Source organism: Fringilla coelebs (genome assembly GCF_963513975.1).
Source record: "Fringilla coelebs genome assembly, chromosome: 1".
Lineage (NCBI taxonomy): Eukaryota > Metazoa > Chordata > Aves > Passeriformes > Fringillidae > Fringilla > Fringilla coelebs.
This window is the reverse complement of record NC_140028.1, coordinates 125,754,359-125,826,447: the sequence shown is the minus strand read 5'-3', so window position 1 is coordinate 125,826,447 and position 72,089 is coordinate 125,754,359. Positions and strand designations below refer to the sequence as shown.

At 39.6% G+C, this 72,089-nt stretch overlaps 1 protein-coding gene and 1 pseudogene across 2 annotated transcripts; one reads left to right on the top strand and one right to left on the bottom strand.

Moving 5' to 3' along the window:
* Positions 1–22,533: 22,533 nt before the first annotated feature.
* LOC311155957 lies at positions 22,534–29,536 on the top strand (annotated as a pseudogene). The gene is made up of 5 exons: positions 22,534–22,671; positions 25,358–25,455; positions 27,234–27,338; positions 27,731–27,826; positions 29,414–29,536. The product of its transcript is annotated as an uncharacterized misc_RNA (transcript).
* Positions 29,537–36,072: 6,536 nt separating this feature from the next.
* On the bottom strand, positions 36,073–71,198 carry VWDE (von Willebrand factor D and EGF domains; the record flags this gene model as incomplete). The annotated part of the gene is made up of 31 exons (XM_084209357.1): positions 36,073–36,093; positions 37,199–37,302; positions 37,868–37,963; positions 39,244–39,339; positions 39,438–39,533; positions 40,022–40,117; positions 40,451–40,546; positions 41,785–41,880; positions 42,391–42,486; positions 42,574–42,669; positions 42,997–43,656; positions 45,101–45,163; positions 45,734–45,871; positions 46,413–46,632; positions 46,751–47,001; positions 48,350–48,464; positions 48,808–48,912; positions 49,527–49,682; positions 52,417–52,553; positions 53,754–54,724; positions 55,172–55,380; positions 55,460–55,733; positions 57,639–57,712; positions 58,034–58,248; positions 58,937–59,081; positions 60,174–60,263; positions 61,216–61,475; positions 62,212–62,277; positions 64,224–64,455; positions 65,758–65,942; positions 71,111–71,198. The coding sequence occupies 31 exons, from the start codon at positions 71,196–71,198 to the stop codon at positions 36,073–36,075; spliced, it is 5,547 nt and encodes a 1,848-aa protein (XP_084065483.1).
* Positions 71,199–72,089: the final 891 nt, after the last annotated feature.

The following is a 72,089-nucleotide window of genomic DNA, read 5'->3' as shown; positions in this document are numbered from 1 at the left end:
CATCTTGTCAGTGACATTCCCCATTGGAAGTGCAGGGACAGAAGGACAGGCTGGCAGTGCCAGGGTGGCAGTGTCCTTTCAGTTCCAGGTGCAGGCGCAGTGCCCATGAGGAGGGTGCTCTGATACATCTCACACCACTTCATGCCTTCTGCCTGAGTCCCTGTGGCTTTCCACACTCTTCTGCCTTTTCCCAGCAGGTGCTCTGCATGTGCCTGCAGGTGCTCCATGGACATGGGCTGGCAGGAGAGATGGGCTCTCTCACACATCTTGTGCATCCCGCAGCAAAATCCCTTGAGCCTTTCCTCAGGAAACCTCCACACCCAGTGTGACAAACCCTGCTTGTCAGACCACATCAGTGTGGGGATTTCATGTCCTTAGACAGAAGTTGTTTGTTTATTTAATCTTAATTCCATGCCTGCATTCAAGACAATGGCTTTGGGCACATGTTTACTCCCTCAAATATTCACACTCACATTCTTGCACCCTTCAGTCATTGTACATTTAGGTGGAAAGAACACATGTATGGCTGTCTTGTTTTGGAAGGACAGGTGCCTGCTAAAGGAGACAGGAGCCTCCCCTGAAATGGAGAACGCAAACCCTCCCCACCCCTCCCAATTGCTATGAATTTTAAATAAGGGGCTCTCAGGCAAAAAACATGGGAGCAGGAAATAACAGTTCTTTAATAGGGAAGGGAAAAAAATAAAATTACAAAATAAAACAATGCAATACACCAGAACAACACTGACAGAGCCAGAACACAACCTGACACCCTGTGGGTCAGGGTGTTGGTAGCAGTCCAGTTGGAAAAGGGGCTGCAGTCCTCCTGGAGTGTCAGGCGTGGTTCTGTTGGAGCAGGGCAGTCCTGTAGGAAAGGGGTGCCTTCTTCCTCCGCAGATCCGTGGAAGTAGAAGCAGCTGCTGTTCCTCTGGGGAGTCCAGTGGAGAAAGAGCTGTGTGGTGTGTCAGAATCTCCAGATTATATCTGGGTAGGAATACTTGGCTCCTCCCTCTGGGCGGAGCATCTCACAATGGGATGCTATAGTTCTTATCAGTCATGTGGTGACATTCAATAGTCCCTTATCAGCAGATGTGCCCCTGTTGATTATGATCACTCAGGAAGAGAGATAAGGAGGATTGCCCACTTGACACCAGACAACTGCCACACAGATGGCAATAGAATACATCTTGCCTTGCAATCTGGAACAATGGCTAATACAGTGTTAATATTTAATCAAACCCTATTAAGATTTCCACAAAACTAATGTTCAGAAAACTGAACAGATGAAAAAAAAAAGGTAACAATAGTTATTTTTTTAAAGTCTCAGGTGAACTAGGTTTATATAATATTTATGATGGATAAAATACTGTACAGAAGATAATCTTTACCGTGTATCTACATTTTCAGAAATGACAAATGAAAGAGCTGTGGGGGCTGCATGCTGCAGATATGGTTCCCATGCTGTTTTATACAATTAAACAACATGTGCTTGGATGAGTTAGTGTCCCATCACAAATTCAAGCCTTCAAGCAAATTCTGACAAATCCTACACAGAATTTAATTACATTTGGAGGAAGAAACAAAGGTATTTTTTAGACTAAGAGTTTGCAAAGAAATGTAAGTTCCATCCCTCCTTGGGCCAGCTTGATGCAATGTACTGTCTGCAGCCAGCTTGAAGCAAGCCCTAGAATTGTCAGTGGGCTTTTTATCCCAGGTCTCTTGCTGAAAAAGTTACTTATTTGTGGTTATGGTTGAACTGTAAATTAACATTGCAAAAGACTGTCTATAGTCTCTGGTTCCTGACTGTACAGCTCCTGTTTGCACAAAGTCTCCTCTGAACTGTGGAAGAGCAAGTTGAATCTATCCCACACTTGGACAAAAATTGCTACTTTCAATTTTGTGTGAACAAACACTTTATTACAGCTAATAAAAATGGAAGATTTTCTCATGTAGACAAGTTTACATGTCACGTGAGTGACCATATTGACAGAACTTAAGATTTCCACTTTCTTAGCCTCCTCTTCAGTCTCTCAGGATACAGATTTCTTCAGAATACCAAGTCTGAGCTCAATGCCCAAGTAAATCTTTTGCATTCTCAATGCTCTCTGGGGAGAGGTGAGTTTGTTCTGTCTCCAGCTCTCCAGGAACTGGGGTGGTTTCTGTTGGGGTCACACCACTGTTCCTGTTCTAGTGCTGCTTGGCACATGGGCTCTGCACAGAGCATCCCTTTCCTGGAAAGAGCTGAGAGATGAGTCCATCCCTGGCACATCTTCAGGGCACCACGATGTCCCTTGAGTGCTAACAAGAAGGGAGGGCTGTGCCCAAGTTCCTCCTATGGGAACCTGCCTAGACAAGCGTGTTGATCCTTTCACAGAAAGACATTTACCGTACGGATCCTCTGTGCCCTAATGACCACACTTCCTTCATGTTCCCTGCTGCTGTGCCCCAGAATACTCCATGCTCTAATGGCTAAAACAGATCATTGCAATGCTGGTCTTAGTGTGTTTGTACTTCAGATTAAAGGATGTGGTTTTGACAAGACATCTGCTGAGCAAACCACTTTTTCCTTAATCAGCATGCTCTGCCCCTATCTGCTTAATCTCTTCTAAGTCTCATGACAAAAATAATTGAGGCCACAATCTCAGAAGCATGGGCTCTTAGGGGATTATTTATGGCACTGACTAATTTGGGATTTATTTCTTAGAGGGATGCTGTGTCTGGAAATCTAGGCAACCCTAATTTTCTTTTCTTTAAAACTTTTCATACACTGTCAGGAACTTTCTCTTTTCCATTTTTTAACAGTAATTACAGTGTCAGATAAATCAGTAAATCCTTTAGATTAGATATTTTGCAATTGGACCATTTCTGTGTGGAGCCTTCTGTGGTCTATAAAAGTTGGATTTTCCTACAATGGAAGTACTTTTGACGTCTGTCTTTTACATGACTATCAATTTTTGCAGCAATTGCAAAGGCCTGATATCTCAGTTGTCTTTGCTTCTGTGTTTGGTTGGTGATGTTGAGCAGGTTCAAAGACAATAGGCAAGCTGGAGGCAGGCAGATACTCTGTGTGTGTGCTTATTTGGGGCTCTACAACCAAGCTAAAATCCTATAGTCTCTGTTCCATTATGACTGTACTTGTTAGCTGCTTCACCCACAGATTTGATTAACGTGATTTTGATTTGGAGACGCCTTGCAAATCCTTATGTAAATGGAGCTCTGCATGATGCAGGAGTCAAATTACTGAATTTTCACTGAACGTGAAAAACCTGACAATCTCTCTGCACCACGCCCTGAAGGTGAGGGATGTGGTCATGAAGGGAGCATGAAAAAACAAGTTTATTCATGAGATACACAGGCATCTCTCATCAGTTCATGTGACTTTGATACACCAGATTGGGAGCTGGTTTCTGAAACTTGCTTCACTGCTGAGTTCACTCTGTGTTGGTGGCAGAGGATGGTGTAAATCAGCCCCAGCTCCTGTGTCCTGCTCCCCAGGTGACTGACCTCAGTGTAATTATTTGCTCTCTCAATGTTGTAATCTGCCCACATCTGAAAAAGGAGGGGTGAAAATGAACCCACCTTTTCTGCTGCCTGGACACTAAGGAAGAGCCCTGTGTAAATGCAAGTTATGAATAAATTTTCCTCCCTAATGCCCTGACCAGCCTGTCTCTTATGGGAAGTGCTGAAAATCTTTATTCTCTTGGTGATTGTTTTGGAGCAGGGGGTGTTAATGACATCACACAGGCAAGCAGATAGCCATACAGACAAACAAAATTAAAGCTAACTTTTCCTGTTTGTCATTGCAGTGAGCAAATATTCACATGCTGAACTAACTTTAGCTCTGAGATGAGGAGGAGGAGGTGCTGGTATTTGTGAACCTCTGGGAGGAGAGTGGAAGTTGGAAGGTCAAAAACCAGCGGGAATTGAAATCGCTGCCTTTGATAGGTGTTATCAGTTGTGGAGAGCAGAAGGAAGCTGCAGTGGTGCCAGGAGCATGGTTGTTGTCTTTAATGACATGTTTCTGTGGGGTTTGCTGCATTCCTGGTGTGTTTCAAAAAAGTGTGGCCCCCTGACCTGCTGTGCAGCCCAGCTGTGTGGCCAGCAGCTGGGTCAGAGCACACCCAGCTCACTCACAGCTCGTGGCACCAGCTGTCCCACAAAACCCTTGTCATGATGCCCTCTGCTTTTCCTTTCCTCTTCCCAGCTGTTTCCACTAACCATATTTCACCTCTGGGCAATATCCCACTGGATCCTTTTCATCTTGGCTGTGCACAGGTGGAGCCATGCTGGTCCTGGCATGCCCACGTGTGCCTTTGTGACTGCTCAGTTTATGGTGTGACTCTGTAGGGGTGAATTGGTGCTGCAGGCACCAGCAGCATTTGGCTTCACCTGTTTTCCTGGCTCTGAGGAGAGCCTATCACCTCCTGCAGAACGGGAAGGAAAATTATCTTCCTTGCCACTTTCTATAGAAGAACCGCTTTTGTGAAAGGGTGGAAAAAAATGTTTCTCTGCTTCTGAAGTACTCTTACCTCTTAGAAATATGCTCATGAAATTCTCCAAATGAAAAGCTTTTGTCTATGTATTTTATCCATTAGCCAGAAGTGCCACTGTTGTGGAGAGGTTTCATTTATTATTTTGCTGAAGTGTCGAGTCCTCGTTTCTGGTTTAATCTGAAGACCATTTCAGACTTGAGCTTTTTGGGAAAAGGAAATGAAAGTGGGCTCAAGAGTCCTTTGTTTCTGAGCCCCTGGTTACCACTCAGGAAAATGCTTTCATGCTACAAATGGATAAAAATTACAAGGGTTCATTCAGAAATGTAACATCCATTTAATTGATCCATTCACAATCCCAAAATTAAAGACAGGATTTATTAGGCTTTGACATATGGGTTGAGTATGCTCCTTTTATTCTAGATGACGTTTTCCTCCTCTCAAATTTAGCTAAAAATGTAATAGCCCTCAATTCAACAGATTCACAAACCTCCTTTGTCTCTTCTCGGTCAACCACTGACTCTTTGTAAAGCCCAACAAGGAATCACAGTCTCATTGGACAGTCCCACTATGCTGTGGAGTAAAAAAACCAAAAGGACCATCATGAATTGCTTATAAAGTTCACTGAGATAAAGCCACTGACAAGGAGAGTAATGACTAGCTTCTAGGCTTAGCTCTTCCAGGCTTTTCTTCCTTTTTCCCTCACAAAAGACTTTCATTTCTGAGCCACAAAGGTGTAAATGGGCTGACAATGTTCCCTGCATTCCTGGAGTGATGGAAAATGTAACAAGTACTGTGGGACATGGACATTTTTCATGGCATCATGTTTTAATTGTAAGCTCAGAAACACCAGCTTCTTCAGATAAACATACAGTCTCCCTCAAACATGAAAGATACCTCCTGACTTCCTTATTGTGCAAGTCACAGCTGCTGGGCTTGTTTTGAATCCACCAGGAGCAGGTTAATCAGATCCCACCACAATTTCAGTATTAAGAAGTGAAGCACAAACTAGATTGCTTGGAATGTGTGTGTGAGATTGAAGGAAATGTGGGCTTAAGGCACAGCCCTGCTTTTCCAGCCTGTGCTGTGCCAGGGCTGAAGCAGTGAGCAGCCCTAAGCAGAGTGTAACTAGGTTCCTGAAATACACTGCTTACTGTCACCTCTGTCACTTGGACCCTGCCTGAGAGTCACAAGGACTGTTCCTGCAAAGTCACAAGCTGCTGACAGCCATAAACTACATCAGCCAAAGCATGCAACACAAACAAAAACGTTATTCATTTATTTATTTTAATTTCAACCAGACACAAACAAACCCACTGTTTCACCACATTATATATGTTGGATTTTCTTGTACGTCTTTCAAGAGAGCTGAGTCCCCTCAGACCAAGCTGCTTATGTGGGGTAGGTAAAAGTCCAGACCTCTGGGCTATGATGTTGATGAACCCTCTGAAAAACATCCTCCCACTCTGCCAAAGAGCTCTTGGAAAGGGCTTGAGGTGTTTCTCACCAGTTCTGCCCTCTCCCCACAGCAACTCCAGCTCCTCTAGCAGGTTCCCTCGCCTCCCAGCGAGACTGTCACACATAACTACATCAAAGGCTCATCAAACTGCAGGGGCAGTAAGTGCTAGTGGTGGGCAACATAAACCCTTTTGCAGTTTAAACTGGGATACTCATTTCCTAACCCCACTTTCATGTTTGCACAGCCCTTCCACTGCTTTGTGCCCAAGAGCATCGAGAAGGACAAGTGCATTTTGTGGACAGCGTTTTGCCAATGGCACCCAATTCCATGCTGGGATACAAGAGGTCTCTGCTCCACAGGTGAAGAGCTGCAGCCATTTCACAGGCTACATGCTGATTCCCAAAGTCACCATCCCAACTTCTGCTGCCTCCTAGACTGCAGAGAAGTGCTTTACCCATCAGTCAGGGACAGCTCCCGGCTTCCTTCCTATTCCCTGTTCCTCTTGCCAGTGGTACTGTGTACCAGAGTGGTCCATCTCTCACTGGACATCCTCTCTCCCACTGTTTGAAAGCTGAATCCTCAATGTTTTGAAAGCTGTTTGCAACAGAGCTACGTGAGGGAGCATCTGCTTCTTACTTTAATTAATGCCCAGCCCAAAAAGTTTTGTTTAACTAAGAGTGTATCTTTTAGAAACAGGAGTAATCCTTGTGATCAGATACCATGACTTCAAAGGCTACATGTTTATCACCTGGTTAATTAAGAAGGGGCTTTGCCAGCTGAAATAGCCGTCTGTTTTCAAGAGGAAAACAGATTTTTCCATTCCTTGCAGCATTATAGATAGCAAATTCTAATGAAATGGTCAAGCTTTCCATTGTAGCTTTAAAGTTATTTAACTTCTCCCCACTTTACCATCTGATTCTCTTAATTAAATATGGTTGCAATTAGCTTCAGCAGGCTTCATTCAGAGGAGCTTGTTCAAAATCTCTTACCAAAACCAATCCTTTGGCACCACTACAGGGAAATGCTTGAAGGTCTGCAAACCCCCCTGCATACAGATAAGGAGGGTGAATTTTTTTCTACAGGGTGTGCTTATTCCTTGTGCTAAAAATAAAGCAAATTATTGCTGCATTTACTCCAGAGGAGATATATAGCCTTATCCTAAAACAAGTAAGGTAAGTGTGGTGGATGTGAGGTTTCCTTTTGATGATGGGTTTTTTTAAGCTGTGTCTGAGGTGACACCAGGATTTCTTTCTCACCACACTTTGCAGGACTGAACTCAAACTGAAGTCTACAACCCTTGCTTTTCAGATGTTGTAGGAACAAATATAAAACATTTTAAAATTTATCCATTTTCTTTACATTTTCTGTTAAATTGCAGGTGCCAAGTTAAAAGTGTCACCCTCTCTTTGTCTTCTGGGGGACTCATGCTGATGTTCTCTGAGCTGCTGAACAATAGAAAGCATAGCTAGAGCTTTACATTGATTTCTAGGTGAATTGCATATACATGGGAACCCTCAGATGCAGGCAATTCAGAGGGACATTTGCTGCCTCCAGGATGCATTCAAATTGCATATTTTACCCAGCTATCTTGGTTATAAACAGTTTTCACAATGTTTGGTTTTGTTTTCTCATTTCTTTGCTTTTTAGCAATATTGAACCTGGTGGAGAAACAGATTTGTTTTCTTTTTTTTTTTTTTTTAATGATTATTGTCTATGCTGATGACTCTTACCCAATAAAATGTAGGACAATTGATTATTGTTGTGAAGAGTAATTTATGTTGTTTTGTAAAGCTTGCAACTATTTCTGTGTTGCTTTTATGTTAGGCTGAAGACTGGAAGCCTGATTTGAGGGGAAAATTGTAAGTGGAATGAATATGTGCTGCTGTGAGAAAAGAGTGGGCATTAAAAAGCTGTGACAGACAGTCCAATGGTGCTTTCCTCCTGCCTCTATTTTCAGCTCAATAGCCAATCTCTAGATGACAGGTCTCTCATTCTTCCACAAGGTTTCCTGTGAATGTCTTCTTCCCAAATCATGTCAGTCTGTGGAGTCCCTCTAAAAGCAGTCATAGTAATAAAGAAACTTACTCAGAACATTTTTACTACTCTCTGGTCTGAAATGTAGTCCAGACAGAGGCTGAATTTTTGCTATCAAACAAAAAGTGTGAGAATATTGTAGTAACTAAACAACAGTATAAATAATAACTAAACAAATATCCATTTAGATGATACACCATAAAAATTGGTCTAAATAGTTCTCTGTTAATCTGTTTATATCACTTTCTCTCACACTTCTCATCCTGAACCTTTTAAATCTGATCTTGTGCATAATATCAAATGAATGCTGAGCAATTCTCCCCTGACAACATAATGTGGAGTTAATACTTTACACATCTAACCCAGTATATACAAATATATTAGCATATGGCAAAAAATTAAACTGCTGGCTGCTGTTCCACTGAACTAAAATGCTCTTTCAGCCAGAAATGGATCACAATTGTGTTTTTTCCTGTGTCCAAATCTTAACACAGTGACAGATAACAGTGAATCTAGGGTAGCTACCCCTATGGTACATTAGGGGATGCTGGGGCTGTAAAGCCACATCTAGATTAGGGTATTAAAAGTATTAAGGTTTGTTTACTGCTAAAGAGACCAACAGGCATGATCCACCCTGCCCATGTAAACAGGCTATAAAACAACGTGGTGGGGCACACACTGCCTGCTGGGAATGGCCCTCGAGGAGCTCATCCCTGTCAGTGTCCTTGGGGGTGGCTTGGCAGAACACCGGCTCATAGGGCCAGGGACAGCCTGCTCATGTGAACACAGAATTCATCATTTCCCTAGTAATGGTCCCTGGCACTGTTTAATGCAAACCTACGTGTTTAACATGATCTTTACATGTTTAACATGATCTTTACATGTTTAACATGATCTCTGTGCTGGTTTCATATCTGCTCTTGCTGTTCCCCTATAGACTTGGTTCACCACATCCCAAATTCATCACGTCAGACCCATTTGTGTTTTGAAGGATTAGAGCTGCCACTTTGCCAGGCAGAGTGTGGAGGGGAAGGATGACTGCACAAAGCTGAGCACTGAGAGGCCTGGGCACACTTTGTCATTTAAACAGATCAGGAAATACTAGAATGCTGAAGTACCACTTGTAATATGTACAGTCAACAATCAATCATCCAATTGCACAGGCTGGAAATGCAATGTACAGAAAACAGTAAAGGGAATAATGAAGTAGGCCAGAACATGGGGTTATGTGGGATAGACATCCTTCTGTTGCCTCCATGCTTTGACTGCCTTTTATCCTGACTTCAGCTGTTTGTTTCTTGGGTTTGTTTTTTTTTCACTGTTTGGATTTTATTTGTTTTCAGTGTATTGTTAGGTGTTTACAATCCCCTACCAGTTTCATCAGAAACTTCAAGATAGTTATGTGTGATGCCTGGAAATAGACAAAAGACTTTTTCTGTAACCAGTGTTTAATGGAGATTGAATTTTAAAATCTACAAAACTGTTATTTTCTTCTCACAAATGGAAATAACACAGACAGGAATGATTTTCCATGGGCTTTATTTATGGCTGATTCTAAGAAGATTAAATTAAACGCTCATTCTTCTTCACAAAACCAAACTAAAAAACCTCTGCCAAAGTAGTTTGTAGCATTACAGTGCATATGTTAATATGAAATTGTATTTTGGAGTCAAAGATTACAATCCAAGGTGATCAACAGCACCAACCAAAAAATCATAATCATAAGTTCCAAGTAATTTTTCAAAGGCTGTCCTTTTTTGACCATGTCAGATAGCATACTGTTTGCTCTTTGGATTTGGTGCTTTGAAAATGCCTCTTAATTATACTCCAGAAGTTTATTTGCTACTAAGTAAGCATAGTACTTATATGCTGGATATGAACAGAACCTAAACAGAACAGAAACTGAGGAATTAACTGACAGTGAAGAATAATTATGCTTCTGGCCAGTGAAAAATCTAGTATGTTTTGGAGGGGAAACAAAACCTCAGGGGGGAAGGAAAGGCAGCTAGTTGCCATCAGCAAATAAGTGGCAGGAAGTCATACTTCACATTGAAGTGGAATAACACAAATGACACAGTGAAGCACAAGCTAATAACTGCAGCCATTTTGCTGGGGGCAAGTAATTGAGAGACACGGGGAGCAGTTTTAGGAATGCCAAAAAAGACATCATTATTGGCTATTAGATGGGACATGTCAAAAAGGCACAGTCAGCTGAATATTAAGACACATTTGAATAGACATATCTGTGGCAGCTCAGACAATATTCTACAGATGGAGAGCTAATGCTCAGGAATGACATAAGCAAGGAAGACATTAGGGTATTTACTCTCCACTTTAGCTCTGCTGTATCCATAATCTGTGCCAGTGGGACAATGTGACGCTCTGTGTGGGCTGTGCAGATTGCTGGGTCCTCTCCTTCTATTGCAAATTCACAATTGCCTGTAGCTAGTGTGAGAGTTCCAAAGAAGACAAAAGTTCTTGCAGTCTCATAATGACTCCATTCACTGCACTAGACTGTATTGTGTGCTGGCTTCCACGTCAGCTTACAGATAATAGCTGTAGAGGAGAAACAGCTATGAATATGGAATTATTCCATGTAGGTGCTCTAAGCACTGAAAATAAGAAATAAAATTTTCTTTTTCCAAGCTACTATTTTTATTCTTATTATAAAACAGAAACATAACACATGCTTCTACAATTTTAATTTTTGTAACTTCCCTTGTTTGGTACTACTTTTAAATCAGTCTTGCTTGGCTTTGGCTATGTACTGCTTATTTTATTTCTGTGATTAGCCTCACTGGGACACTGACAGTAACTCATGAAAACTATATCCACAAGCATGCCCAGAAGTAGTAGCATTGGCCTGCTATTGGCCAGTACCTGGTTTTGCACTGGGGAGACTCCAATGGGGTGATTTTTGAGTGGGCAGAATGACTGCAACATGGTTTTGATTGTGCTGCTCTAGGGGAGCTGGTGTCCTCCTCTCTTTCTCAGTCTCTGCTGGCAGGGAGCCACTGGTGGGATATTTCTTTATGATGGGAAACATCCCCTCCTTAGGGCTATTTGGCTTCTCTAATTTTTCACTAAGATAATTCCATGCAGGTTTAAGCAAATAGAGCTTTGGCAATATCTTTCATATATTTGGGGTTTTTTTCTGAGGATCAACACAATTTTCTCAAGAGGTTGATTTCATGTTTTTGTTTGTGCAGGATGCTGGTGCTGGATGGCTCAGAGGGCTAAGAAGGGGTGAAGTGACCCAGAGTCCTTGGAACCATTGGGACAGTGCAGGTTCCCATGAGCCTTATCTTCTTTTGGCAGTGTAAAAAACATTTCTAATGGTGAGTCAGACATTAGTGATGGTTCATATTGATTACCAAGTGTAAAGGGCAGTTTGAATTGCATCTGGAACACTTGAATGCCACCCTTGAGCTGGCTGGGGAGGGATGTGGTGGCTCCCCATTTGTGATCTGCAGCCCATGTGCTCCTCTGAGCGCCATTAGAAAGAAAGGGAATTGGAGGATGTATGATTTATGGAAAATAGCATGTCTGTTTTGTCATTTCTTCCTTGCAAATACATATATTGATTTGCACATGCAGGGCCATCTTAGTTTAAGGTGCCAGGGCAGCAAGACACCAACTTGCTCAAAGCAAGTGACCAACTCTAGAAATTCTACCAGACAGAAAAAAATAAGTTTCATCTTCACTTCATCAGCCCTGTGGTTTATTTTAGCCCATAAGTTAATACATAAAGTGCAAAAATATCAGCCCCATAAAAATTAAGTCAAGCACCTTCTAATAATGATTTGTCTTAAAACAGGATCCTGCAACCTACATTAATTCTGCAATCCACCTTAACAGGCTCTTAAAATTAAAATAACTCCACAGAGCAACATTTGACATCCTTTACTGTAGTATTTTTGGCAGCCATTGTAGTCACCAATATAGGGTCTTAAGACAGAACAGCATATCTCCAAAAAAGAGCAAATATGTATGAGAATGTTACCCAATTTTTTTAATGCAGATATGCTACCTTTTGAAAGATTTTGCTGGCAAATACTATTGGTGACATGTTTGTTACTAGTTTTAATTGTGGCAAAGTAAAATTATAGGTACAAAATTATTTTTAGAAATGAAAACTGCTGCCACTGGGCAACATTCTAAAGAGAGGATGGAGATATCATAATCTAACAGTATTAACGATATTAAATCGTATTTTTGGTGTTTTATTCCACTTAGAAAAATTGTTAAGACCCTTAATGAAAGTATGTAAAAAAACCTAAAAAGGGGAAGGTCTGTTTGGTATTGTCTGGTTGTCTTGTTTAAGGCACAGAAGATGCTAGTTATGAAGGACTGGACTTTTTCATCACTGAAATCAGTAAAAATGAAAGATTTTGACATTAGTATTAATCATTGCAGAGAGGAAGAGGCTGCCTTAAGATCTGTTTGCATTATTGAGGCCGGTTTTCAGAATTCACATTTTAAACTTTGGTTATTCTTTTCTCCTCAAACAGGACAGAGACCATATGTTCAGCCAACCTATCAATCTCCAGCCAGCAACATTCAGTTTGGAACCAAAATCATCTTGCATACAAGCAGTGTGAGCTGAAAGTCAAAAGTGCTAAGCAGCTGGTCTTTTATTAGTCTCATCTTCATCAAGTGTACTCAGTTAAATTTGTACAGTCAGTGTTTTGTTTTAAAGTGTCTGAAACAGTTTTGCTGAGCTTTCCTCTACTGTGTTCCAAGCCAGAGCTGTGTTTGCCACAGCTCTGCACTCTTCTGTTCAGCATCTAAGTTTTATATATGTGGTGCAGTTTCCATTATACAGCTCTGGTAGGATCAGCCCCAGAGATATGGGATTGTTTTGTGCCCCTGGGCACAAAATGGGGACAAATTTCATCCAAGGACTTCTAAGTTTCCCAATGGATGGTAGGTGCAGAAAGATCTCCTTTATTTAGGTTGAATTACCACTTGTGGGGACCAGGATCCCAGGCTTTGGTATCTGCCAACTATGTTGGTGCTAGATTTAAACCACTTAAGAATAATAATGAATAAATTGAGAAGTTGTGAAATGATCATGTGATAAAATGAGAATTATCCTGCCCCCCCACTGGAGATTTTCATATAACTTGCAATTGTAATTTTGTAACAAAGAGAAGGAAGCTTCCCAGAAGAGATACAGCCTAAGAAATTGGTTTAAGAAAATGTCAAATGTCAAAATCATCTAAGATAATGCAAGGGATTGCATTGCTGGTGCTTGTAGATGGGATGTCTAAACCAGCAAATGGAGAATCCTATGTCTGGGAAGTCTGATTTTCAGGATTTTGGGACTCGGACTGTGCTAGAATTCCAGGCCACCTCAGGCTCTGTTTCATGGACGTGTTCCCAGCTGTGCATGTATGTACAAAGTTGCTATTTTGCATTTATAAAAAGTGAAATAGGAATATTATTACATACCCTAGGAGTTCAAAAGATACACACACAGATAAATAAATAAAATAAACAAGCAGAAATCGCAGTGTAAAAATTGTTTTTATCTACTTGAGTTTTCTAGGATGACATTCCTCACTCTTTGTCACAAGTTTTAAAATTCAATCAGTGCAGACGAAGGCGTTCATCAGAGTTAGTGTCCATGAAGGGGTTGAGTTTAAGTGGAGCACAGTGGTGTATAGATGGCAGAGAGCAGAGCCAAGCAGAATAATTGGAGATCACCTATGTAATGTGATATCTAAAGAGGGGCAATGACAAAGATGAAGTTTTTTTCTACAAACATTAAAATGTTCTGGATATATTAATTACCACCACCTGTAATATATGAATCAGAGAAGATTTGAGACATTTTCCTTGGTATTAATGATCATTTTCCCTTTTTTTTGTTTGTTTGCTAACATGAATTTTATTTCATTATCAGCCTGTTTGCTCTGTAGTCTTTAATGATTTATGTTTAGGAATTGTTGCTTTCTAAGTTTCTAGGGCTCAGATTCCAGCTCTGTCTAAGTTAGAGGTGTGCTCCCTTGACATGCTCATATCTATGCAGTTAGGAAAAATGATGCTTGCCAATAGTTTTTAGATGAATGACAGAGCTCTTTAGAAATAAATAACTGTCTGACTTCCTTCTTTTCACATATTAATTTCCTGGCCAGAGAGCCCCAGATCACATGAAGACACATTTCCATTAGTCATGCTGTCATGTTTCAGTTGTGGCCCAAACAATACCTTAGCTCTAAATATTAGTTGCCAAAGCACTTTTTGTTGTCTCACCATTTGTAAAGTGGTTCTGCTGTTTAATTTCCCCTCAGAAGTACTGTGAAAATGAATACAAACTGGAAACATTTATAATTAATTTCAACTTGTAAAGAAAGAACTTCCAAGTACTGTTTAACTGAGCTACCACTTTGTTCAGATGTAGATTTAAAGCATAATAAACATAATGATGACAGGAAAAACAGAGAAATATGTCTTGAACCAATTTTTTAACAATCAGCAGCCAAACCTAAGTCTTCTCTGTTGGTGGACAGTAAAGAACTGATTGTACTTTTTTCTTTTTTTAAATATGGGAGCATTGAGAGTGCTGATTCTTTGAATGAATTCCAGCATGAGTAATTACATCCTACCATATTTAAATATCAATTAGATGTGGGGGTTTTTTTTGTTCATTTCCTGTTTCACATTGGTGGTTAATGTTGCTGGGCCCTGCTGAACAGTAGCCACATTCAGCCTTGTCTTGGTTTGGAAAGTCAGGTGCCTGTTAAAGGAGACAGGAGCCTCCCCTGAAATGGAGAATGCAAACCCTCCCCACCCCTCCAAATTGGTATGAATAAGGCGCTCTCAGGCAAAAAACATGGGAGCAGGAAATAACAGTTCTTTAATAGGGAAGGGAAACAATAAAATTACAAAATAAAACAATGCAATACACTAGAACAACACTGACAGAGTCAGAACACAACCTGACACCCTGTGGGTCAGGGTGTTGGTAGCAGTCCAGTTGGAAAAGGGGCTGCAGTCCTCCTGGAGTGTCAGGTGTGGTTCTGTTGGAGCAGGGCAGTCCTGTAGGAAAGGGGTGTATTCTTCCTCCGCAGATCCATGGAAGTAGAAGCAGCTGCTATTCCTCTGGGGAGTCCAGCGGAGAAGAGCTGAGTGTGTGTCAGAATCTCCAGATTATATCTGGGTAGGAATGCTTGGCTCCTCCCTCTGGGCGGAGCATCTCACAATGGGATGCTATAGTTCTTATCAGTCATGTGGTAACATTCAATAGCCCCTTATCAGCAGATGTCCCCCTGTTGATTATGATCACTCAGGAAGAGAGATAAGGAGCATTGCCCACTTGACACCAGACAACTGCCATACAGATGGCAATAGAATACATCTTGCCTTGCAATCTGGAACAAGCCTAAAGTTGGCACTGTTTCTGTGGCAGACAAAGTGATATCTTTATTTCTTAAGGATGATTCTCTGAATGCTTCCACTCACACTAGTTTTACTCAGAGACAGCTTCAGTGGTATCTGCTCTGACTTACAGCAGTGTAAGTGTGTATGGAATTATGATACAATAACAACTATATAAATACCAAATCATCACTTGTACTTGATACTGCAGGAAGTTGATGGATAAAGCTCAATTCTGTAAAATTCACTACGCAGTATTAAATAAACCCCTATCTTAGAATTGGTATTTTGCCTCTTGCTTTTTTCCTCAAGTTAATCTAGATGAATTTTGAATATGGACTTTCCTCTTCAACTAATTTACAGAACATTAGGCCCCTGGTAGTTATACTGTGTACAGTAGTGGTATCTGAGTTGTACTCAATAGTTACACCAAGTACTATTCAATAACTCTTTTCACTGACTATTATGCCAAATTTCTTTGATGGAAAAATATAAGATTCTGGGACCAAAAAAACTCCATATCTATTTCTAAGGCACATGGCTGAGAGCCCATGAGTGGTGAGAAAACGGAATAATTTTCATTTACTTGCAAGCCAACTTCATGCAATGCAGAAAGAAAAGCAGATGAGGACTATTTCAGTTTTGCTTTGGTGGTATTGTGAGATACTGAGTCCTTTAAACTCCAGGCCAAACAGAAATTCAAGATAACCTTGGAAGTAACCTTGCAGCATCATGCCCTTTTACTTGCCAGAATATAGGGTCTGATACTATAGTACTGACAAAAATAAGGAGGTTTCCAGATGGCTCCAAAAGAAGCTAGATGTGATACTTAAGTGTCTTGCAGTCTTTCTTTAGCTGAACTTTGGTTCTTAAGTTATTTTTGAATATTAATCAGAGGTTTGGGGTTCCACTGATGGGTTTCACTGATGGGTGTCTGCTCTGCATTTTTCAGATGGTGCATCTACAGAATGGGGCTGATCTCAACACCTTTAGCATGAGCAGAAAATCCCTTAATTAAGGTGATCTGGCCTTAGCTTTCAAGTTAAAGCTTTCAAGTTTAAATTGGGTGTTATATTTGTGCAGAGATTTGGTCTCTCCTGGTTGCAGTGACTGACCAAGGTGGCCTGCAGTGGAATGTTAGGGCCTTCTTTTATAAAATTTAAATTTTGAAGTAATGCTTTATGCTTGTGAAATAAGATAAAGAATCACTGGTGTACTGGCTCTGTAGAAATGGAAGGTTTCTTAGCTTAGATATCACCAAACTATCCTGAAAGATAGAAGTAGATCCAACAACAAATTAAGGTTACTGCTGAAAGCTGAGCTGTTTGCCAAGCAGCAAGACAAGCCTTGATCTTTTTTCTCAGTGCTCTTTAATGGGCAGAAGAAATGTTGTTTCTTTTCCTTTCAGGCAATTTACATCCGAGATTCAGAAGAGGGGGTAGTGACTGGGTGACCTTGGCTTGCACAGAACAAAGCTTCAAAGAGAGTTAAACTGTTGGAGTGAGCCTGGCTGGTCTTTTGATAATACTCCTGTAGTGCTTTGGGTTACCCAGAGTCCACAGGCACAGATTTATCCTGCACTCTAATTGCAAATGCCTGCATAAGGTGGCAATCTGAGAGATTTATAACTAGTTGCAATGACTGAAGTGTTAATTCTGAAGTATCTCACTAACAAATGCCTTTTTCATGTTTCTATCTAGTAAGCAAGATAAATCTGTAAACAAGCAGAGTCTTGTTGACTAAAGCTCATGTATTGAGAGTTTGTTATGTGAAGAAAATTACTTATTAGAATAATGGTTTTGAAGTTGCATGCAGGGTTGGCATCATTTGGATTAATGCATTAATTTAATATAAATTAAAATAGGGTTTCATATTATGGAACCAGGGCTAGGTGCACTAATGGGGACAATCTGTACATGCAATCCACAGAGGCCCCTAATTTTGGACACCAAGAAGAGATGTGCCTGGCAGTTGTGGATGAATGTTTGTGCATAGCCTTTGCATGTATAATATTTCTGCTCACTTAATTCACACATGGGCATGCTTGAAAATAAACCCATATATAATTTTCCTTCTTTTAGTAGAACTAAAGTGACTTTCATTGAAATGCCACTGAAGCCCAATTGCACTGGAAGACAGATCAGTATTCAAGCTGTCAACAAAAAGACTGATGTTGGTCATAAGTCCTATTATCTGACAGCCCTGATGTGAGCTTGAGTTGAGCTACAGCTGTGATCAATGCTACTTAACTGTGCCATTAACTGATGGCTCACCCACACATGGCAGAACAGAGACCAAATTATGCTGAAAAGCACTTATAAATGAGGTTTCTACCTGTGATGTGACACTGATAAACAAAGCATCATCTCTGGATGACACATTTTTTAGGTGTGCTTAAGCACAGCACCCAGTGCAGCTGTAACAGTGCAGGGATGATTGTGCCAGAGCTTGGAACTGCACATGCTGCACAGGGCTAATAAAGAGCCAGCTGTGTAATACACCTTCTAACATTACCTCTCATCCCAGCAATCCCAGCTGATTATTGAGATACTGAAATTTTATTTGATGGTTGTGTATTACCTCTGCACAAGCACCCTCTGAGGTTTTGTATCCCAATTTCTAAGCTTATTGTTTTCTTAGAAGTTACTATTACTGAGAGGAGGTTGTGCTGTATTACAGCTGGCTGGCTCATAAATTCCCATGGCATGTGAAGATCTGAGCTTGTACTTCCTGAATGTTTTTCACACTGAAATGAAATAAAAGTCTTTGAAATAGGCAAGAGACACGTGCACGTGCTCTAAGCTGGCCAGAAGTGGTGTCTCCCACAGGGTTGTTGGGGACCTGAGCCTTGTACCTGCTTTGCCTTACATGGAGCAGAACCCCAGGCCCCAGGTGAGCATCCTTATTCTCATAATACACCACTCCACGGAGTACCTTAACTCTGATTATAATGGAGAGTTCATTTCTTCCCTGTCTTCTTCTCTGGGGTGGACAGCAGCATCCCTCAAAAGGCTATTTCATATTGCTGTGATACAGTGCATCAGGAGGATGTTGACACAAAATTGAGCCTGTGGATGTCCTACTGCTAAAACTGCCTTATTTTGGTTTTATTTTGAAAAGAAGTAATAAATATGACCATATGACAATAGTGAATGAATCTTAATTCTCTTTGACTAATTTTCTACTTAAAAACTTCATTTTTTCAAACTACCTGCTGGGATTTGTTTTGCCTTTTTTTTTTTTTTTTTTAATCAGATTGTGCTTCTAAGGCTAAAGCATATTGGATGCCTGGAAGCATTTCTGTTTTCAGTGAGAACCTCTGTTAACATGATTCAATAATTTGTAAATGCAGATATGCACTCAGCAAATTTGATAAGCCCTGAGATGAATTTAGATGCACAAAAATAGTGAAATAGCCTAATCCTTCCTACAGAAGATAATGTTTAAACAAATTTGCTTCATTCAATGAAACACCTGGGCAAGCTTATTTAATATAGTCTTTGCATTTAATTATCCTCTCTGATGGGGCACTTGCCATATTCCAAAATATGATTATTTTCTTTGGTATTAATTATTTTAAGATCCTCAAAGGAAACCAGGAGAGAAATAAAAAGGGGGTCTTAATTAACCTGAGCCACCAAAAGTCATCTTGCTGGAATAGAGAAGATGGGATATGGAACTGAAAATAAATAGTGCTTTAAAAATCATGAATAATGAAGAATAGCTCTTAAAATCTGAAAAGAATTCTATATGAAGGAGTTGTTGCTAGGCATTAATATCAGAAAGGCACACTTCCACATAAAACTGTCTTATAGAGGAAAGACAGTAATGGAAAAAATATTTCTGTGAAGAAATCAATATGCACAAAATTATTGGCAGAAGTCGAGGAGGTGCAAAATTACGATATACTCGGAGAACAATACAACCCAGATTCAGCGTCTTCAGTTCTTTTCTCATTTTGGTCTTGTGGGGATGGCATAAAGGAAGCTATTCCTTTTGGGAAGAATTTATTCCACATATATTTCTGGCAAGTAGCTTTACTAAATTGGTATCACTGCATAATCCTATTACTCCTGTCCTTGCAAGAAGGAATAATGCATGTGACAACAGGAGACCCTGTTCCCCTCACCACAGCTGGAATTGCAATAGGAATGGGGTTTGGATGTTCTTATTCTAGATAGCAAATCAACACACAACAGCAATTTATGCATGAGCAATTAAATCACCAGGGCTTTCTGCTTCATCATTACTACTTGAAAGGATACTTGCTATGTGAGTTTGCAGAGGACAAATGTATGTATCCTCTAAATGTTGCTTTGGTTGCCTAGGCAGGCACAAGCAAGAGGGAATTGTGCCTGTTTTAGGCAATTATTCAGTGTTATACTTTCAGGTTACTCTTGTTTAATCAATTAAAAGTATTTTGCTACATGAAAGCCTAAGTGCAGTTTTGTAAAGTTCATGTTATATGTTATATAATATTAACCTTTGCAAGAAGCCAGACAGCACCTCATGCTATTGGCAGCAGATTTGCCTTGTATTGTATTCCTGCTATGAGCTGCATGTTCCACACTCTGTAGGTGTGAAAAGGGATTAAAACCAGTTTTACAACAGAAGTACCTTTGACTTTTATTCTGTCAATTACAAGGCAGTCACACAAATTTTAATTTCCAGTCAAAGTGAAAGCAGTTACCAAATCATACTCCTGCTTCATCTGGAAAACAAATTAAGCTGTTTTGTGCCACTTGCAAAAGTAATTCAAAGTCAACTCTCACAGTAAACAACAAGACTTGGTTTTCCCTTAGTTTTTCAAAAGGCATGAAGTATACTTCACTTTTCTGCAGATACTTTTTGTAGGTGCTTATAATTGTTTTCACTACTGCTCATTCCAGTGCATCTGAAAATGCTTTGTTGGGCTGAGTCTTGGTGCTGAAAGTGCATGTTTTCTCTGGGAAACTTTTGAAATTATAGGAAATGCTTGTGAAATACTGGAAATAATGAGAAAAAAAATTTCTGATCATCTATGTTTGTGTCCTTTGCAACAGAAATATTTTTATTATATAATTAAAATATACTGCTATTTTGTCATAAGATTGTACTCAAGCCATTCCCAGAGACAAGGAGCAAGTCCAGAGAAGAGCAGTCAATATGCTCAGAGGGCTGGGGTACCTTTTCTACAAAGCCAGGCTGAGAGCTGTGGCTATGCATCCTGAAGAAAAGAATGTTCTGGGAAGAATTTAGGGCACCTTCCAGTACCTAAAGAGACCACAGAACAGCTGGAGAAGAACTTTTAACAAGGGCACGAAGTGACAGGACATGGGGCAAATGTCTTGAAACTGAAAAAGAGTAATTTTAGATCACTTAAAAGGAAGGAATTCTTTACTGTGAGGGTGGTGAGGCACTAACACAAGTTGCCCAGAGAAGCTGTGAATGCCATATCCCTGAAGTGTTCAAGGCCAGGCTGGATAAGGCTTTGAAGTGGAAGGTGTGCCTGTTCATGGCAGGGGTGCTGGAAGGAGATGATTTTTAAGGCCCCTTTCAAACCAAGCCATTCTATGATTCTATGAGACCCATATTCCTCTCCCCTGTCAGGTGGCAGTGAGCTCAGTCCTTAAGTCCTCTCTCTGAAACACTCCTTTGAATATCACGTCATGATATTCACGTATGGCACCTATAAAGATGTAAATGTATAGAAATCAGAGTCTGTGGGGTCTCAAACAGGGCAGGAGTTCAGAGCTGTGCTGTCCTGGAAGTGGTGGCAGGGCCAGCAGGTGTCGGGCGTGCCAGCAGGCTGGGTGCTAAGGCTCCTTGTCCAACACATCCTGCGACATCCTGGCGGCTGTTCCTCTGCTGCCAGAGGCCTCTGGACCTGCAGATAGAATCACAGGATCAGTCAAGTTGGAAAAGGCCTATGAGAAGATTGGGTCCAATCTATGACCGAACCACCCCAAAGCCACTATGTGCCACATCCAGTCTTTCCTCAAACACCAGGAGGGATGGTGACTCCACCATCTTCCTGGGCAGCCTGTTCCAATGTCTAGAAACCCTTTCTGTGAACAAATTCCTCCTAATGTCCCACCTAAACCTCCTCTGGTGCAGCTTTAGAGTATGTCCTCTTTCCTGTCCTGTCGCTGCCTGCCTGGGAGAAGATGCCGATCCCCCACCTGGCTCCAAACTCCTTTCAGGGAGTTGCAGAGGGTGACAAGGTCACCCCCGAGCCTCCTTTCTCGGCAGCCCCGGCCCTGCTGGGATCGCGGCCGCTCGGGGGGGCTCCCACCCCTGCCGTGACACGGCGCGGGGGGCGGCGGCAGGGGAGGCCGGCGCTGAGGAGGAGCAGGAGGAGGAGGAGGAGTGGGGGGGCAAAAAGAGAGGAGCGGCAGCGGAGCGGGGCTGAGAGGGCGGCGAGCGGAGAGGAGCGGCAGCGGAGCGGGACGCGCTGCCCGGGCCGTGCCGTGTGGGGCTGGGCAGGACCGGGCCGGGCCGGGCAGGACCGGGCCGGGCCGTGCCGGGCCGGGCCGTGCCGGGCCGGGCCGGGCAGGACCGTGCCGTGCCGTGTGGGGCCGGGCAGGACCGTGCCGTGCCGGGCTGGGCAGGACCGGGCAGGACCGGGCAGGACCGGGCCGGGCCGGGCCGTGCCGAGCCGGGCCGGGCCGTGCCGAGCCGGGCCGAGCCGAGCCGAGCCGAGCCGAGCCGAGCCGAGCCGAGCCGAGCCGAGCCGAGCCGAGCCGAGCCGTGCCGAGCCGAGCCGTGCCGAGCCGAGCCGTGCCGAGCCGTGCCGTGCCGAGCCGAGCCGTGCCGAGCCGTGCCGTGCCGTGCCGTGCCGAGCCGTGCCGAGCCGAGCCGTGCCGTGCCGAGCCGTGCCGTGCCGAGCCGAGCCGTGCCATGCCGAGCCGTGGCGAGCCAGACCGTGCCGAGCCCTGCCGTGCCGGACCGTGACGGGCCCTGCCGTGCCGGACCGTGCCGAGCCCTGCCGCGCCGGACCGGGCCGGGCCATGCCGTGCCGAGCCCTGCCGAGCCCTGCTGTGCCGGACCGTGCCGAACCGTGCCGAGCCCTGCCGAGCCCTTCCGTGCCGGAACGTGCCGGGCCGTGCCGAACCGTGCCGGGCCGGGCCATGCCGGGCCCTGCCGTGCCGAGCCCTGCCGTGACGGGCCGTGCCATGACGCGCTGTGCCGTGCCGTGCCGTGCCATGGCTGCTGGGGCTGTGGCTGTGCGCTCTCTGCCCCGGCCCGGCCCCCGCCTGCCGCCCGCGCTGCCGGCACGGCGGGCTCTGCCTCTGCTCCAAGGGCTACGAGGCGAGCGCGGCCAGCGCGGTAACGCGGAGCGCTCCCAGCGCGGCAGGGACCGGCACAAGCGCTGCTGGCTCGCTCTCTGCCGTGCCCACCCTCCGGCCGGCAATCCCTGCGGGAAGGGCTGAGGAGACGGGGCTCGGATCTGGTGTGAGAGGCGGGTGGTGAGGGGCCGGGGAGGACCTAAAGGAGGCGAGGTGGAAGAAGAGAGTTAAGGCGCTCTTTGGTATCGGACTCGGTGATAGCAAGCTGACGGAGCACGGCCAAAAGCCAGCGTGAAGAGCCCACGTTAGCAAGCAGACCCGCTGTTGGACATGGCCGTGGGTCCATAGAGAACTGTTTGGCACTTGGGTGTTGGGTAAGAGGTCACTCGCTGGACAGGCTTTGGTGTTTTATTCCTCCTACTGCTTTAACCGCACGCTTAAATACTTCCCTGTAAGTATTTAAGGAATCACAGAATCAGTCAGGTTGGAAGGGACCAGAAGGTCATCTGGCCCAAGCAGGGTCATCCTGGAGGCAATGCACAGGATTGCATCCAGATAGTTCTTGAATGCTTTTAGTCTTAACAGCATTCAATAAGCCACAGCAACATTTAATTAGTATCTCTAGGTGCAATTAGTCAGGACTAGTCACTAAAAAAAGCATTAAAAGAGTGTGTAGAAAGTAGCTTATTTTCTGGATTTCTTTTTATTTGGAATACACTATGCTTATAAAAGCACTGTTGTTTACTTCCTCGATGTTACCTGAGGCACAGAGTCATTTGCACATCCCATTTCCACGGTAGGAGGCATAAAGCTAGGGCGCAGTCTGTTCCTGTTGGTTTCCATGGAGAGACAAAGTATTTTTTGAAAATGCCACCTAATACGCAAAAGCAAACATCCTGAAGAAGAGTTTTAGTTTAAACCCTGTTCAATGTAACATATAAAATTTCCAATTTTCTTGTTTAAGAGTCTAACTGTAGGTCTTGTGGCTATTGAATGCTAAAAAATTACTGTCAGGAGTTCCTTTGCTTTGGATGTTGTCCTATGTGAAGAGGTGATAAAATTGTACAATATTTGGTCTAATTTTCAATGTTCTTCATTTAAAATGTGATTTTTTTTTTCTTTTGAACTGTGAAATGAGATGCTGAAAATTTCATTAGCACTGCAACCGTTAATGGAATGTTGTTTCATTTTGAGGCTGAGGCTAGCCGGTGGTGACAAATACTGTATAGCTAATGTGCTGTGTAATGGAGATTAAAAACTATGCTGTATGAACTGTTTCAAAAACTGTTGGTTCCTCGACATTTTGGGGTTTAGGGAGAGGTAAAATATTGGTGGAGAGGCAGATCAGTTCTTGAACTAGAGAGGTGAACTGTCTGGAATTGTTAAACCACTGAATCCTTGTGCTTGTGTAGAAAAAAAAAATTGGATAAATGAAGCTCCGTCCCTTGTTCTGCCAAAAAAACCCAAACTGAAAACTGTGTGAAATCACACAGAAACAGAACTTTTCTTGAATCGGGAGCTCTTGTATGGCACTTTCCAAGAAATGAAAGCATCTGGTAAAAGTTATGGAGAGCTGAGCACTGGCTGGTTTTTTCATACATCTCTGTCCTTTCTTTGCCTGCTAGTACTCATTCTGTGGGTACTAATGTGAAAAGTCCTCTATTCTTCAATTGGGTGTCTTGAGAGTGCAATAAGTACATGAGGACAAAATCAGATGGTGTTACTCATTGTTCATCCTTTTTTCTTTTCACCCATCCAGTCAAAGAATAAGTAGAAAGCTCATGTCACCTCACACCAGCAGCTAACTCAGATGAGACTCCCAGACATATATAGGTTTCTAAAACCTGTGTGTGAATAAACAAATGTTTTCTCAGACAGCAGGGCTGATTCAGGGGTGATTATGACTTGCAAAGAGTCTACCTGATAGGTAATTCATTTGCAATCTGAATGGATTGATCCAGAATTTTGCAAAATTGAGATTTTTATTCATACCTTATCAAACTTGTCCAAGCTGTCAGCAATGAAAAAGTTTCAGGATTTATGATGATCATAGGTGCTTTTCTCCCAACAGATTATTAGAGTTATGAGAAAAGTCACATTTATCTTGGATGCTTGCTAAACAAACACTGTACATTTCAGAAAGGTTTCTGAAAAGCCAGCCGAAGCAAAAAAAGGGAAGAAAAGAGTGTGGGAGAGAAAGAAATCCTGATTTACTTCTGGAGACATTTTAAAGAAGAGGTATAAGGAACAGACCATGTAGTTTTTCTGAAGATGAATGTAGGAATCCGGTAAAGGGTCTGATATTTCATCTTAAGAATCACATGATGCCTCTCAAGTTGCAACATCTTTTTATTGAATCGTTTCTTCTTATTACCTATTTTCTGTTATTCCTGCAGTTATCAAAAGCTTTTTTTGGCAGTCCAGCTGTGTTCCTGTTTAATATGGGTCTTTCTTCTTCCTGTTCTGTCCAGGCCCAAAACATTCCTTAGTTTTGAGTGCTTTTGCATAAGCTTTTGTTTAGTGTGGTGGAGTGCTCCCCGTGCAGGAAAATGATTTCACCTTATCAGCAATGTAAGATGACATGGCAGATATATCTTAGAAAATATTAAGACAAACTGATGAAAATATAATAATTTCTTATGTGCAAATTTCTTATGTATTTAAGTAGTAACTTTATTAAGATTCATCAATATTTATCCAAGCTTTCTTTGTTTTCTGTCTTACAGCTACATGTTATCCAAAATGCAAAAATGGGGGAGAGTGCCTCCGACCTGGAAAATGCAGATGTCCTCCTGGGTATGGGGGTAGAGATACTGTCATAAAGGTAAAACCCAAGGAAGTGATAGTTTGGAAAGACAAAGAGTTTGAAAACAGACTAAATTAATTTAGGATGCCTCAAGTCCTGGGTCTAACACACTTTGAAATAATGACCTTAATTCTGCAAATCTCTGACCTTACTATCAAGACATGCATGGCCTATAGGATCTGCATGCTTGCAGGAAGATGGGATGGAGTACATGTGCTGAAATGTCTTGTTAGAATGTGAGTTTTTTGCCTTGGAAAATACCCTTTTTATGTGCTAAGTGAATATTCCATTTAGCTCTATTACAGATTCTTTCTAAATAATTTATTGACATGGCTTGTGTAGATACATATTTCTGCATTAAGTTGAAACTTTTATGTAGTATCTGCAAGATGGTAACTTTGAGGGCCAGTCACTGAGGATATGTGCGGCAATGTAATGGGAGAAGACAGAGAAGGAGTAGCAAAGATCTATTTAGATGGTTTTGTGAAGTCTGTTGAATATATGCATGGATTGGAAAAGGCAATCCAAGAAAACACTGTTGTACGTGTACAAACTTGTGCTGTGGTGCAATGTGCTATTACAGAATCTCACAAAATCACAGACTGGGCGAGGTTGGAAGGGACCTCAAGGTCATGATTTCCAAGCTCCCTGCTCAAGCAGGGCTACCTAGAGCCAGCTGCTGAAGGCCATGTCTTCATGGCTTTTGAATATCACCAAGGACAGAGACTCCACAATTCCCAGAGCAATCAGTACCAGCATTTGGTCACCCTCCCAGTGAAACCTGCTGATGATTTCCTTGTCCTTAATGTGCCTGGAAATGGTTTCCAGCATCAGTCTTTGTATTATCTCACTTGTGCTGAGGTGAGGCAGATCATCCTGTAGTTCCCTGGGTTCTTCTTGCCCTTCTAGAAGACTGGAGTAATATTTGCTTTCATCTCATGCACTTCTCTCTGTCACCATGATGGATCAAATGCAATCAATATTAAATACATTAACTTACATTGTGTGACAAAGTAATATGCAAACAAACATTGAAGAGCTTTTCCAGCTGTTCTGGGTTTGACTTGCATGTCCTTGCATGTTCAGTATTTGTGCCAAAAATCTGTTGGCTGAAATTGTGTGCAATACCTGTAGCTGAACAAGACATTTGGATATTTTATCAACAAATTATCAAGCAGACATCCGAACTGTCCATCTTTACAGTGAAGGATAGTTGTTTTTCTTCAATACAGTGAAGGTGGTATAGAATATACATTCATGCTTGTGAAAGGAAGCATTTGATTGTACAGAACAGTGATTGTGCTCTCCACAGTTGATACCAATCGTATGTCTGGCATAAATAACGCTTCATTAATGAGGCCTTCAGGGCTTTGATGTGTAGAACAATTCTGAAATGAGGAGGCTAACTCAAGTATTTGGCCTTTGGGAAGGCACTGCTTAGCTCGACTATAGTCATAGTTTCATTTTTCAAAGTAATACCCACTTCTCTTCTTCCTGTTACGTGTAGGTCCTGTCAGGTAAGAAAATACATGAATCCTTCACCACATTTTATTGGCTTACCAAGAGTGATTTGGCAAGTTTGATACCAATTTGCATGTTGTTAGTTCCTGTGGTGTAGCTGATGAACAGCGATGTTACTGGTGAGAAGTGAAACAGTGCCTTGCCCTGAACAGTTGAAATTTTAGCTTTTGCAGATGTGACAAAACAAGTAGTTGATGCCAGATGAGCTGTTTAAAGACAATTATCTGAAGTCCTATGCTGCTTCTGAAATGCCCAATGTATGCTGTCTTCCGCAGTAAGCTGTGAAGGAGGCTATCAGAATGGTGGGGAATGCATCTCTGTCAATGGAGTCGTGAAGTGCCTCTGTGCTCCTGGCTGGACAGGATCAAGATGCCAGGAAGGTGCGTGTCTACATTCATGCAAATATTTATATTAATTCTAAAACTGCAGTAACAAAAACATTTTAAATTTATTAATGGAATGTCATTGCATTACTACAGAAATGAGTGACCTATATCATGGATGCTTGCACAGATGAAATAGTGTGAAAATATTTTGCATTAAGGTGTACAGCTGTTCACATTTAAACCAAGATTCATTACACAGTACCTTTTTTTTTTTTTTTCCCCATGGTCCTGGAAATGCTTTTGGAGTTGTACCAGTTGAATATCTGGCCTAGAAGAAAATGTGTTTTGCCATTTTGACTTGTATCATCCTGAATCTTTCATTCTGTCAGGATTCTTTTACATCAGTTTTATAAATCCTGCTGACTTACCCATTCTTTTTCTTGTAGCAATTTGTCCTCAAGGTTGTCGGAATAATGGAGCTTGTGTGGCTCCTGGGATTTGTAGCTGTCCAGCTGGATGGGTCAGTAGAGCATGTCACTTAGGTAAATGACTTCTGACATTTTTCACTTATCCTTTCCTCTGCTTGTTTGATTTACCAATCAAAGTGTTCAAATTTTCAGGGCCTAACAAAGCTTTGAGGGAAGGTGGCTTAGAGGGAAGGTGGCTTAGAATAGTAACTGAGAGCTGCTTCCACATACTGGGGCTCTTGCAAGTATGTACAGGGAGTAGCTGGCTGTTTGATTTGGTCAGAAACACATAACTTTTTCACTTTGAAAGACATTCAGATTTTGGTTGTCACCAAATTAATTACTTGACATGTTTCTGAAATATTGTTTGTAAACTGAGACCCCAGTATAAGGAACTGAAAATTAGAAGTATTATTGCTATTGGTGTGGTGCTATTGGTGCTATTGGTGTGGGTTAGAAGCTTCATTAAATTTTATGGAACTCTAAAATTTAAACCTGCCTCTCACTTTGAGGATAAGTTGATAGAATCAACTCCATGTGTTCTTAGAACTCTGAAAGCTGCCTGTAATCAGGATTAGTACTGGCACTCTTGCTGAACAACCACTTCCATTTTCACAGCTTTGATTCACAAAAGCAGGTGATTATAAAGTCTTTAATCTTCGCTTCTTGGGCCTTGTATGCTTGTAACAGCACTGCCCTGATGCTAAAGGCAATAATCCTGAGACTACAAAAGGCAAGGGTTTCTTTTTTGCTTTTTGCTCTGAAAACTCATGCAAACATTGGTTTTGAACTGGATATTGTGGGTTCAGAGTCTCTGGATTAAGTCCTCTGCATCTGATATTTTCTCATGGCTGTGGGCATGACTGTGGCACTAAATCAGCTAGTGTTCGTTCTTCTACGATATAGATGGTCCAGCAAACATTAACAAGCAATATTTTGATATTCACATTGACTATCAAAATGGGTTTATATTCATCAGTGTATTGAGATAGAGGGTGATATTAAAAGCCAGATGTGGGAGTTGCAGAGAACTTATAGAATGCTTAGCTCCCTGCAGCTGCAGTAATGGCAGAAGTGGTCAGGTTCTTAATGTCAAAATAATCAGTTCCCAAGCTAAGTAGATCTGCATCAAGTTTGACTGCTTTTGTGTACATGCTCATACATAAATTGCAGCCCCTGGCTTGTCAGCTGAACTGGTGTGTAGCAGGGGACAGCTGAAGCTGTGCCCACGCAGCCCTTCTCTGCTCTTATGGGGGAAGAGGAGGGCTGTATGTGAGATACTGCCAGGATGAGGTGACTGTTTCCTCATGGGTGTGGATCCAAGCACTGGCTTGAATAAGTTTCAGCAGGAAATTTTATTATTCTCTCACTTTTATGGGGGCATCCATCTCAAAAAAAGCCTATGCCTTAAAGAACAGAAATTATAGTATTTTAAAAGGGAAATGGAGCATGAATAAGACTAGACGTACTGTGCCTGTATTCCAGTGAAGGCCACAATGCCATAAATTGAGAGACATTGCTTTTCAGTTCTTCCATTATGCTTTTATTTATACTGTCCCAGTGCAGTCACCAGGGAACAATTCTGCTACTGCAATGAGACAAAAAGAAAAATGATCCTGTGTTGTGCTGAAGATATGCTGTGTATCTGGTGTCTCATTTCAGCTGTGTGTAAACTGCCCTGCCAGCACGGAGGGAAATGCATCGTTCCAAGTGTGTGTAGGTGTCGACTGCCATACTCTGGGCCACAGTGTACAAAGAAAAGGAAGGAATGAAGCAACTTCAGCCAAGATAATCTGCATTTCTGCATTTTTTTTATATGACTATACAGAGAGGAAGTCTGCAGCAGTGGGGGACCTTAAGATAAACATGGTAACTTGATTTCAGACAGATTTTTGTCCTCACTATATTAAGTACATGCTTTTCTATATGAAAGGAAGGTATTGCTGATCGTAAGAAAGTTGTTACAATTATCCAACTGTGTGCAGTGTACAACACCTTTTCTCCTCATTTTTTCTTTATAAGCAAAAGTATTATTCTTGATTGATACAGCTGACCTTGAAATAAAATTTTCCTCAAATCAAGTCAGAATAGATTTATGCTCTTCTTTTTGATTTTTCTTCCCTTTGACTAGACTTACTCTGTTGTATAATTACATTTTTTAAAAGCACATGAAACAAATGCCCTCAATTCACATCATCAGAAGTGAATGTTAGTTTAAATATAATTTGCCTTGAGATTAAACAGTTGCAAGAGGAAACTTGCAGAGTTTGCATCTTCCTGGAACATTACCAAACTGCAAAGCATCTTATTTAAATCATGGTTATCACTTTATGTCTGCTTCCTGTCCCTCCCCCTCCAATTTGATCTGGATCTCAATCAGCTAAACAGTATTTAAAAAAAAAACCCAACAACTAGCCCTCCCCTGTCAATACTTGTTCAGTCAATTCTGCTGTTACTTTCTAAAAGCTTAATCCATGCTGATACTCTGAGAGTTCTTATCTTGGCTACTTCTAAGGTCGTATTATCTGACCATCTCTCAACGTCCGATTATTTCTTTTCCTTACCCCAGTGAGACAGGGAAATGAATTTTTCTTCTGGAGACATTGATAATTCTATGCTATTCAAGCCTGTGTTGTTCTGGGAGCAGTATAATGGGAGGCTGCAGACTAGCAGTGAGGAAAAGCGGTGACACAAATCATGTGTGGGGGATGTTGACGTTGTCTCCTGGAGATGTTCCTGTTTGGCTTCATTTAGGTTTTGCAGCCTTTTGAATGGGCTGCAGAATGGACTGAGTTTCCTATGTTCATTGTTCCTTGTCTCATTTGTGCTGTTTTTTGTATGGCACTGTTGAGGAAGGTTTTGCCAAAACACGCAACCCGAATCAGTGAACTTTCCAAATGATGCTCAGATCAGTTCTTATTTTTTTGAGAGATTGATTTTCATTGTCTTCTAGATGAAACTGGAATTTTTTCTGTGTGTGTGTGTGAGGATTTTAGCTACGCATTACTTTTTGTTTGAACAACATTTTAACTGTGTTTAACTACCAGAACATGTAGCTCTCATGGGCAGTGACTTAGGTGGACCTGTTTCTCCTGGGATTACAAGCCACTGAGCAAAGGGGCAAAGGTAAGGGGGTCTTCTTAGTTACCAATCTTCTCTACAAGAGGGTGCCCAAGCGTGCAGAGGGCAATTGAAAGGCAATGGTTTAGTTCCTGAGACTCCTGTTTCCTGTTCTGAGCAATTGCATAGTTGAGCTTTCTCCTCTGCTTGCTTTGGAGGCTCAGCTGAAACCTGCTGCAGAGATGTTGTGAAGAATTTCCTGCAGGGACAGGGCCCAACATAAGAGGAATGCACATTTTTTTGTGCTGCTTTTGCTGGGATACACTGGCTATTTCACACCTGCTGGTGAAAACGTGATTCTCATGTGTGGAAAATTATTTCATTAATGGTTCTGAAGTTTCATAATGCTGATGAGATTGATGATGTAATTCTGTGTCACAGTCCACTACATCATGCCATAATTTAGAAATTCAGGAGTTAGGCTGATAATATATTACATATTATTGTTCCAGATTGCAAGGCAAGATGTATTCTATTGCCATCTGTATGGCAGTTGTCTGGTGTCAAGTGGGCAATGCTCCTTATCTCTCTTCCTGAGTGATCATAATCAACAGGGGCACATCTGCTGATAAGGGGCTATTGAATGTCACCACATGACTGATAAGAACTATAACATCCCATTGTGAGATGCTCCGCCCAGAGGGAGGAGCCAAGCATTCCTACCCAGATATAATCTGGAGATTCTGACACCGCAGGCAGTTCTTTCTCCACTGGACTCCCCAGAGGAACAGCAGCTGCTTCTACTTCCACGGATCTGCGGAGGAAGAATACACCCCTTTCCTACAGGACTCCCTTGCTCCAACAGAACCACGCCTGACACTCCAGGAGGACTGCAGCCCCTTTTCCAACTGGACTGCTACCAACACCCTGACCCACAGGGTGTCAGGTCGTGTTCTGACTCTGTCAGTGTTGTTCTAGTGTATTGTTTTTTATCCTTTTATCTTTTTTTTCCCCTTCCCTATTAAAGAACTGTTATTTCCTGCTCCCATGTTTTTTGCCTGAGAGCCCCTTATTTAAAATTCATACCAATTCGGAGGGGTGGTGAGGGTTTGCATTCTCCATTTCAGGGGAGGCTCCCGTCTCCTTAGCAGGCACCTGTCTTTCCAAACCAAGATAATTATATATAAAATACATATTATGATATTATGATATATACCTTAGGTGACATACGGTTTGCCAGGGAATGAATGGGAAAAAAATTACATGTGCCAGACCCAAAATTTAGAATAAATAGACAGAACTATGTAAATACAAAGAAGCATAATATCTCAGTATTATTCCCAAAAAGACTGACTTCTACTAATAAAGACAAAAGTGACAGTAGTAGTGACTAGAAGCTGGAAGAGATATTGGCATTGTCAGAAGCAAGAGACCAGAAGCAGCCATTAAAAGATGTGTAACTGGTGTTTCTGAACAGGCCAAAACAAATGCTAATTTAGTTTCCTGCTCAGAAATGAGTGAAGTGAGCAGTAATTTGATGCCACACAGAATGCAATGGCATATATTTTAGAAATACTACTTGAACATAGCACCATCTACTGGCTACAGTGTTCTTCTTGATTTGGGGTTTTTTTGTTTGTTTTGATTTTATGAAATATTTCTTCTTATCATGCAATTGAACTTTGAGTGTAAAAGTGATTTTTCTAGTTAGAGTCAAACAATCTTAGAATGTATTATTAATAACAGTTTGTGTCCTCAGATTATTATTTCCACAGTTAAACATACTAAAAATACTAAAAGAACTGCCAGTAATTCTTGTCTTTTTTTTGTTTTCTGCTTGCTGGAGGATTGAACATACTAGTCAGAGCATGTAATTTTGGAGATAGCTATGTCTTCCTGTGGGGAGATAAGCAATCATGCAGCTCAAAGGTCAAGAAAAGCAACACAACATGCTAGCTCCCTTATTCATTAGAGCTAACTGTAACACCTTATACAGACACTCTGGCTTTCACTAAAACAACTGTAAAAGTTTTAGAGGTATTGCAGTGGTTGCATTTTTGATACTCTTTCTTTCTAGAGTGTGCATAGAAAGGTGAGGTGTTTCTTCTTTTTAGTTTACTTATATGCACATTTTGATTAATGTTTTCTCTTCTGCTCTAAGTGCTTCTGGCAAGAATGGATTTACTTGGTTTAGCTGTAAAATACCATTTGCTAGCTAAACTGAGCTGAGGGCAGAAGTTGCTAAAATGACCCGATATCAGCACATGACACCTTTAAATGACAGAAATTGCATAAACAACTTTAGTTATTAGCAGAACTTTCTGACCTCTACATTTGGGTTTGTATATGTACCCCAATGTTATGTTTTGAGAATTTAAACTTTGGATTTTTCCAGTTGGACAAATAGTGGAGTGGGTATAGCCAATTTGTCAATAGCTTCAGTTTTTATACCTATTTACTTTAGGGCTTGTGCTGATACTTCTTCACGAGTCTGCTTTTGGTAAATGGAAATGTTAACTTGCTTTCTCTTCTCAGCTATGAAATTATATAATTAAGTTTCATAAAAAGAAAGAGCCTTTCCCATAGGGCCCATTTGTGGTTTTATTTTTATATCACAGCCAACATGATGTGATATCTTCTGTGATACAAGCCCCTCCTTCAGAAAACATTCACTGTACTGCATTTTGAAAGATCATTTCAAGATTGGGGGTAAAAATCAATGTGCACTTGGGAGAACTTCTGCTGGTCTCAGAGCAAGTGTAGTACAACCAGGTAATAAATGGATGATGTACACAGGTACCTTCCAGCACTCTTTAGTGTCTAAAGAATCATGCAAGAAACTTCAACTAAGATACTGGTGTTGTGCATAATGTGGCAAGAATCACTGCAAAATCTTCAGTTTGATACAAGTTTTCCTTCATTCCTCCAGAGTGGAACTGTGTCAACTCCAACCCTTCTCCCCACTCCCACATCCCCTAACTCTTTTGGGCCTAATTGCAGGTTACAATTTCAGCACTTCTGTTAACCTCTGTGCACAAGCCCTCTATAGAAATCCACATCTTGTTACACTGGGCAATTTTACTGTATTGTTGCCATGTTCTCTCTAATTACAGTCAATTCTGTTTCATGTGTATGATAGACAATGTAGTAACAAAACAGTTTCAACTAATCACATAATTACTGGGCAGTTTTGAAGTAGCTATCTGGCATTTTGCATGTACTAATAATTTTTCTGCATCATGTGCTTGCTGGAAAATAGCAAAAATAGCACAGCTTAGCACTGAGCATTTTTAGCTACTGTAGCAAAACTCTGGATGTGCTTTTGTTCGCACAGCTTGCATTTGGAAAATGTAAAAGAAATAATTTCTGCCATTAAAAACCATTGAAAATAAACAGCAAACACTAACAATTATAATTAAAAAAAAAACTTCATTGAGCCTGAAATCCTAGAAATGCACATATATGTATTGATTAAGTTTTGTGAGTGAAGGATTGCACAAACTCATTAACCAAAATAGTCTTAGCAGTGATCCAGATAGATGTTATCTTTCTTTTTTGCACGGTACCTCTGCAACTGACACATAGAACAGCAGTGATTACAATAAGAGATTATGTTATATTGGTGTGTTTGTACTCTAAAAATTTGTTCACTACCTTGTGTATCCAAAACAGTTCCAAGAGCTAGTCAGATTCTGTTCATCAACATCTTTGTGAGATGTGGGAAAGGAAATGTCCAAGAGGAGTAGGTTTTAAATAATGTAATGGTTCCCAGATCATCAGGCCATCAGCCACGTGGATGCTTGATTGAAAGAAACTATGGAAACACTGAAATTTAAAATGCAAATGGGAAATTGGACATTTTTAAAATACACCAGTAAGGCACTTGGAAATCCATGAGGTATCATTCTGGAATGATGCTAAGTTCTCAAAATGCCAGCTTACTTTGCAAGATGACTTAAGAAACTATCAAAAGGTGAGGAGAAATCTACGCACAGAGCTGCTAACAGCTATGATTTGGTAATCAGCATCCCAAAATAGCAGTAAATGGCAAAATTACTTCTATTTTCTTCCTGTTCAAAATTAGTGCATATAAACTGAATATTACTCAGGAGAATCAGAAGTCATGATGTTTATTTTTGGCTTAAAAAACCAAAGCAGTAAACTACAATGGCTCAGCTAAAGGGATGTCTGTGTCTATTACGTTGTTATGGCAGGAGCTGAAATGTCTTTCTCAGCTCTAGGAGAAGATAACAGTCCTCTCTAGGAATTTTATCTTTTCAAAAACTATCTGGCAGCTGGTAGGTGCTAACAGTTCATTGGTGCAATTGGTAATGAAAAAAATCCTCAGTGAAGTCTTTACAAATACTTTCTGACATGGTGAGTATGGATGGCATGATGCACAACAAATTTCTCCTCTTATTAGTTCCTTTTTTAAGAATCAGCATTGCTGAAAGCATTGTTAAATTCTCTAAGAGTCTTGGGAACAAAATTTCCTCTTATTACTGACTGCCATCTCAGACAGGGGCATACAAATCTTACAGACACAGGAATAATTCAGTAGCTGGCTTTTCAAATTTGTGACTGTAAGTAATGAAGTCAAAACAGAAAAGTTGGGATCTGGCTTCTGGCTGCAAAGGCTTGTCATAGATAAATCAGAGTCATTCTGCATCTGGCTGGCTGTTAACAGGGCAGGAGGCCTTGCCTTCATTGGTAGTAGCCCAGCCTCAGTTCTGGTTTCCCCTCCTTCCTTGCTACTGGCTTGTTGTTATAACAAGACCGATGTAAATACAAAACAGGAAAAACCAGTTCTGCTTTTTCATCTGTCCGCAGCCAAATAATATGCATGTAAACAGTGTTTGTAAACAGGAGGTACCATTCACATGTGCAGAAGTGTTGCCTTCCTTGCTAGAGTCACCCAACAGCTGCTACAGTCTTGTTCCCTCAACAGAAATTCCACAGTCCAGTTGAATAAACTGCAGAATTTTGGGCTCAGACATCCAATCTGGGAATTCAATAAAGACATCAGGGGCTGTGGGGTTTGTACATGAGGTAGCAAAAAATTACAGGAATATACATATGTTTTAATGACTATAGGATTGTTGTTTTGAAGCTCACCAACATTTGTGATTAATATGAATCTTTTAAAATAAGGCTTCTGAATATTCCTTTTATTTAAATGACTCTGAAATTGCCTTCAACCATTTTGCTATTTTCAAGTCTCATACATCCATGCAGCATTGCAATTGAATAGCCACACTTCTTCAACCATGATGTCTTTGTACCTTGGGGAGATAAAACAAATATTAAAACCAGACTTAAAGAGGCAACCCATTATTATGATTAAGTTTATGAAACAATTTTAATGAATCTCTGCTTGCCTGATATGCAGAATGAAAACATTTAATGAAACTTGGGCTTATAGTTTTTTTGTTTCATTAAGAAAATGTGCCATTTTGATCAATGTATGATACAGCACTGACTGACTGACAATATATATATATTTTTAGACTAAAAATAGACTAACTCAATGCAGAATATATTTATGAAAACCTTTAAATCGAAATTATTTCTCTCAGTCACATTTTGGAAATCCATATTACGAACATTACAGTCTTATTGATGTAGAATGAGTAGCTGCATACTTTAAAAATATGTATGAGCATTTCTTTGTTTCAATTCCTGAAACAAATCTACTCCATCTCTCAATTCTGCTGGCAGCACAAATCTGTCTAAATACACTGAAATTAAAAGACGAGAAATACCATAGATGGTGCAAGAGGAGCAGAATGCTTTTACTTCAGATATCACAAAACAGTCAGTTGTAACAAAATGTTTAGTCAAATTACTTCAGTGAGTGAGCATCAGCACTCAAGCAAGGGAATCCAACAGAAAATTGCATGACAACAGAGAAATGGTCATCATTCCCTCTGATACAAAAAAGTAAAGTTATTCCCAAGTTATACTTGATGAACTGACTGGCAGTGTAGTTAGTTGGGAAAAGATCAAGGCTTGACTTGATGCAAGCTAACAAAGTCATCAGTAGGACACTCTTCCCTAAAATGAGGCCAGATGCTGAAAAACAAAATAGTGGTTGTTGTGAAGAGGAGAGTTATCAATTCCTACTGCATGACAAGAGACAAGCAGCTTAATTTGAAACAAAGGAAGCTTACTTTTGGTGCTGAGAACAGTTCTGTAAGTATTAGAACCTAAAAATTACTGGAAAAGTTCTTAGAAATTCCATTAATTTTGCCTTGCTGCAGAGTGAAAGGAAGAAATCAGACAAAATACACATTTGGTGTATAACATGCTGTTTCACTGGACACGGGTGCACTAGCTAATTAACTCCCAAATCACTGGATTGTGATGGTGTCTTGGCTCTACACATACCTGAATTTTCTTCCCACAGAGAACTCCAGTATAACCTGGACGACAGGAGCACACGTTGGGCAATACGCATTTGCCTCCAAACAGACACTTCTGGTTGCACACAGCTAAAACAAGAGAGGTACATGTGAGGCTTTATTCATGGACACATCTTGGTGAAGGAAAAGTGGATGTTATCTCTATTATGTTTGTTATAGGAACCAAGACCTTGGAAGGTATTTTCATAGGGTAACATCCCTCAGCATAAGGACACTTACGGAGCCACAGTCACGTGGAGCCAACAGTGTTCTTGTGTCTATCCCATCTCCCTTTTGCTTTGATGCAGATTTAATGTAAGAACATGCTGAGGGCATGAAGGAGACTGAGCAAAGAACATGAGGAAGGTTGTTTTTGGCACATTTTGCTATTTCGAGCTATCAAAATGACCTCTCCGGGCTTGTGCAGCAGCATATAGCACTGGAGCAAACCAACACATACTGCCCACACTGCCAGGGTGCCATCAGATCCTGGAGGGTTTCAGGACAGGCAGAGCCATCTCTATTGTTTATCCTGCCTTTGACACAGATGTGGATAAACTACATCCAAGGTGTAGGAGGACTTCTCTGCACTGTGCATGGCTGAAGCATTCTGAGCTGGGCAGAAGCAAGAGGTTTCAGGTTGCTTCATTCTTACGTGTTTGACACTGGAATCCTTCCCACTGTGGAGGACAATGACAGGTACTCGGTCCAATACACTCCCCACCATTCTTACATTCCTGAAGACAGACTGCTGCACAAACATAATCACAAACTATGGTTATATCCCAAGTGGTTACACAGAGTTATTATTCAGATATCAGGATGCTCTCACAAGAGGTGGAGTGCTTTTCAAACACAAGAGTCACATCATCTTCACTCAAATATGTGTCTAAGGCCAACAAGATATTAAAGAAGAGAGGCAACAAGAAACAAAAAACCCTACAACCAAAACCCACATTCAGAGGTTCTGCTGTGTCACAGATTTCTACAAAAGCCTGAAATACTGAATTAGGAGAGGACCACTAAAGAGCTTTATTTTTTCCAAATTTACCTTTCTAAAGCATACACCTTGATGAGAGATTTTCTGTCTGTCATTCAACTGAACACCCAATGAATCAACTCAAGAATATTTGATCCTAAGTTATTTTCTATGACCCGTTTGTCTGCAATTTGTCCCCACTTATTAAGCCATGATCTACCCCACAATTATTTCCATTCATTCATAGCTGATTATTTGATAATCAAATCTCTCCTCCACAGTGTCCAAGAATATCTCACCCCTGTAAATACTGGTAATATTTTTTTTCAAAAAACAACCCCTTTCCAATAATTACAGAAAGTAATACAGGGAAATTTGTTTTTCCTTCATGCCATTAGAGAGCTTACTGCCCACATCAGTTCTTAAGCCTTGGGTGGGTACTCTGACAGACACTAACACTTTAGCCATCCTCATGCTGATTTTCATACAGACTGTGCTTTCATCCATGCTGACACAATTTATGCACCATCAATATCTCTATTAAGATACAATGTGACCCACAGATGTGCAACCATCACAGTCCAATTTCTACCTGTCCTAAAGAGCTTGTGCCCACTGCATCATTTATTTACATCACATCCAACTGTTTCCAGTTTTCCAATATTTCACTGAACTTTTTTTTCTATTATATCTGGTTTTAATGTCCTACAGCACAAATTGGATTTCTTTTACTTTTTTGACTCTTCTCTTTGTAGAAATGCAATGTTTTTATTTAGACAAGAATCCAGAAAGAAACAAATGATATTTGCTATACAAGAATTTCACAGATATTTTGGTCCCATGATTTAGCCTAAGAACTGCATGGTATTAGTTGTCCATCCTAAATTTTGCTGCCAAGACATCCTAAATTTTCCTGCCAACTGTTTTTTCAATGTGTATATATGTCCTTCAGTTCTCTGGCACTAACTCTGTATTACTTGCATGGGCAGAGTTGCCCTGAGTCTCATATTACTTTTAAGGTATGGTTCTCCAGGTAACTACAAGGTACTTACGAGTGTTACATCTTTTTCCTCTCCATCCTGAAGGACAAGAGCAAATGTTTGGGCCTACACATCTTCCTCCATTCATACACCTTGGCTCACAGACACCTTAAAATCAAAAACATCTGATGTTTAATACACTTAATGATTTTACAGTAATTTATTGGTTATTTTTGGATCACAGGAAGATTTTAACACTGGCTTACTTTTTTCACATCTTCTGCCTGTGTACCCATCAGGACAAGTGCAGACATTATTTCTCATGCAATGACCACCATTCTTACAAGGAGGGCTGCAGACAGCTAAAAGGTACAAAGAGGAGGAAAACGCTGTTCTTTGCATTTTGACTTAGTGATATACTTTTGGAAAACAGGAGGCAACAGTAAGATTCTGACAGTTTATATGGACATTCAGTACTATCAAGCCTGCCTTGTAAAAATCATATTAATGTGGTTTGGTGTAAAAATCAATGGTAAAGACAAAATCAGATAAAAAAGACACAAGGTTGGCACCTGTATCTGTACAAAAGTAATAAAACTACACATAACACACAATGGAACCAGATGAAAGCTGCTTAAATGTTGAGTGGAATAAAGAATAATTTTGAGTCTTCATTCTCCTTGGACAGTTGTTGAATCAGCCACAAAATCTAAAAAATAATCTAAATCTCTGTTTTACACCACTTCCCAGGTATATAACTTCATTGTTAATTTTGTGTCTTAATGTTCTCTCACAGATTTTCTCATAATGTCAACTAAGCAGTGGGAAGAAGAACAAAAGAAAATATTACCATTCTGACAGTGGGCACCAAAGAACCCATGTGGACACAGGCAAACATCTGGCTTAGTACAGGAACCACCATTGAGACACACAGGATTACACATTGCTGCAGAAATAGAGTCAGGAAGAGTAGGAAGCATGACAACCAAATAAAGTCTATCAAATATATGTGTTTCTGTTTCAAGAACAGGAATGAAACACCTAAGGTAACTGCAGGTAATGTCATTCTCACAGAATCTTTACCCCAAACTAAAGGATCAGCATAAGACTTCCCAGAGGTGCTGCTGGCAGCAGAACTAATGTGCAGAGACTCAGGGGAGTGTGGGGGCTCTGCACAGAGAGCAGCTGCCCACTGCTGCCACGCAAGCCATGCAGTTCCAAATTTCAAACAATGGGAGGTCCTATGGACACTGTCCCATGGAAGCTGCAGGGGTGTTACCTGTGCTGCAGGTAGGTCCATACCAGCCAGGTTTACACTGGCAGGTGTCCGGAGTGAGACATTCGCCACCATTTTCACAGTGCCTGTTGCAAACCACTGCCATCCAAGAAGGTGGAAAAAACATAAGGCAGGGGAGGAGACAGGGAGTGGGAGGACAAGAAATCACAAATTATTCTCGATTTGTTTTTCAGTTCTTTCCCAAAAATTACCACTGGAAGTAACATACAATTCCTATCTGAAGAGGAATTGCTAAACAGAGTAATCTAGTCACAAACCCATAAAAGCAAGCACGGATGACAAAGGTAAATAAAATGTCTTTCCAAGCAAATATCCATGGGCTGGTTATATTCAGTGTTAAAAACGTAGGCACTTAAATAAACATTTTACACCAAATGAGAAATGCAATACTGAGATAAATGGACTGACTGAGTTACATGATGCGAGAGCAGCTGCGTGCACACAGGAACATGAGACTGAAAAGCAAAGACACTAAAATATCATGTCTGGGGAAAACCATTAATCACTTCTTCAGGAAAACATCTCATTCTCTTTAGTACTCCTTCACAAAGAGCAGCATTTTTTTGTCAGAACTGAAATTAGAATAGGAAAAACTGAAAACCAGAAGTCCTGGGATTTGAGGAGGAGACAAAGGATTTTCTGAATTCGTGGTCAATAAAGCAATGGCACATTCAGGTGAACAATATATAAACAGCATGTCTAAATTTGGATTTTCTGAAGGGTACAAATTACCCATATAAAATCTACCCAAAATTTGGAGTTGCCAAATTGCAGCATGCATGATTTGATACGTAGAAGATAATTTACATGATACAAAGTAATTCCAATCTTTCGGCTATGATCACAGCAAATTCTTCAATTTTCAGGCCAGGTGAAAGTTCAAAAGACACCATAATGTGGTTCTGAATTCAATCTTTCTGTATCCCAGTCTTTCTGGCACACCAGTTTCTGAATGTACCCCAGCATCTAATCAATCTGAGCTAATAGAAGTTAAAAAACTGTCAGGACATATGAAACACCTGCATGTTTTTCTAAAGGTAATATCACATACACAATGTATTCATTTTTTTATGTTTGGGAATAATAAAATATAAACTATCTGCAGCTTTATAGTGCATTATGTTTTCACAATTATGTGCAAATATTACCTGATGTTTAAAAAGCCCAGGTATAGGAACCTTCAAAGAGACACAGGTATTACGTCATTTGCTAACATTAAGACAGAAGGCATAAAAAATTTAAACCATAATTTACTTTCTTGCTCCTGAAGAACAGGAAAAATACTATGTATTTTTCTCTTATTCTCTTTTGCTTACTTGTATTGCATCTTGGTCCCACAAAACCATATGGGCAGGTGCAGAGATTCCTGGCCAAGCAGGTGCCTCCATTTTGACACGGTGGTTTACAATGTGCTGCAGATACAGAATTAAGTTCAAGGAATCACCTCTAGAAAGATGCATGGACTGGTTATGCTTTATAAAAAATGAAATGTTAGTAACTGCCAGTGAGCAAAAAACTGTAAATAAAATAAGGGGACATATGCAATGCCTTTTGACAGGAGTAAGTAACAAGAACAACTTCACTTCAGTACAGAGTCCCAATAGTGGTGGTCACCCTGAATAAACGAAAGATGAGAGTTTCCAGACTGTGCTTCCCACTCTTTAGGAGTGTTTAGCTTAGAGGCAACTACATTCACTGGTGAACTGCTCTACTTAATGTGAAAGCTAAATTTAGGAATATCCAATCATAAGCAACATTTACAGTGTGTATCAAGAAAATCAGGACATACACTAAAATGTAACTCAAGAGTTCTGTTAAAGTGACAGTAAAATGAACACACCTTCAGAACAAACAGTCATGGAAGTTGTTCACAGCATCCTTTGGGTAGTTATGGATTTAAAAGCAAAGACTGCAAAATTTACCTTCCTCACAGGTGGAGCCACTGTATCCAGGTAAGCACTCACAGATGTTGGGCTTAATGCACTTCCCATGGTTTTTGCAATCAGGTCTGCATAGAGCTGTAAAAAAACCAATCAACTGCACTCTGCAAATCATTCATTTGTGCCTATAAGCTACCACAGGCAAATTTAACATGCCATACTCACCAGCCTGACAGTTATGACCAGCATAACCAGGCTTGCATTTACAAATATTGGGTGCCACACACTCCATATTTTTGCCACAGGGTTGTCTACATCTTGCTGAAAGGCAAAGAAGAAAACAGAGAAAGGAATAAGGAAAAATGGAAGTGGCATTTCAGCACATTGTGTCTTGCCTAATGTAGTGAACAGATTACAGAGAATCCATGATGTCACTGCGCATAAATGCAAAGTCCAGGACACATCAGGTATTTTTAAGTGCATCCATACGACTAAAAGCCTGTAGGCTATGCCAATATTATAATGAAAATGAGAAAATTCAATCCACTACACTTTCCACTGATAATACAGTAACAATATACTTGAAAATTATAAAGACATCTCAAGATTCTTTTTTTCAAAGCATTTAAGTGCAATAATTTGTACTACCTCTGCAAGTGAAGCCATCTCCATAATAACCATAAGGACAACGACCACACTTGACACTTCCATCGTGCCTTGGCTCACAGGGCACGCCAGGAAAACAGGGTAAATCAGAACAGGTCACTGCTTTAGGAATCACTGTTTCACTCAATTCTTCAGGAAGCATTTTTGGTGGGACAGTGACTTCCACAAGGGTAAAAGGTAAATTACTTGCTTGATGCTTAGCTAATAGGTGCAGAACTCTTTGAGCATTTCCACCTTTGAATGCCTTGTTTGGCAAAGAATGTCCTTTGCTTATACTTGCTCTGCTGCTCTCAAAATAGCTGAAGGCCTCAACTTGTGCCCTTGTTTTCTTCTCAGGTGATACAGCATGGCTCCTTGAAGATGCAGCCTTTACAGCATGTACTGAAGAACTGTTTTCCAAGTCAGCAAGGTGACCACTGATGGTGCCTAGAGCATGAGCAATGTTTCCAGTAACCACAGGTTGTACAGAAGCACTTCTCTGAGAATCAGGTGTCCTCCAGGCAGTGATTGTTTTTACTGTAGAGGCTGGTAGTGTGCTGCTACCGACCATTTCTGTAGAAATAAATCTCTTTGGGACATCTGTAGAACTGGGAATATAACCTGACAGGCTTAAAACCTTCTCAAAGGATGATGGTTGAAAACCTACAGTATGTTAGAAAGAAAGGGGGGAGAAGTATGTGAATACCATCAGACTTTTTTTTCCTTTGATGGTGGGGAATGTTTTCTGAACAGATAAACATACAGTCCATTCATTCTGTGCTTCAGGAAATCTCTCCTTGGGCAGTGTCAGAATGTAAGTATGCAGTAGAGCCTAACTGGGAGAATTAGAGATGATCAAAGTATTCTGATTACAACCTCTCCTGCCCTCACCATGGCCTTTTTTTGGCTGGAAGATAAGGATAAAGCACGATTTATAGGAGCAGAGATTTTCCCATATCAGGTCAACAAACAGATATACTGTCAGTGGATTATCAGCTCCATATATTGCTTTCAACTAGGTAAATGAAAGAATTCAAAAAAAGGACATTGCATATGGTTCATCAGTGTGTCTAAGCACTAGAAGCAGAGATAAAACCACATGTATGTAGATGCTTATACATATTGATGCACCATGGACAGTATTCTAGGGGAACGAGCCACCAACTTGTAGCACAAGTATGACCATGTTTTGTTCTTCAAACTTTTTAATCAACTTTATTAAACTTTCTGCATGGGTTTTAGTAGTGAGATGTTTCAACTGTTTAATAAACATCAGAGCCTGACTCAGTCTCTTCATTCAAGAGAGCACAAAATGAATGATAAATTCATCATATTCTGCCCAGGGAAAGAGTGTGGTTTGAGCAAAGAAGTACAGCACTGTAATCCCAGACTGGTAGAATACTATATATTTTAGCATTATGGGGCAGTGGAGGATTGAAACCCTAACCTATTTATAACTAGAAAATGGTTTACAAAAGGTTAAACTTTACTTAATCATCCTAAAGTGTGGTCTCCCACTGCTGAAAAGCAAACCATTTTGCAGCTGATGAAGAATTATCCAGCACTAGCAGTGCAATGAGAGTCTTCCTTCCCCCCAAAAACAATTCAGAGACATAGGGAAAAGATACCTGAGACTTTCCTACAGAGAAACCCCCCGCAGGCACAGACCTGGAAATGCCAGTAACAGCACTTACAGAGTTTTGGAATAAAGACATTCACTTGCCATATCCTTCACCTCTCCTCTGAGTTGAAGTAGGAAAATGGCATTCAACATAATGCCATAAACTTTTGTTTATGTCATATAACAGATGTCCCTATCCCCATGTTACCTATATTATGCCAGTGGTTGGTCACTAAAACAAAAGGCAACTGTAAGAGTGTCATACATCACACTGTTAATAAAATTGCTTGATTGACCCAAGGGATTTGTTGATATTGACATTTCAGTCTCATTTTTCAGATCAGAATACAACCCCAGTAATTAATAAATTGTGTCAAACTGAAAAATAAAGTGAATAGCATAAAACTGACTAGAACCTTTATCTGCCAGCTATATTCTTATCAGCATGTGAATCAGAAATTCCTTTTTCTTCAGGAAAAAAATCACCTTTATTCTCTCCAACTTCTTCTGTGGAATCCTTTCTTTCAACATCAGTGTTGTCAAAGCTTTCTGAAAAGATGTGAAGGCACATTAGTAGTGCACAGAAGTAGCTACATTTTTTAATATATTACAGATTTAAAATTTTATTACACAAAAACAACACAAAATTCAGAAAGTAGATAAAAGTTAAAAAACATTTATAAAAAGTTTTTTAGCAGAGTATTTTAAAAATACAAGTTATTCAGAAATTGCATGTAAATGTTTGGTAGCTGCCTTGGCTTGGGTAAACAGTTCTATGCTAATCAATCTAATAAAAATATGTTTTTTCAATAATTTATTAATAATTTCTCATATTATGAAAATAATGACAAAACATGCCAAAAATATTCCACTGTATTATTCTACTCTGATGTAAAAGAATGGGGATGTGTTTTGTATCTGGTTTTTTCTATGCCAGAAAGTGTTTTACAGCTGTGTTGACCCAGTAGTCTAACATTGCCATCAGCAGAGACAGAGCCCTGCTTGCTCACTACTGAAAAAAGTTCTAAGTTATTGCTAGAAACATGAAGCACAATTGAAGATATTTTATCTGAATGACAGTAAGACAATACCATTCTTCTGAAAATCAAATAGTATTACCATGGCATGACTTCCCATCTCCTTGAAGATTATTTGGGCATGGACCACAATAGTAAGAACCAAAAGTATTGAAACAAAATACTCCAGGGAAGCAAGGACTGGATGCACACTCATCTACATCTTCTTGACAATTTTTACCTGTATTGAAATACAGATTTAAAAATTTTTATATAATATTGTGTCACTAGATTTTGATGGTATATTTTTAAAAGTACAATGTATGCAAGTGCTGAGAAAAAAAAAAGTTCAACCATTCATTTCAGTGCATCTAATAAGAGCAGCTGATAAGGTTTGCTATTCCCATTTTTTCCTCTCATATCAAGTATTTTGTTTATTGCAGAATATGGAGAAGATGGGCTGTGGTGACTACATGCTTATCTGCAGGAGGAATCTCCTGTGTTTCTCGTATTGATGAATTTACCTTTGCAGAGGGAAACAATGCAAATTAGCTTTCATAATGAACTAAAATAAACAACTATTATAGTCATGCAAGAAAAATCTTGAAGTATATCATATACCTGTACCACTAGACCATAAAGTTTCTTCATAATACTATATAATTTACAACAGTAAGTTATTTACAGTGAAAAATTAACAAAAGAAAATTGTAGACATAAAATTAAAAACTTCTATTTATCACTAAACATGATAAGTGCATGGAAATAAAGCAGCAATTTACCTTGAAGTTCATGTGGACATTCACAGTAATAGCTGTTTATTCCATCCACACATCTGCCAATACCACACTGGTTAAGTTTACAGTCATCAGTATTCACTTGACAGAGATCACCTTCAAATCCAGCCACACACACACAAAGATATCTTCCACTTCCAGGTGGGAAATTAATGTTTGTCACACATGAGCCATTATTTAGGCAATCACATGATTTTACACTGACCTACAAGACATGCCCAATAAGACAGTTTTCTTGTTTTTAATGAACTAGCAATGAGTTCTGAAAACAGATAACTTAGGTATCTTATTAGTAAGTGTCATTTTACTGTAATATTCATTACCTCTATTTCTACCTTGGTCGTTGCATTGCAGTCATCTGTCAAAGAAAATGTTAATTTGTGGACATTCATTGACACAGCTTTCCATGAAAGGAGACCTGATGGGGAAAGGCTGGCACCTTCTGGACCAGAATCCAATGTGAAATGAATAGCAGAGCCCTCTGGATCCGAAGCCAAAAACTGATATAAAAAATCTTCTCCATAAAATGTCTGTAGCATATCCTGAAAAGTTTCAAGCACTGGAGGCTGGTTACCTGTAACAAAGGAGATATTTTCCTCCTCTAAGGAAAAGTTGCAACATATTTTTAAAAATTAAAAGGAACATATCTTTCTACTAAAGAAATCCCATGTACTTATTTCTCTAAAAATTCTGATGTCATTTGAATGGTGCAGGAAAAACACTTGATATTTTCAATGCTAGCCAGTGACTGCTGCCAGCAAGAATCCACCCACTGTGGCAAAAACCATGAAGGCAGAAGAAGGCATAATCAGTGTCTCAGCTGCTAAACTCTCTCCTTTCTAGCATCATCCTCCTTGTGGAAGAGGTTGTGCTCCTTAGGTTTGGATCATTGCCTCTGGTTTTCATTCTTCTCTCATTTCTGACTTTGGCTGTATTGAATTCCAGTCCATAACATGCTGATAACATGGAAATCCACTGACTCCCTCTCTGCTGGATGAGTTTCATTTCTTTCCTTCTATTCGCATCTCATCCTTTTAGAACAATTGTACCTACCTTTCACTACTACTGTACCTGGCTTTCACTACAAGTTTGAACTGGGACAAGACTCCCCAAGACAGGCACCACAAGCCCCATTCAGACAGGACCTTTCCTAATCAAGGCAGAGGCTTGACTTCCTAAGTCTTTCACTCATGAAGACTCTGATAGGATGGTTGTATTAGCGGTGTTATAGGCTGGGGTTGGCAGGACAGGCTGGATGGCTAATATGAAAGCTCCAAGAAACATTCCATTTGGTGAAGGGACCAAGCTGATGTGTATACCCAAAGCCCAATATCTGCACCAAAAAACTACAACTTTATGTTGGAACTTTGTACTACAGAGAAGGAAAATGAAAAATTTAGATTTAAGTTTTCCCTTCATAGTATGGTTTCTAACTGGACTGGAGTACTGCAGCTTTAGATGTACTTAGATGCAGTTAGATTTAGGCCATGTATCTATGCCATCAATGTAAATGATGCCCAGATATTAAGTGTCTAATAAATATGACATACCATTTAATTTAATTTGTGATCTCCACTTATTTGTAATCAGAATAATTTGTTGAAAAATACCTGTTACACCAATATTTTGAAGACAAACATATATATGGATGTAGCTGTGCTAAACATCAAGACTCTAAAGAACTAATTAGACTGAAAGTTGTTAATCTTCATTAGTTATTTGTAATTGCTACAGCAGAAGAGTCAGGGAAAGTAAATTAAAATATTACATATATGGTCTGGAAACAACAATATAACTTTCAGAAACTAATAGAAATGCCAAAACACTTACCTAGTTAAACTTAAAACATCACTATTACCATAAATTTTAAAACTTTGCAGACTTTCAATTACTTGGTATTAAAAATACTATTTAGAACTTACTTTCAACAACTGACCAAGTCAACTTTGATAAGTCAGGTCTGCACAGTAAGCAAGGGCTGGTTGGATTTGTGTCTCCTTCACCATAACAGAGTCCATCTATGTTGCATGTTTTCTCCTTTTAGAGAAATGAACATGTGATTCATTAATGGTTTTGGTTATCAAACTGGTCATAAATTTGTAAGTATCAAATAAAATCTAATCATTCTACACTTTTATTAAACAACTAAGCTTGCTTTTAAATCTAAACAACTGATAGCAAGTTTGGTTTTACTGGGTAATTACATGAAGAACTTTTGGTTTGATTTTTTACATTTAGAATTACCTCATCCCAGCTTCTCTTTCTGTGCATTGAAAATCCCTGCTAGAAACAAGAACAGGTATGTTCCGCTAATTTTTCTAGATTTTTTCAGCCAAAAAAAAATGCATATTTTCATAAAAGAAATTAGTGAAACACATACCTTTAATGTACATAACCCAGATTCTTGTGCTTCACAACTCTGACAGGCTCCATCATATAATATCATTGTTTTAGAGTTGCTATAAACAAATCCATCATTAGAAATCTGCAAGGTGAGCAGTAAAAATGGATTAACTGATACAGGTATTGATAGACCCACCTGGTCTGCTAGCATGAGCTTCCATTCATTAACAGACACCCACGTGCAGATGCCTAAACCCTCACAAAAGCCATCAGAAATCTAATGAAATATGCCAAGGAGTCTAGGCAGATTTTGACCCAACCACATGTCAGTATGTAAGGTAAATTGAATTGTGTGTAGGCTCTATTGACCTTATTGACTCCATCTGTATGAGAGCTCAGATATCTGCTCACAGGGATTTGTACATGTGGCTGAGCTCAACTGAGTTCTACCAAAGATGGATCCAAGGTCATTTAAAATACTCTAGGGTAACTACTTGGCCTTTAACTTCTGCTCTTGAAGAATGTGTCTCTCTGCAGGACCTAGGTTGTATCCACCAGTCCCCTTGCACAAGAACACTGTCAAACAATACTTGACACTTAAGTTTAGGTGACAAGACTGACAAGACTTAGGAGACCCCAAGTTAAGCAAGTTGACTTCTCCCTTTAGTACCATCAAATAAAGGATAATATCTATGTGACATATTTTCATCTTAATAGGAACATTTGTAAGTAAATACTTGAAATTTCTGAGAGTACCTTTATTTGCCATCTGGCAAGGGGCTTGTCATCAACCATATCCATGACATCAGACTGCTGGCCATCACTTGGCAACTGGCAGTCAACAGTCCTGGCATTTTGGAAGGCAGCTGGCATAGTTAGAGGTTCTTCAGGAATCCATTGTCTATCACTATACTGAATGTTAAGACAGAAAATTTGTTTTTCACTGAAATACATAACGAAAACATTTTTACCAGAGAAAAACTCCCCATGTATCACAGAGTGTTTGAACTAGTCTAATGTGTCTGGATTAGAATGCAGTGGCAAATATTACATGACAGTATTTGCACACACAGATTTTTACCTAATCCTGCTACTGTGGAGGAGCAGGCAGAGAAGTCTTTCCTGCTGCATGGCCCTCTGCACTCCATTTCCAAGGACAAACAGACCTTCCAGCTGGAGGGGAACAGGAGGGTGAAGCAGTGGGTGATCCTCAAACACCACTGATATGACATGCAAGCACCTCTGCTCCACTCCATCTCTGCTCCCATGCCAGGACAGGCTTTAGTCAAAGGAGCAGATGAGGGTTTTGGCAGGGCTCAGGAATCATTCTGGGTCCCGGGGCAATACTGGCAGTTGGCCATTTAGCCCTTGTACAAGCCAAGAGATTGTTCAATGGAACAAGACACCATTGACTTTTCTTGACACCCACAGACTTTTCTTCTAAACTGCTGTGAGAACAGAGCATCCAAGGATCCATCCTGAGAGCTCAAGATAACAGAATAAGGATGATAATACTATTTGACTGAAGCATTGATGTGGAAGTAGGGTTAAGCATATGGAAAATAAATAAAATGAGATAGAACTAAGAATCCAGGCAGACTGAGAATCAAGAGAACAGCACGTAAAAGGGATTTTGAGCTTAAGTAGTTTTTACTGAGCTTGCATATTTTTTTCGTTATTGGAGCCAATCAAAACATTTATTCAATCCCAATCTTCACATGGAGAGTCATCTGCAATAAAGGCCTTGTCTTTTTTTTTTAACAGAAAAAGAAACACTTTTGCTAAAAAGACATATATGCGACTTCTGTTCCAGCCACTCATTTTTTTCTTTCACCCGATACTCATTTAAGAAATTCACAGCAAAGGTAAGTATAAAAGCTATATACTTCTAAACATGTAATTTTGAGTGCATTTAGTACTGTAACCTTTGAAATGTGATACAGTCTACTTCTTCAGAACCCTGTTGTTACTAGCTGGAGGCAAGTTCAGATAATTTTTTCAGAAACAATTTAACCTCTCAAAAGCCAATTAAAAAGCCTTCAGATCTGTAAATATTCTAGCTCATAAGATTCATGGAAATTGGAGTTCAGTGTAAAACAGAAGGAAATAAAACTGTATTTGTTCTGCAGAGATTAAATATACTCTCATGCTTTACCTTTAAATTCTCTATCTCTGTAATCATTGTCTCCTGGTCATTTCCTACCCAAACCTGTATCAATTATCTACTGTAAACAGGGCAAGACAGCTCATGAACAATAGATTTGATTTAACATTTCAAAAGTGAAAATACTGAAAAGAAAAAGAAATTCTAAATTCTGTCAAAATGCCTTTTCTACAAAATTTTGATAATTTAAGTCCAATCTCAAAATATGTGCAGTTCTATACTGTTGCAAGTCCATTGACATTTCCTTAAATTAACTATTTCTCCAGCCAGAAAAAATAAACAAAAAACCAGTACCACAAATTTCCTTTCTTTCGTATTCTCAGGGAAAAAATAACAGCAATAAAATGGCTCTTTTAAGTGAGAAGATCATCATTAAAAGTGACTAATTAGGAAGTTTTTCTGTTGGGAGCAAAATACAGCATCACCAAGAGAGATTTCAGAATATCTTGCCATGAGTTAAAGCTGAGATGTTTCAAACTGTGATAAGTGAACTTCCAATAATCGTCTTACTGCAAGCTTGGTCTATAAGTCTTTTAATATAAGGGGAGCATAAACCTACTCTCGACAATCATTTCAAGCCAACTTGAGTGGTTATATGTTGAATTTAAGAAAAATCTATAGCCAGCAGTGCCTAATCTGTCAAAATAATTTCAGTATCTGCTGGAAATTGCTAAGGAAAACGACTGTCTCAGGAACAAAATTTCCCATTGAATGGTTCCCCTTTTGCCAGCTCTCACCCCCTCCATCATCACACCAGTAAAATACAGTTTTACTTTTAGGGTTTTTTGTTCTCATGTCTAACATGACATAAAAACTTGTATGCTGACCATTTATTCCAGGCTACAACTTGTAAATTGCTTATATATTTGCCTTGAAAATTTTTTCAAGAATGAGTAACAACAGCCTCTCTACACAAATTCCCCTTAAGTTTACAGTGAAACATTTTTTAATCTCCTGTTCAAACCTGACATATATCATTGAATAGCCATGGTATTCTACATCTGGGAAATGGACAACACATCAAAAATGCCTTTATCTTTTCTTAATAGATTTATTATGTTTATAAAAGGCTATTTCAAGCATGAGATTTGAGACAGAAATCTAGTAACGGCTTTAACCTTGCTGTCCTTTTTCAAAGAAGTGGTACTTCAATTCCTCTCCATAAGCACTTAAAAATACAACGATGTGCTGGTTGTTACTAATAGGGCTGCCCTTGCCCTCTTCTGATGGATAGCTGCTGTGTGCTGTTATCTCCCTCCCAGCTGCTGAACATTCCCATTATGTTTTGTATTTCTCTTATCATGGAGGAAATGGCAATCTTGCAAAGTCTTGAGTGTTTGCTGCAAAGTGCTGAGTGCCTTTGCTTTTAGCTTCCACTAAACCATTGGGCCGTGCCCACGTCAATGAATAATACGTTTGACATTTTGTCCTTTGTTCTCTAAGAAGTTTAAAATGTAATTGTCACTATTCAGGGAGACCTACTTGCAATTTGATGATTTCACATTTCAGGTTCAATGAGTCCCTGAAGCCATGTCCAAACACTCTCACAGATGTGCAGTCATACTGTCGAATGTCGCACAGCCCACCATTCTCCAGCTCTGTAATTTCTGGAGCCTGGTCTTGGAAGCAGAGATTAGACAATAAATGCTAGTATGAGAACTCATTCATATGCATTTACATTACGCAGTATCTTTGTTTTCCTAACCATGAAAATTATGTAAACAAGAAAATCTGGGACCTGCTGAAAAGAAGCATAAACAGAAAGATTTTACAATGTTACACTGAAACTTAAATTTAAAGCTAGGCTTCTCTCTTCTCTTGGAACCTCAGTATTAAGAAGCAGAGAAATTTCAATTGATAAATGCGTGTGAATACATGTTTTGCTTTCTCAACTATGGCTCTTTACATCAGACTTCCAGAATAGAATTGAAAGGAAACTAAGGCCCTAGAAAGAGGAACTGGAAAGGAGGCAGAAATGCAATAATTTATATAGGGATTATTTTTTATTAAAAACTAAAAAAAACCCAACAAAACAAAACAAAAACTTCAAAAAAATCTGAGATGGAAATTATTTCAGGAAATAAACTGACAGATCAGAAACACTCAAAAACAGTTTTTATGAGGCAAAACCATCTTATTTCTCTTGAAGTCAAATATTTTTTACTATTCTATTCCCTCTTTCTCTATTTGCTCTTAAGTAAGTCATTAAAACAAAAACATGACTGCAAACCAAAATATTAACAGATTTTATTTTGAAAGAGTTTTGACTTTGGTAGTACTGTTCATATTTTTCTAGTGTAATTGTTCAACTGAATTTTTAGTGAACATCTTGCCTACTGAAAATGAAAAAAACCCTGCCCAGCACTATTTGTTACAGCTCTTTTTTCTTCACTACCAATTCTGCTCCCATCCCATCTAACAGTTAGCTTACAGAGATGTAATAACACTGAAGACAAAAACATCCCACCGAGATTTAAAAAGCAGGATCACATAAACTATAAAAAACTAGGGGAGTGATGAATGTGGCATATTTTCCCTGAAGGAGACAGCACATGGAAACATTGACAGTCTCTTGGGGCTACACTCTGCATTGCAAAGTGACTTTTTTAATCCCACCTATTAGAAACTAAGCTCATGTTTTTGCCTTGGAAACAAGAAGGCTGAATGCAAAATAACTACAGCTGTAGTAAACTGTAACTAAACAATTGAGAACCCTTGCTCATGTACAAAAGCAGGAGAGAAAGGAAGCAAAAAAAAAATACACTTTGCACAAACACTGAGAACATTATTGAAGTAAATCTCATTTTCCCCCCACTTACCAGACAGTATGCTACAGTCATATGAGCTGTAGCCTTGAAAACATGCACAGCCCCATTCTGTACATTCTCCATTACCACTGCAGAGACTGGGACACTTCAGAGCAGTAAGTAGGCTCTCAACTGACTCTTCAAGTTCCTGCGGGCTGTAATTTATTTCTTCTAAAATTCTTTTCTCACATTCATTCTCCAGCAGAGCTAAGGATGCTTCTGTCCAACTGAGGTCATCTTTCAGCAGCAGATCTTTAACACACATATCGATGGCATCCCCTGTTCGCCGGCCAAGGAGGGCACCACAGGACCTTCCTATGCTGGAATTAGCTACTGCCTGCTGGCACAGGAACAAAGCACTAGATTCAGTAAGGCCTGAGGGTGTGGGCCAAGAAGGAAGGAGCTTTTCATCTGTGTCAGTGGCATGGTCCTCTGGGAAAAAATAACTATATCCCTCTAAATCTGTTTGGCTGAGACTTTGGAAGACAAATATTGGATGGTATTCATAATAATTTTGGCGCTTCCCTCTACTTGTAGCAGATTGAGTTTTGTAATAGTGAGAATTCCTCCTAATGTCTAAACTTGAACTTCCGTCTCTTTCTGTACCAGTATTTCCCTCTGAGGTGGCAGAGGGATGTGAGTTTAATTTGGATGTTTTGTGAAGTTTGGTTTGATTATTCTGCCTCTGTAGGAGTGTAGATGAATCCATTTCATGTGTAGATGAACGTTTCTTTAAGCCCCTGACAAGATCAGCAGGACCAAGATACTCAGCAGTGACATCCAGTCCTGGTATCAAAGAAAGAAATCTACCAGTTTCACTTTCTTTACAAGACAGAGGAGGTTCTGACTGAGTAACTGTCTCCAGATTATTTGCTGGTTGATTTAATCCGGCATCTTCAAGTGTACAGTCACAGAAGAAAATTTTTCTAGAAGATGTTAGCAACGCAGGTGTCTTGTCAAACAAGCTCTCTCCCGGTAAAATTCTAGTGAGGAAAGGAAAAGGTGAAACTGTATCATCTGAACTATTTTTTTTGTGTTATTAAAGCATTAACTTTTTTTTTGTTTGTTGTTCCATACTTCTACAGCATAAGACTGCATCACGCAGTTATATTTAAACACAAGTTAAAACACAAAACCTTAAGAGTAACTTATAAAAGAATTGAGATGAGTGGATATTTACTGTACACTTTGGTGCTTTGTTCCAAACCTAATCAAACTAATCTTACAGTACAGTGTTTAAATACTTACTTGGCTATTCAATTTAAATTTTCTCTTAAATTAATTATGGAATGTAATTATGACATTCTAATATCACCTTAAAAACTTAAGGAGAGTCTTTTTTTTTAATTTTGACAAGTTTTTAAGAGTGTGAAGGAAAGGGAGAACCAAAAATGGTGGCATTTGATTCATCAACAGAAGCATTTTGTTACCTCCATTCCTTAATAAAAGAAAAAGGAACATTAGCATGGTTTGGGATTTCCATGCCACTTGCAGTGTGATAGTCATTCTCTGCATTTCCATCAAAGGTGCCACAGAGTCCCACTGTATGTCTGTAATCTGTACTGGGTGCCCTAAGCGTTAGGCTCATCCCCCATTCACTCACATCAGCACGAACGAAAGCTCCAGAAGAAAACAAAACCTAAAGAGATTGAAGATAGCCTCATGAGAAGCTTTATTTTTCATTTCACCTATTCTGTAAGCAATTATTTACCACTTACTGTTACTTTTCTTCCTAGGTAGGATTCAGTGATTCTGACATTGCTTCCTGTTGTGTCTCTGTTTATTACAGATAAGTGTGGCTGTGATTCATGAAGCTGACCGCTGCACATGTCAAATGCAATTATATCACTTCCTTCCTTAGCAACAAAGCCACAGTTGCAGGATGCTGGGTAGTGAAGACTTCCACAGTCCCACTGGCGAACATGAACTTCAAAATCTCGAGATGTACTCTTATAGAGAACAAATGTTCCTGTTTTAAAATTGTCATAGACTCTGGAATCAAAAGAATAGCACATGATATCACTTTGGTTGTGAAATAACAGTATCACTACATGTCAGCAACTCTATTTTCAAGCAGATTTCTAGTATTTGGCGAACACTGATACTGAAACTCATTTTCCCAAGTCAGAAAAAACACTACAGCTCACAAACCAAAACACAGCTTTATCCTGAGCAAACGTAATCATATCTTCCTCTGAGCAGCTCTAAATTAAAAAAAAAAATCTTATTTTTACAGCAGAAAAGAAGGATCATGTGTGGAATATATGTAGACAATGGCTGTGAATGGAAACATAAGCATAAAGCTACTGCCATTCTTTGATTCTAACAGTGCATATGGAGGGCACTTCTCAACCTTTGTGTGTCTACAATGGTACACCTATGCAGTAAGAGCAATAAGATGCATAGCAGTGTGCATGTGGGGGCAGCTGCTGATAACTGCACAGGTACCCTTGAAAAAATGATTTAGAAAGCCACATCCTTTTAAAAAGGTCTGCTTTATTAAGATGGAGAGTGCTTATTCCCAATGATCATTTAAGATGAAAACCATAAATAGCAACTTGCTTTTTTTCCTTAGGGTTAGCCATCTGTCCCCTGAAGCAAAGTTAAAATAGCCAATTTAATGATTCAGCAGCAAGAAAAAAAAAATAGAAAAAACCAGAAAAAAACTCCAAACTTTTGTTGTAAGTTTAATAGCCTCTTGGCTATAAATGGCATTTGACAGTTGATTGTAGCCTGTCAATTTGCTTTGTGTATAATGGGGCAGCAGACAAACTGCAGATGGCTGCACTACTGGGACTGCATCGGATTGTCCATAATTCAGTAGGTAATTTGTTTCCTCAGTTTGTAAATAAAGTAGCAACACAATTTATCCTTAAAAAAGAAAGTTCTTTCTCTGCAGCATCATGCTTATAGACAGATCACATTGCAGTAAAACACTACATCATGAGAAACCTTGATCACAATGCATCCATGGTTACAATGCCCAGTTAAGACACTCCTAAAACTTCCACTGAAGGCGAAACTGCAAGATCAGGATAAGCCCATTGACTTGATTAGAAGTAGTAGTGTTTTACAGAACCAATCATAACTTTTATTTCCCCTTCTGTTATCATGTGTGGGTTGAACATCCTTTTTTGGAGGCAACATATCCTCGTCTTCTCATCCTGCTGCTTGAAATGTGCTTCTGCTTAACAAAGAACATAAAACTCCAGGTCTGGAGCCCATATTAGTTCAGACATCCTTTGTGAATCAGAAATACCTTGTGAGAAAGAAGCACACCAAAACCAGCTGTAGCTATGAAAGCTGTTTTCATTTCAAAATCCTTTTTGGGCAGTGATGTGCAAGTGACAGCAGCCAATAAGTTGCTTTCAATGCCACTAATAAACACAACAAAATGCTACACAGACAGCAGACAGTTTCTAGTAATTTGATCCTTACAAGGATTCAGATATTGGCACACAGAAATAGGGAAACTACGCTTTTATTTGGAAACATTTTTGCATTAGAAGTTTTGTTTACTCAATAATTTTATCATGGTTCATATTTAATATATGAACATTTCTATTTTTTGCAGTCAACAGATTCCACAGCTACCACTCCTCTTACCCATTTGCTTCATTCTCTTGCCACAACCCCAAAACTTGCCTTTAGAAATACAAATATTACAAACCTCATCATAGCTGGCAAGCTTTTACCAAATAAAGCACATAAATCCTTATTGTCAAAAAGAATTGTAAAACAGTCAGTGCAATTGCAGGAAACTACAGCTTACTTGTATCACCAGCACAAATTTAGAATAAATATAGAGATAATTAAAGAAATAGAACACACTCCTCAAAACCCACCCAGAAAAGCTCCCAACACACTTAAAATTAAGAGCAGCAAGCCAGTAATTACCTTCCATCAAAAGTAATTATATGAGGGTCAGTAAACGAGTAACAGTAGGCAGTGGGTAAATCCTTAACTGTAATCTTCAAAACAAAGAAAAAAAAATGTAAAACATGTCAGGTTAGGAAATAATTGCACTCAGCTACATTATTTATGATAGTAGTTTACACTCTAATAAGTATATTTTAATACACTTTTAATCAATCTTAGTAGTTACTTCAATATTAAAATGTAAGACAAAAATACAAATGAAAACACAGAATTTCAAGAAAAAAACAAAGCAAATAAAATCAACCACTTAAAAATTTAGGTGTGACTCAGTGAGTCACAACTGAAATAAAAGCTTCACTAACACCAGCCACACTTCTGGACAGTTTACAGAACTTAACACAAAGATGTTCAACCTGTGTGCTTTCTGGAACATAGCCATTCCACAGGAAATTCTCACTGGATATAGGCTTGACTGCAATTCTGGTAATCCTGTCTCCATCCTGCATGAAGTCTGTCACAGCACTGAAATAAATTACAGCTTGACTACAAATTCCATCATTGCAGGATTTCTGGAGAAGATCCACATGACAAGAAGAAAGAGCCAAGTTTAGACCTAACTGCTCTTTACCTGTTTTAAAGAAAATACATCATTAGTGAGTTCCTTCTCTAAATAAGCCACATTCTCCATAGCACATATGGAGATACTAACTAATGTAGATACTAACTTATTTACACACACTTTCATAAATTAAAATAATTATGCATTTTTCTTGGTTTGGTCATGCAAAAAACCTCCTCTCTACCTCCTCATATACACACCCGAGACAATGTTTTTGCATTCCCCAGTTTGATAGACAAATGGAAATCATTATTTTCTTGATAATATTAAAAAAATAAGCTTGTGTGCATAGGCAAGGCTCCTTCTGGTTCACAGGATTTGTGCTTGAGAAAATATAACAGAAAATGGTTACAAGAGTAAAAAATGATGACTTCATGACTGCATATATAATACTTGCAATGCAACACATAAACAAAATTACCTGAATTATAAACTTTACAAGTATTACAGAATTCTGTCTATTCAAGTTTAAGAATGTGGCTCTGATATCAGTGTATACCAAAACACCTGCAGACTTCAACAAGCAATTCTTTCATATTTTCAGCAGCATCATACATACTCTGAATACTTTAACATTTTAGAAAGTATTTTACAGTGTAACAACTTCTCTGAAGAAGGAAACCAGCAAAGTATTTACAAAAATATACAAAAATGTAATTAAGTATACAAAATGTAACAAAACCATGGTAATACTTACCTTCATCAACGCTGTTTAATGTTAATGCGATTTTGCAGTCTCTTTTTAGCTGGCTAAATTCAGGACAAGGAATAGGAATGCTACTTTCTATTGTCAGTCTGTATTCCTTCCCATCTTCTGATATATCATATGTTTCTGGATGTATCTAGCACAGAAGAAATTGTGCTTAAAATGCAATCTTTGTGAGTAAACTACAGCACTGCTTCCTAATCAGCCAGGAGTGCTTATTTACATGGGCTGAGGAGCAGCAGCATTTTGAGGAGAAGATGCAGACACAGCAGCCATAGTCTTGAAGAGGTGGGTAAAAGGGCAAGGATAAGGAAAATGCAAGAAAAAGGGTCAGCTAGAAAGGAGGGAGTTAGCAAACAACATCTTCACCACAAAAATGAGTAACTCTTAGAAGCTAAGATACAAACAGTTCTGTGTAGTATCAAAATGGACAGTGGGTGGGAGGGTGGAAGGAAGTGGGAAGCTACCTAGAGGTAACAATTCCAAAAGAATTTGGAAGCACCACATTTCCCCTGGGATTCCTCTCTGCAAGCTTACAATATGGATCACCAAAAAATGTATAATCAGAAACTCAGTTAGAGACAGGGACCTACAGCTCAGCTTGGTAGGATGGGTGGGGTCCTGAATGCAGCCTCACAGGGAAACAGAGAGAGCACATTGCCTCCTTGCAGGGTACACTGCAGAACTGCACTTCCATGAGAGAAATTTGGGCCCTGATCCTACAGGAACAGGCTCAGGCTAAGTCAGCAGGACTATACCCAATATGTAATTACTGACATGCAGTCTGTCCTTGCGGTGCCATTCTTGGCCAGAAAAAGGGTCTGTATAGCTCTATCCACAGCAGGAACTAAAACCAGTTTGGTGCTTGGCCTCTGACCACACAGCACAGCACAGCCAACCTCTCAGCTACCCCTCCAAGCCCAGACCAGGCTGGCTCAGGCTGTGCCCCCAGACTTTATGAGCACAGTACCAGTCGGCTGCAGTGCTGGAAGCCAAGCCCTGCACTGTGTGTGTGAGGCGTCAATTCAGCCTTCCTGCACCTTGACTACATGGGGAGCACACAAACCACTGTGACTCTCTTGCTTTTGGACAAATTTAAGTCCACCTCAGCTGACAACAGGCTCAATTAATTCACAGTTTATACATTTTACGTGCTTTCTAGTCAGAGGACTGACTGCTGTAGCAATACTCAAAAATTCCTACCACATTATTTTTTTTACAAAGTTACCTTAATTCCAGCAAAAAATTCCTTGCTCTCAACTGAAGAGCTTTGTATATCTGGCTTCTCCATGAAAAAAGAAGAACTGCTACAGTAGACCTGTAGGGTAAAACCAGAATAAAAGAATATATTTGTGGTATGAAGTAGTCACATGAAGACAGAACTCGGCCACCATGGTCAGTTCAATGATTCATCATGGCCAGTTTTCTGGTTGCACAAGGTACCAGTTGCCATGGGTAATAGGTAAATACTGCTAAAGAAAAAAAACAGAAACCAACTGAGCATCCTAGGACCTTTTCCTGGCATATTCTACCAGTGGTGCAGAGATATCTTCAACTAATGGCTGCATACAAATCTTATTCAATGAATACATTAAAAATCTTTTCTGGAGCATTTTTACAACCAATTATATCTATGAAAATGAATTTTACACTTGTTTACATGTTATTTACTACTTTTTTTTTCTATTTCATAGCTTTTGCGTTTTAATTTTGTTTAGTAACCATCAGATCTTAGGCTTCTCAAAGTTACCATGAATGTACAAAGGCAGTGTGATGCCTTACCTTCCACTGTACCAGAATGAAAACTTAGGGTCTTCATTCTGGTACAGTGGAAGGTAAGGCATCACACTGCCTTTGGTGGCAGAGATTAAAACATAAATCCTAGACCCACACCCACATCCAGAGAAAAATATACACCTAAGGAATCAACAACACAGCTTTTCACAATCTCTAGTTCTTACAGCCTCTCACTGAGATGCAGTTGTATCCAAAAATCCTCTTAATTTACATTATTCAAATAAAAAAATCTTCCTGGAGGGACACTGCACTGTATTGAGATAATCAGTCTCAAAACCTCAGAGGCAGTAGAAGTTATATTTCTGTGATATTTACATATTCATAAGGGCAGTTGGTGTAAGTAAGTAGAGGCAGTAGGCTTCTGCCAATAAAAATTATATAGGAATGTGCTGGACCTCTCTCTAAAAACTGTTAGTGTCTACTGAGCCATATTTACAAATACACAAAGAAATTATAATAATGTTTCAACATACTCTGTCTCCAAGTCTGACATTTATCCCATCAAGTTCTAGAAGTGAGAAGGTATGAACTGCTGTTTCATGTGTAAGTTCTTCTTTGACACCTTCAGGAGAAAGTCTTGACCAAGTGATAATGAATCCAACAGAGCTGTTTGCAAAAGGAATGCCAAAGGTACACCTTAGGTAGATGCTGCCTTTGATCATCTCTGCTGCAACTTCAGGAACAGATGGGAGTGGTGGTGACACAGCTGGAGATGATGTAGGAACCAGGTTACCTAGTCAAACAGAAGTGTGGTCTGTGCTTTTTATTCTGCACAAAATCAGTATTGGACACAATGACATTGACATATTTTTTGCCAAATAATACACTAGTAATATTTACCTTTTTCATATGTGGAAATTGTACATAATTTCTTAAGAGAATCAAAGAAAAATGTGTATCTTCCTGCTAGTAATTATTAAATGGAGAAAAAACTCTCTATGAGCTTTTGATTACATTCTAGACAACAGGAAGATGCTAAGAGGGGAAAAAAAACAATCCAAATATACCTAAGCCAAAAACATAAACAAGAGAATAAAATGCAATAATTATTTTACCGGGCAGGAGAGAGCAACATGCAAGGGAATGTGCCTTACAGAAGAATAATTTCACTATTTATGAAGAAAGCTGGGAAAAGAAAAGTAAAAAAGGAAAAAGAAAAAGGTTATTTAGAAAGGAACAGAAAAATCAACAACATAATTTGTAGATTCCTCTTATATTTTACTCTTGAAAAATCATTCAGAATTACAGTTACATTTTGACATTTTTATACCTATTCAAAATATTCTGATAGAACTTTTGCAATCCAAGTTTCTCTGAAATTATTCTCCAAACTGCTCGTTTTGCCACAAACCAAGCCATACTGTTGATAACATGAACACGTTTTTATTCAAGTCAGAATATCACTAAATGCTGACATTATTGGGTCACAGATGCACAGAAAACCTGAAAAATCAAAACAAAATACTCACTGCTACAGACGCCTTCAATTTCCATTCCCTCAGGATCACAGGTCTGTGGCCTTGCATCTGAAACAACTATAAAGTGTTTTTACATTTTATATTCATACACATACAGAATATGAACAGCAGTGCTCTTACACTATAGACCAAATGTCACAAAACACTAATTTGAAAGGCAAAAATTCAGAATAGAAGCAATCTTGTAATCTGATCCATGTACAGCTATGACAGCAGTGAGCACAATGTCTTGTGCTGGAAATCATCTAGGAGGGAGGGTATAGAACATTCTATCACCTCTATAATCTTCACTGCTGATGTGCTCAGCCAATACTTACACATGTTGCTAGTGAATAAAAAGGAATTATACTATTATCTTAAATATATACTTTGCCTCTCCAAATTCACATCTGAACACTTATTCTTTAACTGTAACCCTGGACAGCAAAATTCAGTGCAGATCTCCTTTGAAAAAAAAAATCATCTTTCCTACAGAAGCCTAAGAAAAATTGCTTGTGCATTGCTATTGTTTTCTATTTTGAATGCTACAGAAAAATAAGTGGAACTTGACTTAAACATGAAAATGCCAGTTAGTCACTCTACCCAAACTACATCAGAAGGGCAGCAGTAACGCCGGAAATCCCATTCACCAAAAAGAATAAAGAGCAGACTTTGCAGTTCCACACTTCAGTGCTATAATGTTTGAATTCCTTAGCATGTTGAGGACAGATAGAAAATTCTCATCAGGTATTTAGAGTTGCCAAGTGTTAAAGAAAAAACACTGGCCACACAGTAACCTAGATACAAAAAGCAGTACAACAGTACAATGTACTTATCATGACAACATCATCTTAAATACGGGCATTTAAACTCAAAATGTGTTCCAGATTTACAGTGTTCAGTAGAGGCAAGTAAGAATTATGCTTTTTGCCTGCTTTGTTTTGAGGTAGTAAAACTTTGCTAGCTTGCTGTCTAGCTGTGGTTTTGTATATCTTCTTTCCTCATCATGTACCAGGATCCAAAGTAAAATGCAAGCCCTAGTGTGCAAGAGCTCTCCACTGTTTCAGGCACATGCTTGCTGAACCCTTGGAGAATGTCTTAACAATTGGATCTAAAGGTATAATGATGGGCCAACAAGGCACCAGAAAGCCCACTGACAGATTTGCTACTAAGCTTTTAAGCTTTTGAAAGTAGTCAGTAACAGAGAATATGAGTAAAAGCAATACATCTTACAATGCATGAGAATACTGCTAGTATTTTCATAATGGTGTGTTATATGAACTAATAAGAATTTCCTACTACACAAATTTGTCACTCTTTCACAGTATTTATAACTCTAAGGATTTAACCCTGGCTTGCTTATCTGAAAAATCTGTCATGAATAATGAAATGCTGAAGTTTTGAGCTGCCAACACCAACATACTTTTGCAGCACAAGTGCCCAGGACAGTAGGAGACTTTGCAAAGGGTCTCCTTTCTCATAGAAGTAATAAAATATGTATCAGTAAATCACTTCTGTGTTGAATTTTCTTCTAGCAACAACATGTATACACTCCAGAAAGATGAAAAGAGTTACAACAAGAAAAATACTCCTAACAGCGCTAAATAATAATTGATATAAACACAGTTTGCTCAAGTTCTTAAGACAAAATTTATTTTGATACAAAATTCTATGCATGTTCAGTAGTGGCTATTTGGACAGTCTGAGTGCCATGAATTACACTGAATTTTGGTACACTGAATTTTGACTTCTAGATGTGTCTTATAACCCCACCTCATTATATGGAAAATTTCAATTCTTAAGTTTTGGTCTTTGAAAATTAGGCAAATGCTACATGCAAGTTATAGAGGAGTGAAAATAATTTCTCCTATCATATCAATATTAAAAAGCAAGGATTGCAAGAAATTTTAGCATAACTATTTCCTGACATTTCCACTCCAACAAATATCAGACAGATATAAATCAGAAAAACACTTACTCATAAACACACACACTTAGCTGAGTTAGAGCATGCATTTTCTCACCTTCTGCACAATACCCCATGCACCCTTGGGTGGGCTGCAGAAAGTAAACAAAGAAATCCCCGCAGTTCCTGACCCTGACAGGGATTCGGAACAGACAGCAGTCTTTTGAAGTGCTGAAGAAAAACTGCCATGTAGCACAAGCTGTTAACTGCTTCATCTCACCAGGTCGAGGCATGGATTCTGACTCCCTCAGAGACAGCCAGACAGGGGCCTGAGTCCCACAGTGATTCATCTTCAGCACCAGAGAAAAACATCAGGAAATGGTTAATGCCACATCAAACTGTTGCTGTGCTTTAATGAGAGGTACATTTGTAATTAATTTCTTGCAGGAGCTTTTAGCAAAGTTCAGCCAGTATAACAGAGGGATTGCTGACTTTCCTCCTCAAGGCTGAATACAAATGCATGCAAAAGAGACTTAAGTCCTTTACTGAACCTAGTGAATTTGTGTTTGTTTCTAAAGACAGGCTATAATTTAGTGCCTGAAGAACTTAACTAGAAGCCACTTCTCAGTGTTTTGCTCAGAAAAGCTCACAGCTGTGTTATGGCTTAGTGAGCTACTTTGCACCATTAACCTAGAGTAAGTGACTGTGTGGATGCTATCAGAGCACAGCAAATGAAGGGTAGAGCATAGGCACACTGAGTATCAACTAAAGGTGTTAAAACTGCGGCCTTTTATCTGCCCTTTGCCATCAACTGAAGGCTCAACTAACCTCCTGGATTTCTTCTAAGAGATCTGGGCACCATTAGTATGTTTGAACTGTTTTGAATTCATTTAAAAACACTTAATTGATAAGATTTTATTTTTTTAAGAGACTGCAACAAGGAAATTTCAATTCATTAGAAAAATCAAGGCTACAATATTCTAATGACATTTTTAGTTTTTTAAAGGAAGTAGATGATTTTAAAAAGGGAAGCTAAAAAGATGTATCTCCTTAGAATATAAAAGAGCTCCATAATAAATCTACAAATAAGCTCTGAAATAGAGAATTAGTCATCTGAAGTATTAAATATTTCAAGCAGCTCTGGAGTCTTTGGAGGCTTGCAGATGACAAGGCAACAAATATTCAATTAGCTCTGTTAGTTCAAGTCACTTTAGAAGTAATCTCTTTTCTGTGACTTGATGACTTTAAAAGCTCCACAGTTACTGGGTTCATGTGGCTGCAAGCCTTTATACTGCTCTCACATGGCCTTCCTGACACACTGACCATCACACAGTTCCATGATAGCCTTGCTATGTTGCTACTGAGAAAATTCCTTTAGCACTGAGTTGAAATTACAGTTTTTGAGTGTTCTAAAAGAGATTTAATTTATCATCCTCTGCTATTGCCCATTCACTGTAAAATTTTCAATGCTTAAGACTCAATTTTCCAGTAAACACATTTTAATACAATCAAGTATTTAGAGAAGATAGGAACTTTGTATTGTTCCACATCAGTCCCCATAATAATAATAATACTCTTTTTTATACCAGACCTACTGAAAAATTCTTCACCAAAATATCTATTTCTCAGAATGAAATGATTTATAACAATACCTCCACGCACTTGGTTGGCATCTCAGCAGGCTTATCAAAAATCATGAAGCGATACCATCCCAGAGTCAGGGAATGGTCACAGATTAAATCCTGAATAGCTGATTGCTGGAGGTGGGATGAATCAAAATGCACGCTTCGGTAAGGGCTCTGCAGGATCTGATGTCCACCAGGAGAACATTCTAGAACTGTGGAGCAAGAGCGTTTAGAGTATAAAGATGGAATGCCTAACGAGTATTTTAGAAAAGATGTTAAACATTTTTAAAGGAAAATAAGGATATGGTGCAATATTATGCAAAACTAAATTTATGAAAGAATATATTGAAGTTCTATTAACAACAACTTTGCACGTTAGCATTCTTGAAATTTAACAGAATTCATTATGTCATAACTTTCCTTCTTTTAGTGGACAATAAATGCAGTAATAACCACATAGGCATTTACCCTGGATGCAAAACCAGTGGGAAGGAATATGCTTATACATTCTACCTGGATTTTGAGGTAATTCTTTTGATATTTATGAAACCTGAATACAAATGAGGTGTCAGATACATGAGAATACAAAACTTACCTCAGGAGGAGTAAGGTTTATCCAAAGATCTTTTCATAATAGATTACCACTTCACAGAACTCCTCTGCATGAAATTAATAATTCCCTCAAATGGATGAGAGATAGCTGTACAGTTGCATGCAGTTTGCATGTATACATGCAGAACATAGCAAAAGTGTGTGCTAAAATGGGTAGATACTTGATTACACATTTTAAGTCAATTTGCATGAATGACATACTAAATTATAATAAAGAAAGAAAACTTCAAACATATTTTTTGACATCTAAGTGACTTTGTGGCCTCGAAAAAATCTCTCAAATTTTCTGATAGATAAAATGAAGGTTCAGAATCTGAAGCAGTCTTTATCACAGTTTTTTTGTTTGTTTGGGTTTTTTTTTAATGCAAACTTATTTAGAAATAAAGCAGAATGACAGAATTTCTGAGTCTGATCTGGCAGGTGAGTTGACTTCTATAGAAGACAGTGACAACAAAAGTTCTGGCTAATGGCATATTTACATAGAACGTACTGAATAGTCATTCTTGTTCAGGAATGTGCTTGGGAAGTGAAAGAATGGAAAAATAAAGTGAGAACATTTCTATATAAGTGACACAAAAAGTATACCTATCTATTTACCTTGCTTTTAAAATGGATACCAACTGATGCTAACTGTGAACAGAAATTTGTGTTATATTGAATGATACAGTGAATCTTAATTTTTGCCTTCATTATGCATTGAATTTAAAGATGCAGCTGTAAGCAAAGCTGTCTAATGTTACATTTTGAATATGAATGCTCTGATCTCCAGCTTTTGGTCCCAGGTTTGTCTGTATTTGTTGCATATTTTGCATAGTATAATTGTGCCACTTATTAGAAACATTTTGGTTTATTAATATAAGATAGTTTCCTATCTTCCACATTTTTCATGTTGTTCTAGATAACCACAATTATAAAACAGCTTCAAAATCAGGTAATTCCCCACCTTTAAATGGAGAAGATGCCCTAGTGAAGGAATACACTTTATCTCTCTCAGTGCAGTATGAGAATCCTGCGGTCTTTCAAAGACTAAAGATTTAATCTGATACAGCTTTAGGCTACCCAGGCAGGTAACAATAGCTTTATCTTCTGTCCTCTAAGGGCAGCTGGAAGTCAGAGTGATTGACTGTGCCACCACTGTGTTTCTGAGTTTCTTGTACTAGCCTGTGGGCTATTCATGTCCATACAATTTGACCTTACAGGGAACTTATCCTTCACTGGAATTTAGAGAAAAGCTCTTGAAGAATCACAGGTCAGTCATGTGTGTTATTGAAATGTTTTCCAAGCAAGCTACAGCACAAGCAGTTTACGAACCATGATGAAAGTTTCTTCCTGTCCTCTATTTTTTACTGGAATTCTCCCTTTCATACAGCACCCTCATTAGTTTTCTTTCCTGTAACTGAATCACTCCTGAAACAAAATCTGTTACCTTCTCCATTAATATATCAGGCTAGACATGAGACAAGTCTTTATTTTCTTTTCGTCCACAGTTTAATTAGATCATCATTTGATAGATCTTTAAAACAGCTGACTGTAGTCACTTGTAATAGGGTTATAAATCCTACTAAAAATCAAATTATAAGTTTCTTATTATTATGCATATCACCTTAAAAGGACATCCACCTCTTTATGAATCTACTGTATCCTTTTCTCCTTTCTAGAAGTCTGCTAATACTTTCATAGTTATTGTTTGGAAATCTTATGTTGTGTAACACTGGAAGATTTTCTTTTTCTTTCTGAAAAACGACTAAAAATAACTGTCATCATCAATAACACAAATAAAACCAGGTTTTCTGCACACCTGAGTGTTACTGAAATGCTAACTTCAGCAACAGCAAAATCAAATAAATTATCATGTTTATGGACAGACACATAGAAAATTAATGCTGTGCTCTCTGCAAAAATGTTACTCCTGTAGAACAGATCTGCTCCAACTAAAAGCCTTTAAGAAGGAGTTGGCAACATTTTCCACTGAAATAATTATTTCCTTATTCAGGATGCCTTAAATAAAAACAGATTTTGATATAAGCATTCTTTCAAATATTATTCTCAGAATGATAAATAGTGATTTTGCCGAAATGCTCCAGAAAAGCTTTGCCTCTGTCTAACACCCTGCAATTTTATAGACTCATAGAGTAGTTTGGGCTTAGAAGGACTTCAAAGATCATATAGTTCCAACTTTCATGACACAAGCAGGGACACCTTTCAGTAGACCAGGTTGCTCCGAGCTCCATTCAAGCTGACCTTGAACATTTACATGGATGGGGCAGCCACAGCTTCTCTGGGCAACCTGTTCCAGTGCCTCACCACCCTCACAGAAAAGAATGTTTTTCTAATATCTAATATAAACCTACTCTCTTTCAGTTTGAAATCACCACCACTTGCCCTGCCACTACAGGCCCTTGTAAATAATGTTTCTCCATTTTTCTTGTAGGCTTCCTGATGATTCAAATCTGACAAAATTATAAGGATCTGAAAACAGGTTCTGATAGCTTTAAAGTGTTAAGGAAGGTTACCTACAGGGCAGACTTACCCACCAGCACTGTCCAGGATGTGAGGAACATAAAATTAGGGGAAGATTTCTGTGCTACTAGTGGCCTGACTTCATCCACAATCACAAAAAATCCTAACATGTTCTGACACCAACCAGAAAACTCATGTAAGTTTTAACAAAATGTAGCATTTACTCATGATTGTTCTTGACAAAAACCTTTCCATATACATGGGAATACTATTTTTAGTTATTTTTATGAACGTTTAAACGTATTAGTGATTTAATAAGTTTCATCGTAAATATTTGCTATAGACTAGTGAAATTCCAATTATGAAATATACAAATGAATACTTAGAAATAAGACCATGATATCCAGTCTCCTTTGTAGATTGTGTACCTGTGTTTTCACTTAAACTAGAAGAGATACACACAAAAGGTTATCAATAGGTTATTAGGAGACACTTGTTTCTAGAAAGTTGTAACTCTCCCATTCTGTTTGGTGGTCCAGATACTAAACACTGTCTGCTGAAAAAAAGCAAACCGTCCTGGGAAAACATGCAGCTAGTTCCCTAGCATTTGAGTTTACTTATCATATTCTGTGCTTTTTTTTCCAGGAACACCTTATACTGCTCATGGCTCTCTAACTTTCTTCAGTCTGTCTGTCTGTCTGCCCAGCAGGAAGAATTTGATTCCATATTTCCTTTTTCCTGTCTTCAGGATTAGTGCAGTGAGCTTTGCTTTGATCCATCCCAGACTTCCTTGGTCCTCATGGATACTGAGAAATGTGAAGCTAAACTGCAACATTTTAAACACATGGACAGTCTTGTGCTAGAGGATGAGCTTTTTGGGAGAGATACAGATGAAATCTCTGCAAACATGTTGAGGTTTCTACCATGGCTGCTGTAAACTGAGTCACATAATACCTCTGAACACCTTAACCAAAAGTCAAAGAGGTTTCTGAAGCCAGCACAGGAGCTCATTTTCCACAAAGAGATATGAAGTGGCTCCTGATGACTATCTCTGAAGCACTGGGGTGGAAAATGAGTTCCACAAAGGAAGGGTTTTTCAACTTCCTGTTCACATCTCTATTCCATCCATGTGAAAAGAGGGGTCAATGATTTTCCACCTATCCAGAATGTTCCCAACCCAATGGAATAGTAAGAAACTGAGGTACTGGGTACAAACTGTAGAGAAGAGAAAAGGAGCCGCAGCAAAGTACAATTAGGCAAGGGCAGAGTGGCAGCACTGGCAGCCCAGTTCCTCAGGTACAAATAGCTTTTAAGTGTATATGTCCTGCTGCCCAAAGGCTGCGGTCTGGCAAACAACCACTGATAAACTAACAGTGTCTTTACTAAGTGCCCACTGTGAGCATGAATGTGCTTTTTATAGCATCTACTGACTGCAAAGGATGCAGCACACCAACATCCCAAGGCAGAAATTAGAACTATGACTGAAATTTAACAAAAGTATTTGTGGATCTAAACTCTTCCAAAATAATAAAATAGGAAAAAAGTTCACTTTTTGGAAGAACAACTTTTTAGAGTAATACTTTTAAAGAAAAATAATAGAAATTACTGTAACTACCTAAAAAATACCATTTTCTTTGATGAGACCTAAAAATGAACAAAAAACCAAAATGTTGTAGCAATGACAGTATCGCAATCCCATGGAACAGGAACATGGTGATTCCTATGCATGAGCCAATGAAGAAAATCGAATCAACACGCACAAATTAATACACCTTTACAAATAACTTCATTATATTGATATTAAACACTTTTCAGCCACTTCTGTTCACACCCTACGAGGCGCTCTCCAAAGGTAGTAAATAATCGCCTAACTTTTATGAAACTGTTAATAGAACACACATGTTTATAGAACGTTTTCTGGTAGTTCTCAGTGCAATACGTTATTGCATCTACACTTGATGTAGATTTTCTATCCGAAATTTGAAGCTCTCCGGACGGGATTTAGCAGAGGTCCCAGGTAAAGATGTGCCAAGGCACTGCCTGTGCTCCAACACAGGAGAGGGTGGCAGACCGAGCTCTCCCGCTCCTGGAGTTCCCCTCGGCAGGTTTTCCCCGCAGGTGCGCTGTGACAAGGGCCGTTCCTATGTCGGCAGCTGCAGCGTTCAGCCTGTGTCAGCGACGGGCGCCAGGCGGTGCTGGGGCCCGGGGCACCCCGGCGCTGTCCCCGCCGCAGGAGCCGCCCGTCCCCGCGCCCAACCCTCCGGCCCGTTCACCTGCCCTTCCCCTCCCTGTGCCCGGGCTCCCTTACCTCTTCGGCGGGCCCCGGCCGCCGCCAGCCAGCCCAGCACGGCCGCGCCGAGCCAAAGGCGCGGGGCTGCGGGCGCGGCCCCCGGCATGGTCCCGCCGCTCCGCTCCGCTCCCGGCCCGCCGGCAGCTCCCGGTGCCTGCGGCCGCTCCCCGCGCCCACCCTGCTCCTCCGTGCAGCCCCTCCCTCAGGGGCCTCGGCCCGCCCCCTGCCCGGCCCGGCCCGGCCCCGCCGAGGGGGTGTCCGTGCCCCGGCCCGGCTCTGGGGCCGCCTCAGCCCGGGGCCTGTGTCCTGCCGCTGTGGCATCCCCTGCCCCGGGCTCCCTCGTGGGCGACTCTCTGCAAGAAAATGAACCAAACAGTCCTTGGTTCTTGTCGGGGGTCCGTGAAGGTAAGTTTGTCCATATCCCAAAAAGGTCCAAACAAACCCAAAGTAGGTTGGCATCGTGAGCAATGTCCTATTGCCCTCCAACCCAGAACTGTATTTATTTTCTGATGTGCAGTAAAACGCTGAAGAGCCTGTTTCAAATTGGTCCTTCGATAAACGACCAAGTCTTTTATATTTCTTTAACCTTTACTATATTGAATCTTCATTACCATTAATGCAGACTGAGTTTAGCAAATATTTAACAGTTCCAAGAGCCCAAGTTTCAAGATTTGCTAAGAGATGGTCTTCTTCAGAGACGTCTGTCAAAGAGCAGGACAAATCTCTGCATTTAAGATTTGTCACTGCTGGTATTTTCCACTGTAGGCCTGAGGTTGTGGAGTCATTGAACTACTTCACACACACCAATATTGCACACAGAAATGTTTCACAGTCTCTGTAGCATATGTATGCCAAAGTCTAAAAAATAAAAGTTGCTGACACTAAAACACACCTTACTGCCATCCACTGAACATGTGCCAGGCTACAAGAGGTCAGCAAAGACTGCTTCCATGGGGTACTGACCTGGATGGCTCTTTGCAGGTAGAACTTAAGATTC